At 39.6% G+C, this 67,539-nt stretch overlaps 1 protein-coding gene across 1 annotated transcript; it reads right to left on the reverse strand.

Annotated features, from left to right (window-relative positions):
- Nucleotides 1-51,396: 51,396 nt before the first annotated feature.
- LOC122142016 lies at nt 51,397-53,536 on the reverse strand. The gene is made up of 2 exons (XM_042751332.1): nt 53,389-53,536; nt 51,397-53,124 (listed from the first exon to the last, which is right to left on the reverse strand). Exon 2 carries the CDS (start codon nt 52,378-52,380, stop codon nt 51,397-51,399), a length of 984 nt encoding a protein of 327 aa, XP_042607266.1. The 5' UTR covers nt 52,381-53,124; nt 53,389-53,536.
- Nucleotides 53,537-67,539: the final 14,003 nt, after the last annotated feature.

Consider the following 67,539-nt stretch of genomic DNA (forward strand, 5'->3'; position numbering starts at 1 on the left):
AACGCACCAGTTGTGCTGCTCAAAGGATGGCCCTGATTGAAGTACATTATTTTTAACATTCAATGAGGTCTTGAAAATAAAACCAAATAAGATGTGTAATGAATAATAAAAAAAGAGAAAGTTTTAACATTACCTAACATATTTAAGGGCTAACGGCAAAATCACATTTCTTGAAAGCTGTCCTACATGATCGTGAACACGAAGGTTACCATATGTAACCGAGACGTTTTCAACTGCTCTTTATTTAATATTATTGCTCTCTTGGAGAATAATTTGAAATGTTAAAGAAATTAGTTGTGTTTGAACTTCAGTATTTGTATAGTTTACAGGTGTCACCTTTATATGTCCCTGTATTTTTCTGTGCTAATATTTCATATTCAGTGTTGTGTATGTGTTTGAATATCTATAGGCTTCCAACAACTTGTTTTTCTCGTTTTCTTTCAGCTTGTTATCAGAGTGACATTTGTGTGCTTGCTGGAGGAGCCATCTGGAAGCTGCCCACACACATGTGAGAGCCGCTCTGAGCTCTGCTTCTGACTCACATACACACACATACACACTCAGACACACACACACTCAGACGCACTGCCCACACATTTGCACACGCTGCAAATATTTAAGCCCCAGTGGCTTCCAGAAACAGCTAATATCTGACATTTAACGTGAGTATATGTGTGTGAAGACAGTCATCATTTCTCTGTCACAAAAAGCTTAAAACATACCTCACAGTGATACATGCACTTGCTGACTGAACCTACCCATATGAAAAAAAAAAACCCTGTATGATTCATATACAGCAACAATATATCTTCCTTACTTAATTGGCCAGAAATACCTTCTGTGTTTCATTCAAGTCCAATACATATACAAAATCAGACCAATTATGGCCACTTTTATATGAAAAAGTACACATACAACTTGTAGAGGATTTTTGGGTCATATATGGATACTGCATATAATCTTATATACGTTTTATATGACAACAGTATGCAAAGGTGTATGGTATTAGTATAAAATAAGGGAAACAACTGATATTCATATACAAATCACTTAAAGTTCTTATACTGAATCATATGCTAGTCAAATTAAAGTCAAATAGGATTTATTTACATTTTGTGTCATTTGTTTATATGTGTTTCATACAGATTTAATATTGTTTTAATAAAGAAATTGTGTGCCTGCTTTTCAAAGCTTTATATGTTTCCACCTTATTCCTTATATTACAGCAATACTATTACTACAACTCTACATATAATTATCATACATGATTTCAGTCAATATTACACTATCTCTGAATATACTAATCATATATGATTTTAGTCAATGACAGAAATCAACACAGATTTGCAATGGAACACTTTTATTTTAACTCAAAGTGACACAATCAAATTATACTCTACATGAGTAATTTACAATTCCAATTTGATAGCAAACAGAACTTTGCTCAGGAAAATAACAAAACACACAAAAAAGCAACAACTAAATACTTTGAACAGTGAACACACACTGTCATGGCCATCAATCATCAAAGATCATTAATGTTTCCGGATGTTTTTGTGTTTCTTCTTTCCTCTAATTTCAGTAAGTTTGGCATTGATGGCTGCACCAGTGCTGGAGGGCACCACATGAGGCCACTTTTGCAATGTTGCCCGTGTGAGACAAACGAATAAAAGGCAAAACATTGCTCTTGTTAGGAAGCAAGGTGGCATACAGTTAATGAGTACATATCAAGTTAGACAACTCAACAGCAGCATGGGGGTGGTGGGTGGTCTAGTGTTTAGGGATCTGGGCTTCCAAATGGAACCCCAGAAAGTTGTGAGTTTGATAGGGATTGCCACTAAAGCGCTATATAAATTCCTCATTCATTCACTATTTTGGCCCTGATAAAGACACAGCATAAACTTACTTCCAGTGGATCACTTTGGATATAATAATAATAATTATACAGGTCCTTCTCAAAAAATTAGCATATTGTGAAAAAGTTCATTATTTTCCATAATGTAATGATAAAAATTAAACTTTCATATATTTTAGATTCATTGCACACCAACTGAAATATTTCAGGTCTTTTTATTGTTTTAATACTGATGATTTTGGCATACAGCTCATGAAAACTCAAAATTCCTATCTCAAAAAATTAGCATATCTCATCCGACCAATAAAAGAAAAGTGTTTTTAATACAAAAAAAAGTCAACCTTCAAATAATTATGCTCAGTTATGCACTCAATACTTGGTCGGGAATCCTTTTGCAGAAATGACTGCTTCAATGCGGCGTGGCATGGAGGCAATCAGCCTGTGGCACTGCTGAGGTGTTATGGAGGCCCAGGATGCTTCGATAGCGGCCTTAAGCTCATCCAGAGTGTTGGTCTTGCGTCTCTCAACTTTCTCTTCACAATATCCCACAGATTCTCTATGGGGTTCAGGTCAGGAGAGTTGGCAGGCCAATTGAGCACAGTAATACCATGGTCAGTAAACCATTTACCAGTGGTTTTGGCACTGTGAGCAGGTGCCAGTTCGTGCTGAAAAACGAAATCTTCATCTCCATAAAGCTTTTCAGCAGATGGAAGCATGAAGTGCTCCAAAATCTCCTGATAGCTAGCTGCATTGACCCTTCCCTTGATAAAACACAGTGGACCAACACCAGCAGCTGACATGGCACCCCAGACCCATCACTGACTGTGGGTACTTGACACTGGACTTCAGGCATTTTGGCATTTCCTTCTCCCCAGTCTTCCTCCAGACTCTGGCACCTTGATTTCCGAATGACATGCAAAATTTGCTTTCATCCGAAAAAAGTACTTTGGACCACTGAGCAACAGTCCAGTGCTGCTTCTCTGTGGGGAATGTGGCACCTGTAGCCCATTTCCTGCACACGCCTGTGCACGGTGGCTCTGGATGTTTCTACTCCAGACTCAGTCCACTGCTTCCGCAGGTCCCCCAAGGTCTGGAATCGGTTCTTCTCCACCACAATCTTCCTCAGGGTCCGGTCACCTCTTCTCGTTGTGCAGCGTTTTTTGCCACACTTTTTCCTTCCCACAGACTTCCCACTGAGGTGCCTTGATACAGCACTCTGGGAACAGCCTATTCGTTCAGAAATTTCTTTCGGTGTCTTACCCTCTCGCTTGAGAGTGTCAATGATGGCCTTCTGGAAAGCAGTCAGGTCGGCAGTCTTACCCATGATTGCGGTTTTGAGTATTGAACCAGGCTGGGAGTTTTTAAAAGCCTCAGGAATCTTTTGCAGGTGTTTAGAGTTAATTAGTTGATTCAGATGATTAGGTTAATAGCTCGTTTAAAATATATCATATATTTATGATATGCTAATTTTTTGAGATAGGAATTTTGGGTTTTCATGAGCTGTATGCCAAAATCATCAGTATTAAAACAATAAAAGACCTGAAATATTTCAGTTGGTGTGCAATGAATCTAAAATATATGAAAGTTTAATTTTTATCATTACATTATGGAAAATAATGAACTTTTTCACAATATGCTAATTTTTTGAGAAGGACCTGTATACCCCATAGTGCTGTTATATAATATGGATCCAAGATATTCAATCTACATAATTAAAATTTTCTGAACTGATTTGAAACTTACTGTAGATAGCATCCACTTTCATTTTTATCAAGAGCCTGACATTGTGGCCAAAAATACCTGGATGTTCCTTGAAGATTGCTCACAAGGAGCACATCAATTGGGAACACTGCTGTCAGGAGTGTTCTCACAAAACAGGAGGAGGAGTTCACATTCTGGGCCAGTCTGTCAACTAATACATTAGATCCAGGAGAAATTTCTACCTGTTTTAGGAAGAGTACGAAAACAATTTATTATGCAGTGTTGACAAGGGATGCAATAGTTTTATGCAGATACTGATTACCAAATGGTTCATTGCAAATGCAGTATTCATTGATTAATTAAAATAGTACACTACCTGTTCTGTGGATACTGCTTTCAGTAAACAGAGAGCTGTGTAATACTCTGTGGCAAACCCTGTCCACTTTCCAAGTCAGAGCTGACTGATGTCGTTGATGAACACTGAGACTTCAGGGCCATCTTTACTTCATTAATCAGATTTGGTAGCTCTAACAACAAAAATAAAACAAAACAAGATATGATAAATTATATCTTATACCAATTTAGCTACTCAACTACATCCTATGTGTATATATGGTAATGCATGCTGATGAATTCAATGTCAATGGTGCATTTTACAAAGACATGTAATACCAAATGTTACAGAGGTTGGATAAGTTTCAGGTGTATTGTTATATACTTGATAAAAATGGAGTTACCAATAATTATTGTCATTACCAATTATTTAATTGTTTGCCTCAACTTTACATACCAAGTTAGATAATGTTATTGAAACAAAACAACAGTTCAACAATAATTTAACAATAATAAGTGCAAAGACAATAAAAACCACAAAACAGTGTGATAGCTGATTGCATGATTCACCACAATACTAAAATAACTGCAATACATACCTCTAATAAGCATTCTTCTTCATTTTTCATTGTCATTTCTCAATTTTTGGCTTTCCTCCTCCATTTCCTTCAGCTTCTTCTGAGTCTCTGTCAAGGTTGTGGGTTGATACTCATCAACAATCACTTGGGTAAAATTTTTCTGTGGTTTCTCTCTTATTCCGAGGTCACCGTAGCCACCAGATCCAGTCTGTATCCAGGTCAGATGGTCACTGCAGTCACCCGGATCCAGTACGTATCCAGCACAGATGGTGGATCAGCACCTAGAAAGGACCTCTACAGCCCTGAATGTCAGCAGAGACCAGGACAACTAGATGAGCCCCAGAGACAGATCCCCTGTAAAGACCTTGTCTCAGATGACCACCGGGACAAGACCACGGGAACCAGTTGACTTTGCTGCAGCCTGGAATTGAACTGCTGGTTTCGTCTGGTCAGAGGAGAACTGGCCCCCCGACTGAGCCTGGTTTCTCCCAAGGTTTTTTCTCCATTCTGTCACCGATGGAGTTTTGGTTCCTTGCTGCAGTCACCTCTGGCTTGCTTAGTTGGGGACACATCATTTACCGTGATATCGTTGACTTGATTGCAAATGATTGCACAGATACTATTTAAACTGAACTGAGCTGCATGATGGCATCACTGAATTCAATGATGAACTGCCTTTAACTGTCATTTTACATTACTGACACACTGTTTTCCTAATTAATGTTGTTCAGTTGCTTTGACACAATCTGTTTTGCTTAAAGCGCTATATAAATAAAGGTGACTTGACTTGATTTGACTTGATTTTGGGAATAACTGTCCTTTTCCTTTGGGTCTGTCAAGTCAAGTCAAGTCAAGTCAAGTCTGCTTTATTGTCAATTCTTCCACATGTACAGTACATACATACAGAGAATCGAAATTGCGTTACTCTCAGACCCCCAGTGCATACAGACAAAACCAACATTAAATCCAAAAAATCTAGATCAAATATAAAATATAAGATAAAACTATTGTAATGACCCAGAACTCGACATGGGATCCATATGCAGGCTTTATTGCAGAGACTCGTAGTCGTACAGGCAATGGTCAATACCAGCAATATCAACCACGTAGGAAGAACAGAGAATCAAAATCCAGTAACAAGCAAGGGTCGGTAGGTAGGCAGCAAAGGTACGGAAAGGATATCAAACAGGATCGGCAACAGGAAATCAAACCACGGGTAATAACGCTCAGAAATGACAGACACAGCAAATCAAGACTTCGCGTTGATCTCCTGTGATAGTCCAGCTTTTATACACAAGTCCTGATGAAGAGCACCTGTGGCGGTGATTAGAGTCCAAGGACGGGGCTTGTGGGAAATGTAGTGTAGTCAGTGTAAATGAAACAAATGCGTGTGTGTCAGTATTCAGGTGAGGGTGCCCTCTGCTGGCCAGCAGAGGGAATCACGGGGTTCGTCTCCGTGACAACTATACAATAAGGGAATGTAAAAAAGACATTATAGAAAAAAATAAAATAAAAATAAGGTTAAATAAAAGCAACATGGCAGATAGAGTGCAAACCAGTGAACAAACAGTGCAGATAAAAAGATTTTTAGTGCAAAAAAATAGCTTATTCAGTCTGATTAAAGTGACAAAGGGCTCAAGAGCAGTTATTTTATTTAAACTGACTGATGAGGTGGTAGAATGACATCAGTTCCATGGTGAATGAGGTAGTGAGCAGACCAATGCTGCACAAAGTGACTGGTGCATGTCATCGTATGTTAGAGGGAGGGGGTGTGGAAGGACCTGGAGATGTGGCATCTGGGGGGGTTCATAGTTCAGTGGTGCCTGGGGCAGAAGAGGGACGGGGGGGCAAGTTCGGGAGTGAGTTCAGCTTCCTGACAGCCTGATGGATGAAGCTGTCCTTCAGTCTACTGGTCCTGGCCCTGGAGACTCCGCAGTCTCCTCCCTGATGGCAGCAGACTGAAGAAGCTGTGTGACGGGTGAGTGGGATCACCTGCAATGCAGAGGGCCTTGCGAGTGAGACGGGTTCCATAAATGTCCTGGAGGGAGGGGAGAGAGACACCAATAATCTTCTCAGCTGCTCTCACTATGCGTTGCAGAGTCTTCCAGCAGGACGCGTTGCAGGCGCCATACCACACAGTGATGCAGCTAGTCAGAATGCTCTCGATGGTGCCTCTGTAGAAGGTGTACATGATGCGGGGTGGGGCTCTGGCTCTCCTCAGTTTGCGGAGAAAGTAGAGACGCTGCTGTGATTTCTTGGCCAGTGCAGCAGTGTTGTTGGTCCAGGAGAGGTCCTCTGTGATGTGCACACCCAAGAACTTGGTGCTGCTCACTCTCTCCACAGTCGCACCGTTGATGGTCAGAGGAACATGCTGAGTGTGCGCTCTCCTGAAGTCAACAACAATCTCCTTCATCTTCTCCACGTTCGGAGAGAGATTGTTGTCACTGCACCACCCGACCAGGCGGCTCACCTCGCTCCTGTAGTTTGTCTCATCTCTGTTGCTAATGAGACCCACCATAGTCGTGTCATCCGCAAACTTAATGTAGAGGTTGGAGTTGTGTGATGGTGCAGTTGTGGGTCAGCAGAGTGAAGAGGAAGGGGCTCAGCACACATCCTTGGGGGGCCCCAGTGTTCAGTGTGATAGTGCTGGATGTGTTGCTGCCGACACGTACTGCCTGAGGTCTTCCAGTCAGAAAGTCCAACAGCCAGTTGCACAGCGAAGTGTTGAGCCCCAGCTCGACCAGTTTGTGAATGAGCTGTTGAGGGATGATTGTGTTGAATGCTGAACTTAACTATCTGGACTGAAATCAAACACACAAGACTTTTTTCTCTAGATGTGTGAGTGCTGAGTGGAGGGTAGTTGAGATGGCATCATCGGTCGACCGGTTGGACCGATATGCAAACTGGAATGGGTCCAGGGAGTGGGGGAGGGCAGACTTGATGTGGTGCATGACTAGCCGTTTGAAGCACTTCATGAGGATGGGAGTAAGTGCAACAGGACGGTAGTCATTGAAGCAGGATGGAGATGGCTTCTTCGGGACTGGAATGATGGTGGTAGCTTTGAAGCATGTGGGAACAAACAGCCTGACTAAGTGAGATGTTGAAAATGTCTGTGAAGACATCAGTGAGTTCTGCTGCACAGTCTCTCAGTACACGCCCAGGAATGTTGTCAGGACACGGAGCTTTGCGTGCATTGATCCTGCTGAAGGATCTCCTCACGCTGTCCGGAGTCAGCATCATCACCTGGTCACTGGGAGGAGGTGGAGTCTTCTGTGCAGTGGTGCTGTTTTGTGCCTCAAAGCGAGCGAAGAAGGTGTTCAGCTCGTTCAGCAGAGAGATGTTGCTGTCACAGGTCCGCTGTGGGGGCTTGTAGTCCGTAATGGTCTGTATCCCCTGCCACAGGCTCCGAGTGTCTCTGCTGTTGCTGAAACGATGGGCTATCCTCCTGGAGTACTGTCTCTTAGCCTCTCTGATGCCGCGGGATAGGTTGGCCCTGGCTGTTCTCAGGCCCACCTCATCTCCAGCTCTGAAGGCAGTGTTCCGCGTCTCCAGGAGTCTGTAGACCTCCCCCGTCATCCACGGCTTCTGGTTGGCCCGGACAGTGATGGTTTTGTGACTGTTACATCCTCAATACACTTGGTGATGTAGGCAGTGACAGTCTCCGAGTACTCCTGGAGTGGCAGCCTGCTTAAACATATTCCAGTCAGTTGTATCAAAGCAGTCTTGAAGAGCGTCAGACGACCCTTCTGGCCTTCTGGCTTGAATCTGTTTCTGAACTGGTTTGGCAACTTTAACGAGCGGTCTGTATGCAGGCATTAGCATGACAGTGATGTGGTCTGAGGCACCAACGTGGGGGACGGGGAGGGCTTTGTAAGCTCCTCTCTGTGTGGTGTAAACAAAGTCTAAAATGTTATTACCTCTTGTTGGAAAGTTAATGTGTTGGTGTATTTTTGGAAACACACTCTTTAAGTCAGCATGGTTGAAATCCCCAGCTATGATGAGAAAAGCATCGGGGTGTGCTGTCTGCTGCTCACTGATGTCAGAGAAAAAGAAACAAGTCTAGGATTTCTTGACCTAACATGAATCCAGTGCAAGTGGATAAAAATCTTTTCCATGAATGTCTAGAGTTCTCAGTGTATGGGTAAAGTCTGAAGAGCTCTTATGAGACTAGACCAAACATCAATGGAGCAATCAATTAACATTCAATTGAGGCAGAGTGGTATATCCAGCTATCAGCTTTGAAAAAGCTATTCAATGGAAGTGTGCCAGTCAAGATGAATGCTTACTTTTACAACTACTAGGCTAAAAGTGTTATTAAAAGTGTATGACCCTGGAGCAGATATGGAGATGATACATATTAGATATTTGTCTTCGTACCTCTATAAATGTAAACAGATAGACAAAATGACTACAGTATAGGATGCTAAGTAAGAGAATCTTAAGGGCAGGGAGGCAGATCTCAAAGAAGATTTTGATGCCATCCACATTTTAGATATAGTCAGGTGCAAAAACAAGTAGATTACTTTGTTTTCTTGCCTTGTACACTTCCTTTGCATAGCCTGTTTGTCACTGGCGGTTTTACTGTTCTATATTTTTTTTTCTGTGCCGTTTTGGAACATTTTCCTTTAAATGTTAAATAACTATGAGTGCCGTTTTGGAACATTTTCCTTTAAATGTTAATGAGCTCTGCTAACCTGCGCCTCTCTTCCGAGCTGCTCTCTGAGGGACTGTTTACTTTAGCCGAATTCATCGTGAAACTTGCAAACTAGCACATTATTAGGAAAGGCAATTTGCAAAGATTTATTAAAAAATCTTATACTCAGTTCTTCTGTTGGTGAAGCTGGATCAGGAATGATTCGTGTGAAGATAGATGCATTTAGCTAGATCGGGGGCGCATTCCCTTCAAAAACAAATGTAATCCACTGCATCTTCAGTGGCTCAGATGTCAGGAGTAAATGATGACTGCTTATTACATCCAACAACAGAACACCTCATTCGCTTAGGAGTCATTCTTGTCTACATCTGCTCTGGCAGTGAAATAATGGCGGACTGATGACAGCTCACTCAGGGCGGGTCTAAGGTAAGACGCCAGTCCACTCTGTGCTGAAACATGGAAGGGGCCTGTCTGTGTGACATCACAAAGACAGGCATCTGAGATCGGCTCGATTTGAGAAAGGGGTAAAAAATTTTGTAGATGAAAAAAAAAAAACACTGGGTGGATGTTTATCATTTTAGGGTGGTTGTGTACACACACTGCCAACACACATTTCAGTTCAAACAACACGTAAAAGTGCATCCGATGACCCCTTTAAAAATACCAAGGACCTTTTTTTTTTAAAAAGTATATGGTGTGTGATTATATGCTTGAAATTTATTCAGTGACAGTTGAACACAAACAGTCTTACCGGTGTAATCTCAACATCAGTTTCATCTGAATATGTATATCTTGATGGTGGGACTGAGGACCTTTTCTTAGGCAGTGGCTTGTTACTTTCATTAGACTCCAACCCCAGAAATTCCTTAATTTTACTATTAGTATAAAATCGATTGTCTGAAAAAAGTTCACAGTCCAGAAAACAATATTTTAAATTTACTGCATGTAATTATTCCTGCACATATTATTGTCAATGGTAGTTGCTTCACATTATTTATTGGAGCGTACATTGCAAAAAAAAAAAAAAAAAAAAATCCATTAGATAGTACTTACTGCTCACAAAATTGATAGAGGCCATGTACACTGGCCAGCCATTTTTATGCCTTGTTCCATATGTCATCGTTTTTAACTCTGTATACATCCAAGCATCCTCCCCACTGACCCACTGGACCACTGCAAACTTTCTCATCATGCCTTGGGAATTAAAAGAGGGTTGCTTGTAGTCAATTTAGATGAATACATTTAAGACTGTTTCATTATTCACATGGTGTCTTGCGATGTTGATTGACATAAAGGCAGACATAATGCTAGTTCAACTTAATGTGTCACCTGCATGCAAGTTAGCTGCAGAGCTTGTAAAAGATAAGTACAATAGGTAATATTTCAAAAATAAAAGTAATGTAATGTTATCGGTATAATACCAATACAACATAAACTAAAAATAAATACAAATACTCAAAGCAAGGTCTTTGTCAAAGTTGTTGCAGATAATTCCTGCATAAGGCTCCAGTTACTAGTTGTAGGGCTCTATGAAATCCATTTAATTTTTTTTCCAAATTCCGTTTTTTCCGTTTTAATTCTTTTTTTTTTTTCTGTTTCAATTTTTCTTGACTCCTTTTCAATAGTTAAATTAAATTTTATTAATCAAAAACCATGTCTAATTAATTAAAATCATGAAACTTATAAATTTTCACATCAATTGATTAAAAGTTTAACAAAAATTACATGTTTAGGGCCCAATGAAATGTTTTATTTTTTCCCACCATATCTTTATTGTTACCAAATTCTGTGTTTTAGCATGTCTAATTATTTGAATGCATAAAACAACTTAATTTATTCATTTTTTTTCCTTAAAATAGACTTATGAATTTTTGGTATGTCATGACATGTCATGATTATGAAGGAGGTTTTATGCATGTTTATGACAACTGTCATTAAGTGTCATTCGCTCAGTTGTGTCATTTTTAATGCAAAGATGACATTGTTTGAGATGTCTTTGTTATGACAACTTGACATAAACCCAGTCATCATAACCTGTCAGTGTCTTTGTCATGACAACTTGACATTAGCAAGACAACATAACCTGTCATAAATCTGTCATAAACCTGACACAGCAGATTAATTATCAAACTTAAGCAACTACTTAGCTTTATTGGTTAACATTATATTAAACTGTCATGTGATTGGTTTTGACATTGGCTGTCATGAGGCCATTATAATTGAATATTTTTCTGACCACTTTTATTCAGCGGTACAAATTGAATTTGTCATTAAAATTTCATTAAGTGTTAATACTCTGTCAAATTGTTTTATGATAGTGTCATGAATACTTTTCTTGACCTTAACTACAGTGGTACAAATTGCATATGTCATTTAAATGTCATCGCGAAGCAGTTCAAACATCAACCAATCGGTGTATTTTATAGTTTCTTTTTACATGGACTTGCCTGCAGGTGTTCAGAAAATAGACTACTTTTAAATTATACAGAACACATGCAGAACAAATGCCGAAATGGAAAGTGTATTGCTTTCTCAACTGCCAAGAAGAAGAAAGAAAGAATCCTCATCGTACATGGACCAGGTGGAAAAAAGGTAGTGTATATAGTAAAAAATAAATATATATATATATATATATATATATATATATATGAAAATAAAAGTGTGTGTGTGTGTGTGTGTGTGTGTGTGTGTGTAGATGGTTGAGAGCAGGGTCGGAAATTAACGGGTGCTTGTGGCAATAATGCCATCACAGAAAAATAAACAAATAAAATAAAAAATAAATAAATATAATTAAAAGAAAAAAAAACAAAAAACAAAATCAAGATACATTTAAATTAAACTTCTTTCACAATTAACATTAAATGTGAAAATGAATGAAAATTGCAAATTCACGAAATTATATTTAGATCTGCTCATCAGATAGCTTTTATGTGTTGTTGTTGTTGTTGTTGCTTTTTACAATGTTGAACTTTATATCCACACACACACTTCTGTGATATTAAGATTAATCAGCGGTGGAAACGCAGGAGTTGAGTGCACGCGTTCACTGACGGAATTCTGCGCGCTCGCGACGTGAATTCCCTCATAAACAAAGAAACACAAAACATTTTTATGTGTTCTATTATTGACATTAATAAGCACTATTAAAATAACAAAAACAATAATCAACAATAAGATTTTTATACAATTTTGCAACCCTATTATTTCTTAGTTTTATATTTTTATGTACCATTTATATAAAGTTTTAAACAGTTTGTTGTTATTGGTATTGGTTTTAAGTATTCTGATTTATTAAATTAAATGGTTAAATTTAAGTATTTAACATTAAATACAACATGGATGCAATTAATAAGGTGATTATCAAACTTGCCCTTACAAATGTAAATAGTGGCCCTGGAAACATTGCCTCTTAATGGAAAAGTTGATTTCTGACCCTGGCTGAGCCACTGATCTAGACTAATGGTAAAGTTGTGAGCTGTTAGAGTTGTGAAGCTGTGTATCTTATAATGTTGTGTCTGAAATTGTACAGGAAAATCAAAAAATATCTACATGATTTGGAAGGGGAAACTTTCAGGAGTGACATCATTGGAAGGAGCTTTGCTAAATATGATGAAGATCTGGGTTGCACTGATGAGATTGTACATGAGATACCTCTTTTAGATGACGCCCCAGTCCGACAAAGATATAGGCAAATACCCCCTACACAGTGGCAGGCTGTAAAGGACCACATCAAACAGCTTCTGGATAGCAGAGTGATCAGGGAGAGTAGCAGCCCTTACGCATCACCCATTGTCCTGGTGCAAAAGAAAACTGGAGAGCTATGGATGTGTGTCGATTACCGTCAGCTTAACGCCAAGACAAGAAAGGATGCCTACCCATTACCTCGTATTCAGGAGTCGTTGGATGCCTTGTCAGGTGCCCAGTGGTTCTCAACTCTGGACTTGGCTAGTGGCTATAATCAAGTTGCTGTTGCTGAGAGAGATAAGCCAAAAACTGCATTCTGTACCCCCTTTGGCCTTTTTGAATTTGAAAGGATGCCATTTGGGCTATGTAACACTCCCGGAACTTTTCAGAGGCTCATGGAGCGAATATTTGGTGATCAGAGCTTTCACTCCATTCTTTTATATCTGGATGATGTCATAATCTTTTCTTCTTCTGTGGCCCAGCACTTGCAGAGACTGGAGATGGTCCTCAGCCGACTCCAACAGAAAGGGCTAAAGGCAAAGCTGAGTAAGTGCCACTTTTTCAGGAGGGAAGTGCAGTACTTGGGACATCGCGTGTCCAAAGAAGGTGTGGCCACTGATCCAGAAAAAGTATCTGCTGTGAGTAACTGGATGAGGCCTTGTGATGTGACCGAAGTCTGATCATTTCTTGATTTTGCAGCTATTACCGTCGCTTCATTAAGGGGTTTGCTCAGTTAGCGGCTCCACTTCACCAACTAGTGGCAGACGTAATTAAAACTGCAAAGATGAGTAGGACCAGGCCAGCTGCCGTTCTACCCAATATGTGAACTGAAAAATGTGAGAGAAGTTTCACTGAGTTGAAGAGGATGTTTACAAGTGCTCCCATTTTAGCATTCACTGATTTCACCAAGCCCTTTGTCTTGGAGATGGACTCTAGTCACCAGGGGCTAGGTGCAGTCCTGTCCCAGGAGAAGGAGGGAAAATTGAGACCGGTGTTATATGCTAGTTGCTCATTGCGTGGTTCAGAGCGTAACATGGAGAATTATAGCTCCATGAAGCTGGAGTTCTTAGCATTAAAATGGGCAGTAAAATCAGAGAGTATTTGCTTGGTAGCAAATGTACGATTTACACTGATAATAACCCTTTAGGTCATTTTCAGACCCTGAAGCTGGGGGCCACTGAACAAAGATGGGTTGCCCAGTTGGCAGCTTTCGACTTCACTGTACACTACCGACCAGGTAAAAATAATGCTAATGCTGACTCTCTCTCCCATCAGTACAGTACGCAGGCAGAGACCACAGATCTGGAGACTGACCAGCTGAGAGTTGAACCTTACCAGCCCCTCATCCCCGATAGAGCTGAGGGAGCCATATCTCACCAAATTGGAGTCCTTCCAGGTCGATCCAATGCTGAACTGGCAATGTTGCAGGAGGTGGATCCTGTTTTGAAAGACTTTCTGTCTCTTTGGAGACTAGGAAGGTCTCCCAGCAAGGAACAGTGGGCCAAACTTACCAAGGATGTACAACATCTCCTCCAGCAGTGGGATCGTATCCTGGAGAAGGACTGCCTGCTGTACCGGAAGACAACTGCCCCTCATGGAGAGCCATACACCCAACTACTCCTGCCCACCAGTGTCTTCACCAGGAACTTCTCCGGGGTCTCCATGACCAACATGGACATCAAGGAGTACGGCGAACTACTGACCTGGTGAGGCAACGGTGTTACTGGCCAGGGATGGGAGAAGAAATTGAGAAGTACTTTCAGAACTGCCAACGCTGTGTGCTGTCTAAAGCTGTCCAGCCCAAAGTCAAGACTTACCAGGGGGTTCTGCTGGCAGGTCAGCCATTGGAAGTACTTGCCATAGACTTTACCCTGCTTGAGTCTGCAACAGATGGCAGGGAAAATGTCTTGGTCATGACAGATGTTTTCTCAAAATACACCCAGGCAATCCCAACCAAAGACCAAAGTGCCAGGACAGTGGCGAAGATCCTAGTTGACTGTTGGTTCAGCCACTTTGGAGTGCCTAAACGGATACATTCCGACCAAGGGAGAAACTTAGAGAGTATACTCGTCGCACAATTGTGTCAGCAATATGGGATTGAAAAGTCTAGAACAACAGCATACCATCCCCAAGGGAATGGCCAATGCAAGCGATTTACCAGGACCCTCCATGACCTCCTCCGATCACTCACTATGGAAAAGAAAAGGGCGTGGCCAAAGTACATCTCTCAGTTGGTGTGGGCATACAACACTTCTACCCACCGCTCTACTGGTCATTCCCCTTACTCATTGATGTTTGGTGTGCCACCTCGACTCCCTATTGATTTCCTCTTAGGGGCTAATGACACCGAAGAAACAAACTCTTGGGATGAATTGGTCATACGGCATCATAACGGCTTCAGGTAACTCGTGAACTAGCCCGCAAGAACATGGAGGAGGCAGCAGATTACCGGCAGCGAAACCACAACAAACAGGTGTGTGATAAGGGTTTTACAGAGGGCCAACTGGTCTATTTAAAAGATCACCGCTGCCAAGATCATCGCAAGATCCATGATGTCTGGTCACCAGCACTGTACAAAGTCGTCAGGACACCGACTGGCCCTGGTGGGCCCTACACTGTCACATTGGCTGATGAAACTAGTAATGTCCGGCAAGTCCACAGAACAGAGATTAGAGCATCACAGTTGGATATTATACCATCGGTACCAAAGGTCCCTCAGCCATCCACAAAAACTACTTACCCAGAAGGTAATTCAACTTGCAGTGACGAAGATGTCCTTACATGGATAGAAGAAGCAATACCTACTCCAATAGCTGCTGTTACTCCAGATCCGCCATCAACGGCCCCCAATGAAGTTGCAGAAGTACCTGTGGGGGAGGATGAGGGTTGGGACGAGGACGATGATGATGATGACAGCGATGAGGGGAACCCCCAACTTGAAGACAGGTCGCCAGGTCTTAGACTCACCAGGTGGGTAACAGCTGGAAAACACAAGAATCCTTACAATCTGCCAAGGTCCACAGTATCCAGTGCCAGTGTGGGGGTGGTAAGGGCTGCTACATCCCTTGGGGCTGAGGTTTGATCGTCGGGGGCAACGACACCTTTTGGGGGGAATGAGTGTGGGGATCTACACAGGCAGGCACACAACATAGCTGCATCACATTCACACAACATCCAGGATCACATGATGTCTTGGGAAGTCACATGACCAATTAGGAAGTGATAAGTGTTTGCTGGCTGCAAGTCAGATTCTCTTTGTGTTGGTGCTGGACACTGTTGTGCGCGTTGGGCTTCCTTTTCATGTAGGTATTGTTGGTCATGGTAGAGCATGGTTAATCATTTAAATTTTAATACTTATTTATTTCATTTTATCAGGGTAATTTCTAGAAGCGTGTGTCTACTCTTCATGGAGGACACAGGCTTCTGCATGGAGTTTTAACATTTGTTGTGATCACCTTATTGTGACCTGAGCTGCTGGGCTGCATCAGTAAATGCCTTAATCCATTGAGTGTTTCATGCCTGCATTGGAACATGTTTTAATCTACTTTTTCTGTCCGTAGCAACGGAATGTTCACCTTTTGTCTTCATATGTCAATGAGCTGTGGGACAGTTGAGCATACTGAAAAGTAGGCTTATATTGTCTAGCTATGTTTGAGTCGACTATGCTATGCTGTTTAATGAGGCTGGCAACTAACATGATTGTTTTCTCCTGAAAAAAAGGACCAGGCCAGCCACTGTTTTCCTGTAATTAATACGCATTTCTTCATTGTTTTGTTGGTTTGTTTGTTTGGTTATGTGATTTTGCCTCTGGGCCTACCACCCATGTGCCCCACTTGTAGTAGCATTGTTCATTAACTAGTGGCGCTATCAATGCTTGTGGTTCTCCTCTCTAACTATGTCTTCTGCTTAGGCTATCCCTGTACAAGGCCGGATCCACACTGATGCTTGCCAACTTCTTGCCAAGGGACCACATTGGGAGAGACACTGTTTTGGGGTGTACTTATAGAGTGAGATTTTGTAGTGGTATCTGAATATCTTGAGTGTGTAGTGCTTGCTGTGTTGCATGCTTTGTCTGGTGTTGGGTTGCTGTCTTCTGTTTTTGTCTCACCAGGGTCCTCCTGAGCAGGGGTTTCGCATTGGCTGATCTGACCTTTCTAGACTGAGGAGAATCCACCAGTTGTTTATAGCAGTAATTAAGATCCATCTTAATAACTTTTTTACACCTTTTGTACTGAATTGTAATAAATTTGAAATACATTTACATATCTGCCTCTTGACAACTGTCCCTTTGTGGGGAAAATATAGAATTAGCTACACTACATTCAGGGAAGATTTGTGGGTCCTCCTGCCCATCATCAGGGGGTGGCGTAGTCAGACTATAAAGGTTTACTGCTTGACGGGTACCACAATCTATTAATATAGGCCTGTTTTTGTTTCTTTTACATAACTGAATAATGTTGTGGCCTCTTTTAGGACAATATACTGTTACAACCAGAGACCACAAGAGAGTCACCATCCATAGAAAAACAGGTGAAAAGTTTTGTTTAAATGTCATCCAGCTGTCAGTAATGGATACTGTTTGGATACTGAAGATCACCAAAGGCTATTCTTTTCAATTTTATGGATTGATGTATTGCCTTCTTTTAGGATATGTCACACCTCCCCAAAAGGAAAGAACAGCCACAATCACCAAACACTAATGTGAGATTTCTTCCTTGAATCTGTATTTCTTAAATGACATTCTCTTTCATATTCATTTATTAGTTCATTTTGTCCCCTCATCCAGGTCAGTCTATCACTGAGGACAAGGCAGCCTATATCCAAAGAAATACAGGTAAACATGATCTGTTTCTGCTTTAGTTTCTATATTTGTTTGCTATATTTGCTATTAATAGTTCAAATTACATAAATTAAAAAGTCTTGTTCTTCTTAGAGTTTGACATGACATTCACCAGAGACTGCAGAAGAGGGGACTTCAAGTGCAGGTAAATAAGAAATTTTTACCAGACTATATGTAAATCAGCAATGTTGTATGTAATTTAGGTTTACATTGTGTTTTACGTGCATTGTGCCTAAATGTGCAGAGATAACTGAATTTTAGGTGAGATGTTTAATTCAGTACATAGCATAATGCATTGTTGATGAGTTTAAAAACAAGAATATCAACAATTAAACTGTAACACATTTCTTTTGGTACACACTTTATGATCACTCCTATTTTGATTCTTTCCCATTTGTTACAGAATACCAACCATGCCTCTTCAGGTTCCTCAAATGACCATGTCACAGATAGCAGTTGGCTGAACATCCTCGCATTTTCCATGAAGCACAATGTAACAGGGGCTTTAATTGAGGACCTACTGAAGGTTATGTTTTGGGGATGCTGCAGTGACAGTGAATTAAAATGTCAGATTTGCTCATCAACGCAAACTGTGAGACAAAGTTTAGAGTTGGGCCACTTTTTTATTTGTATACCTTTGAGGGATCAACCTAAAGTTCTTTTGGAGAATGAACCTATTATAAACTTTTACAATGACCAAAACAGAGATGGAATAACAGATATTTCTAATGGGAAGTTGTACAAATATCTGAAATCAGTTAGCGATTCTAGTGCCTGTGTTCCAGTCATCTAAATTCAGCACCTGGCCCTTACTATGCTCTGTTAATGAAGTACCCAGAGAGGAAAGAGATACAAATGTCATACTATGTGCCTTGTGGTTTGGGTCATCTAAACCACTGATGACTAGCTTCCTCAAACCTTTTGTGGAGAAATGCAAAAGTCTTGGACAAACGGGACTTCAGTGGCAGGGTCCAGCAGATCATTCAATCAAAACCGCAAAGGAATATGCATTATGTGCTGTATGTGATGATGTTGCATGACCTTTACTGCAAAATTTCAAATAGTTTAATGGATAGTATTTGTGTGGGCACTTTCTTCATCCAGGTGTTCAAATGAGAAAAGGCAATGGGACTGTGCGAGTGTATCCTGGTTTGGAGGAGATGCCAGAACTTAGAGATCACAACACACCTGTGCAAATAGGTGAGATTGCCAAAAATAATGAACAGAGCATTTGGGGTATAAAAGGGCCCATTTTGACATGATGAATGGCATGGTCCCTGATTACATGCATTGTGTGTTACTCGGGGTTTGTCGGCAAATAGCAAGTTTATGGTTTGATTCCAAAAGCTACAGTCAACCATTGGTTAGGAAATCTTTTATCAATCAAGCCTCCAAGCATTTTTTTTCCAGAATCCCACGGTCTGTTGCTGAGCTAAGGTTTTGGAAAGCTCAAGCATGGCAGAACGGGCTTTTATATTACAGTTTCCCAGTCCTGAAGGGGATACTTTCAAACAAGTATCTTCGCCACTGGGCTTCACTTGTAGAGGGTGTGAGCATTTTGCTAGGTTCAGACACTAGCCAAGAGGATATCGACCATGCTCATGAGGCTGTTGAGCTTTATGTTAAATCAGTTCAGTCTTTGTAGGGCAAAGATCAGATGACCTACAATGTGCATTCACTCCTGCATTTATAATAATAATATTAATAAATTTTATTTATAATGCACCTTTCACATGCTCAAAGCGCTACAACATACATACAAAATAGTCAAGCAATCAAACAAACATTGCAGTAAAAAAGTATCAAAAATACACAATTTATAAATTAAAAGCTTGAGTAAAAAGATGTGTCTTAAGAAGTCTCTTAAAACAATCCACAGGAGCAGCATCTCTGATAGACCCAGGTAATGTATTCCATAACTTAGGCGCATTACAGGAAAAGACCCTTCCCCCCATAGTTTTTAATTTACAACGAGGCTGACACAGAAAGAGAGAGCCAGCAGAGCGGAGAGAGTGAGCAGGAATGGATGGAGTAACCAAATCACAGATGTAATCTGGAGCCAGCCCATATACTGCTTTATAAGTTAAAATCAGAACTTTAAAATCAATACGTGACTGAACTGGAAGCCAGTGCAGTTGCTGGAGCACCGGTGTAATGTGATGGCGTGATGAGGTGTGAGTCAAAACACGTGCGGCAGAGTTCTGTATATATTGCAACCTCTAAATAGAGTTTGCTGGTAAACCCGCAAAGAGAGAGTTACAATAATCAAGCCTTGACGTGATGAAGGCATTGATAAGCTTCTCTGCATCAGGCGTAGAGAGAAACAGTCTAATGCGCGCAATGTTTCTCAGATGGAAAAAATCAACCTTCATTATGTTTGTGCTGCCCCCTTGTGGGAAGAGTTGTTTGTGTTTTGAGTTTCTTGCATTTTGTCCACGTATAGCTTCCGTAGTTCAGTGATTCTCCTTACAGTCCCACAGCAAGTCGATCTCCAGTGTGTTAAAGTCTGTAAATCGTTAATTTGGTTCCCAAAAAGATCTGTCTGTAAGTATTTATTTGATAGTGATTTTAGCTTCCTTTAGATATTGAGTTTAGTCATTTTAACATGTTTTCATTTCATAATTCGTAAGGAATATTTGGCGCTAGTATTGTTAGCTTTCCTATGGCATTTTCCATGTATATTGGTTTCGTGCTAATTGCTCACTAATGCGATAGTTTTTTTGAGAGTTTTAGTTATTCTAAGTTACTTATTTTATATTTGTATTGCACATTCACCCTATTGGGATTGTAATATGCATTTTCATTGTTTCTGTATGTTACAGTTTTACAGTCCTTCCAGTAAATACACCAACTGAGCAAGAAGCTTGCTGGTTCTTTATTGGAGATTGTTAGCTATCTGTAAAGCTAGTTCACACACACTAGTAAAGGCAGAATAATGTTATTAAAATGAGAATTAAAAGTTAGCTGGGTATCGAAAAACAAAAACAAATTATGAACCTGGCCAGAAGGGGACAATTGGGTATTGTCTACTGAGATTCTAAAATCCTTACATTTACTGACATTCAAAGGAATGTCAATTAATAAGACTTCAGTTTTGGAGCAGTTTAGTTTAAGAACGTTGAGTTTCATCCACCCTTTAATTTCCATCAAACAGTCAGACAGGTTTGAAGAGGAAAAATTAAGATAAGGCTGAGAGCTGATATAAATCTGGGTGTCGTCTGCATAGCAGTGATAGCTCAGGCCATATTTCTGAATGATCTGCCCAAGAGGCAACATATAAATACTAAATAAAGTAGGACCCAAGACTGACCCCTGAGGGACACCCTGACACAGAGAAACAGTCTGAGATCTGTTTGAAGCCAGGTAGACAAGTTGTGAACCACCTGAGAGATAAGATTCAAACCAGTTTAACACCATTCCAGACAGATCGGTCCACTTATGCAATCTGTCCAATAATATACTATGACATATGGTAACGAATGCAGCAGTAAGGTCTAACATGACCAAAGTGCCACAAGCCCCAGAGTCAGCTATAACGAGAAAGTCATTCAGAACCATGACCAAAGCAGTCTCTGTACTGTGTCCAGATCAAAACCCGGATTGAAATCTTTCTAATAGGCTATACGTACGGAGATGAGTATGGAGTTGCCCAACAACCACACGCTCAAGCACTTTTGCCAGGAAAGGTAAGTTAGAAATGGGTCGATAATTTGACATGTCAGTGATATCGCTACCAGCTTTTTAAGAAGTGGTGTAACTGCATCCATTTTTAGAGCAGAAGAGACATTCCCTGTAATGAGTGAGGCATTTACAATGGTAGTGATGTGGGGTAAAATGACAGGCAGACAATTTTTTAAAACAGTCGTAGGGAGTGGTTCAAGTATGCAAGTAGTAGAGTTCATAGACAAGACAAGTTTAGAAGTAAAATCAGAGTCAACAGCACTGAAACTTGAAAAAACAAGACCAGAGAGATTAGCAGGATGCAACTCAACAAGCTCAGGAGCAACCTCACAAGCAATAGCGTTATGGATATTCTCAATTTTAGTTGAAAAATAATTGAGAAATGCATTACACTGATCAATGGTGGAACAGTTAAAGTCACTAGGAGGTTGATTAGATTATTGACTGTTCTAAACAGAACACGGGGATAAGAGATGTTGCTAATAATAATAGTAGAATAATATGCCCCTTTTGCAGCTTTGAGAGCATTTTGATACTCAATCTGATGCTGATTAAACATTAATCTGTGAACTGTTAGACCAGATTTTTTATATTTCCGTTCCAACTGCCTGCCTAACGCCTTCAATTTGCGCAACTCAGATGTGTACCAGGGAGATGATCTCTTAAAAGACACAACACGTTTTTTCAAAGGAGCAAACTCATCCAGAATAGATGTAAGAGCAACATTATACTTAGAGGCACTTATACAATAGAGGCTGCCACTGGTAAATCACCCATAGTATGACTACTGAGATCAAGATCAATTTCACTGATTTTCCTGAAACAGATTACACGTTTTTTCACAGTCTGCAAAGAAGGAGGAGTCAGAGTGAAAGTGAGGAACTTGTGATCACTTATACATACATCAGTACACTCAAGTTGTTCAATAAATACTCCTGAAGTGCAGACCAGATCTAATATATGTCTGTGTTTGTGTGTGTCGGGAAATCAACATGCTGGGTGAAGTTTAAACATTCAGCGCCTTTGACTAAGAGTGTTAAAAATTTGGGTCCTGTCTGGGCCCAGTCTGCTTTCATGTTTGAGAACTATAATGGCTACTTGCTCAAGCAAGTAAAAAGCAGTAATGCAGTGCCTGCTCATCTAATGACATCTCACCTGAAATGAAATCATTCTACACAGAAATTACCTCCAGTAAACATCATGTAAGGAACTATGCTAGATATGACAGGGTGACTGCTCTTGGAGTGCCAAAGATTAGGCCAGTGTCTGAAAATGATATGAATGCATTGCATGCATTGCTAGATGTACCCTTGACCTCTACTGGCATGTACTATAACAGAATAGTTGTCAATGGAGAGGTCATTGACAGCCAAACATACACAAAGACAAAGAAAAGGAACAACTCTGTTGTGATACTGAAAGATGGCAGTATTTTCAAGGTTTCATACTTTCTCTGGGTCAGTGATGACCAACATCACCTATATGCAGTTGGCAAACTTGGAAATTGTACAGTGTGGAAGCTGTTTTGATGATGTTCTCTGAAAATATCATTGACTTTTTTGAAGACTGTACATTTTCCTACAGGATTTGAAAGAGCAGTCGACAGCAATGACATTGTGGGACAATGTGTTTACATTAATTGTGAACAGTCTGGTCCTGGGGTCTCATTTATAAAATTCTCCGGAGATTTCATCCTAAAAGTGTACGTAGGCACAAAAGCTAGTTTTTGCGTACGCACAAAATTTTTCAGATTTATAAAACCATGCGTACGCCAGAACCTGTGCAAAAATCCCTTTATAAATCCCAGTCAGGGGAAGATTGTGTGTACGTGCATCTCCACCTCATCTCCTCCCTGAAATCACCATATATGGAGCTTACAAACGCCTTGTTTTACTATGCATAACCTCATCTGCATATAATTTCCATGCATATTCCCATGCACGTGACACCATGTTTAACACTGAGGCATTAAGGAAATATGAGATGGGGACTATAATGCCATTTGTACCATAAAAATTAATTTTTATTGCAAAAAATTATCCAGTATCCTTATGTTTTATAATAAATATATGAAAAATCCATAAAAACTAAATGGTTTAAAGTTGTTCTCAGATATATTTTAGAATAGAGATGATATCATTCTTTTACACTGGCCAAATGGTATTTCAATTGTTTTAAACAATTCAAATCAAATTAAATGTATGCAGTTTTGCTGATGAACATCTTTTAGATATTTTTAGTGGAAACAGATAGGCCCATATTTATTGCAGTGTAAATACAATTGTCTTTTTTGGCTCGTCACTGACAAAGTATTTCAAAAACGAAACGTGCAATTCGTTTTCTCCTAGTTATACCCTTTAAATATAGTGGGATTTTTCATTATGTTGTTGAGATGCATTCACACGTCAACACCTCTATACAGCTGCGGTTGTAAGCTATTATCATTGGTCCTATACCGGACAATGGACCGTTTGACCACTGAATCCAGCAGTGTCCACCATAATATCGAAGTAAGTGGGCAGCATTGATCATTGTTCTCGCTAAGGTATTTCTCATAACATGTGATCTGTAGTTTAGTTTAAAGATGAATTATTTTTCACCTATAGCACAACTCGCTGTCATTAAAACATACAGTAGCATAGGCTACCACAGGAAAATTATTTAGCCTATTGTTAATAAAATTATGTAATTATGTTTTTTGTAAAATTTGTATAATTTCAGTGTTTATCTCCATTAATGCGAGTGGAGTATTTAATGTAAATGTGTATATCGACATGAAAACAGAGTTTAAAATCACTGTTTACTTAATTACTTTTCTCACTCCAGGAAAAAGAGTTTTAAAACATCCTTAAGAAATTTCGTAAATTGCGTTCATATTTACGGCAAGTTTATTTTTATAAATCACGATATGTGCGTGGAAAATTCGTACGCATGTTTCTATGCCAATTTTGTGCGTACGCAAATTTTATAAATGAGACTCCTGTTGTTTGTGAACAAATCAGAACATATTATTGTAAATGAATGAAGTTGAGTAGAACAATGTTTGTAGAACAGTGATCTAAAATGTTAAAAATTGAGGGGTTAAAATTGGCTGGAATATATTTGACAGAAAGTCATTTTTGTAAATGTGACAAACTCTGTTGGTGGTAATATTCATAAGAATGACATTTTGGAAAACTTTATGTTTTTAGGTTAAACATAGAACTGTTGTATATAGGACACTTAGTACTGTAATAAAGTTGTGATAAATTGTCATAAATGAAAATTAAATCTGGTGATGTAGGATTTGAAAGGAAAACTATATTGAAATGTGAAATATTTAACTGTATCTTGCAGAATATCTTGTATCTTGGTATCTCTAATAAATAATTTTGTAATTAAAATGTGTGCTTGTCTGTGTAGTTTAAATGTTGTGTTTGATCTAAGGCTGAAAATCAGTATACAGTATATGACAATGATTGACTATAGACATAAGGCTCCACTTAGGACAAGATAAGACCAAGGGGGTGAGTGAAGTACAGCATTACACTGATTGGTAAACTGCACTATGTTTCATACATGTCTCAAGAGATGTGGTGGACATTCATATTAAATTAGCATTCTTTCCCTATGTTTTTATATCATGAAAATCTATGAGGTTTTAGTCATATGTAGGACATATATAACACATATGATTGAAAATACATTAATATTATGCATTTTGTATATGTGGTTTTTGCAGCATATATGTCCCTTACAATACTCAGTTGGAACATGTGTTTTTAACAAAACCTTTCCATATGGGTACACACACCATTAGACTGACTACTGCAGTCAACATGGATAGGAATAGAAACAGACAGATAGAGAGATATCTAAACCCAGAGACATTAGCATGCATCAGTCTAAAACACAAGCAGATCAAATGACTAAATCACAGTAACAGAACACTTATCATATGTAAGGAAGCTGTCTTTCTCTCTGTCAGAACTAGTGTCGAGCTGTAGGATATTCAGAATTTGGGGTGTTGTTAGTATTAGTCCCCATTAGTGATGGGAATAACGGCATTATAAATAAATGGTGTTACTAACGGGTTTATTTTTTTCAATAACGACTAATCAAACGAATTACTGCTCTCCATTACCATTGCATTTAGATCAACACTGTACATTCATAAGGGTTAAAAATCAAATGACTGGCAGCAATAGCTTGCAATGTTTGTGCATGGATGTATTGTTAAAAACCTGTAGAAGAACAATCCAAATACAATAATATTTAAAGGTTTTTGTAAAATAATATGCATATTTTGCGCTGCACTTGCAAGAGAAACCCTTGTACTTTTATGACTGAAACCATTTGATCTTTTATTTTGGTGGAAAACTATCGTTTCTGTGAAAACATGTTTTACTATTGTGTCTAATTACAAGAGATTTGAACATTTGTGCAGTTCGAAAATGGAACCTGCAACCAGGGTTGCCATAAGTGGGGGAAGGTTATGATGATTCCAAGGGCCCAGCTATAACGGGGGGACATGATTTCAAACGAGGAGACCCCCCCCCACCCCCAAATAATAGTATTTTCAGATATTTAAAAAAACTGTGCCATTATGCTTTATATATATATATATATTGCTGATTCTATTGCCAAGGTGTCCTTAGAGGGTTGATAATTTTACAATAATATATAGATGTTTATAGGTATCTCTAACATTGTCCCATAGCAACATTAAAATAGTGTAGATTAGTGTAGTGTTTTATAATAATTTATTCTATTTAGTGTCCATTTCACACACACACACACACACACACACACATATATATATATATATATATATATATATATATATATATATATATATATATATATATACACACACATATATATATATATATATATATATATATAAATAATAAAAAATTACTTTTTTTAAAGGGTTAGTATTTGGTTACTTTTATAATGATGTAATTCAGTTACTATCTCAGTTACTATTAGTTACAATTAATAAGAAGTAACTATAAATAATTACTTTTTTAAAGTAACATGCCCAACACTGGTATTAATGTAATCACTCAACTTGAAATGTATTAGTAACGTGATGTTATGAAATCAATCATAAAGGTCAGTGAATGTAAAAATGAGGGGACGGCCCCATGTGCTACACATTTCAAAACTGAAATAAAAGTAACTGCACCCACACATGTGGTTTTAGCCTGCTGAAAAGCTCATTGTGAACTGTATATTGGCTCAATATAACATATAAAAATGGAAATGAAAATGGTTCAGAAAGAACATGATAAGATTAAGATAATAAGAAAATGGTTTTTCATTATGTAATTTTGCTACTTTACTAATAGTTTTATTGATTTATACCAAATTGCTAAGTATAATTTCTAATCTTCTAAATTCAGCATAAACGTAAAATTGTTGTTATTGTCAACTTTTAATCATCAGTTTACACAACTTTTTAAGCCTATTTTCATTACTTTCAATTAAAAAAAAAAAAAAAAAAAAAGAAAAAAACTAAAGCTCTGTTTGTTTATGTCAGTGCACTTGTGAAATCCCCAGTAAGGCACAAGATATTTCCTGCCTCACCACAAGCTTTTCTTTTGCTTGTGTGATTCATTCATGTTCTTTCATTTTTGATTCAGTGTTTATGTGTGTGCATGTAAGGCTTCATGTAACATTCATGACAAATAGAGGAGAAGCTGTAATGTTTGTGTTACTGTATGCTGTAACAAACACTCAACTGTAATAGAACTTAATGTAATATAACTTTAAACAGTCTTTTTTGAGTTTTATCACTAATAACACTATACACTGTAGAAAAAAATAAAAATAAGGCTGTAATACAAGAAAATCTTTTTAAAACTTAAAAAGACACTTACCAACTGTTTTGAGTATGTAGAGCCTTTGAGTAATCAACCATGCATTAATTATAAGGTATGTAATAAACATCAGTCCCAGGCCCAGTTCTACAGGGGTGCTAGAAGCTGCTAAACAAAAGTAAGAGCGCCCCTCAGCAAATACATTTATGTTGTGGCAATGTTGGTGACACATTCCATTTTTACTATGGCAACATTGTAGCAAGAAAGAATTGTAAGATGTGTGAAATTCAGCAACCTACAGCACAACGTTATGATCACATTTGTTTATTTCTTATGCCAGATTATAACTTTTTTTTTTTTTGCATGTTATATTTTGTGGTAATAATTTAAATTAGTCATTTAACTACTTAAGATTTTTTTCTTTTCTTTTCTTTTCTTTTCTTTTCTTTTCTTTTCTTTTCTTTTCTTTTCTTTTCTTTTCTTTTCTTTTCTTCAAGACCCAAATATGTTTAGAGTTGGAGAAAAAAGAATCAATTAAATCAGACTTATCTCTGGAAACATATTTGTATGCAGGGTCTGCACAATTTGGCCCAAAATTGTGTTTTAATATCGGTGTTATATAATAAAATGTATTATATTTTAATATAAAGTTTAATATTTAATGTTATTTTATTAATAATATTTATTATTCTTAAATATAAATATTTCATATTTTGTTTTTTATTTAATTAAAATAAGTATAATAATTAATTTAATATTTTACAGATGACTGCAGGGTGACCTAATATACAGGGGAGCTGAAACTATACTTCATTAGAAAGGCCTAAGGCTTTATGATAAAGTAGGCCTATTAAATTATGATAAACATTTTGACAGTATCTTTTAAATGTTAAACTTTATTATTAAATCTTATGATTTCATAGAGAAATAGAGAAAAAAACTGCACACTTCTCTACACTGGAGTTTACCTAAAATTTCTTTATAGATAAGTATATATTTTTACCCAAAATATGATGTTATGAGCATTAGTGAGAGAACACATACTGTAATGTCTGTTTCATTCGTACACAATGCCAGAGGGCACCCTCATGCAGAAACTCCATAAGTGAGACTCACAGGAATAACATAACTTTTTTCTTTTTTTTCTTTTAACTTTTATAAGAAAACATTATACAACAACTGTACATATATCTTTATATGTCAGGGGTAATACAGATATATGAGAAAATACAATAAATAATAAATAATTGAAAAAATAAAATACAGTCAGAAAGGCAATTTATAGTGTAACGTCTCAGGTTACTTATGTAACCATGGTTCCCTGAGTAGGGAACGAGACACTGCGTCCTCTAGGGGTCACTATGGGGAACGCCTCATCATGACCCATGTCTGAAACATACATTCAAAAACACCAACAATACGTTGGCCGGCGACAAATGTAACCATGGAAATAAACATGGAGACAAAGTAACCTGAGACGTTCCCTTTCAAGGGAACTTCGATCTGCATCCTCTAGGGATCGCTATGGGGAACGGAATACCCACGCCACCATGTTGAGGGGAGTGCATGCCGGAAACATGGTGAGCACTAATTACCAACTCTACCATAGCCAGGGGAGTTGCCCCTGGGACATTAGACGGCTGTCTGTGACAAAGGCCTAGGCTACATATCCCAAATAACTTACCTGTTAGGACCAGACTCCTGAGCCCGGGGTAGAGCTCAAGGCTTGGGATCAGGAATAGATTCTTTAAGGGAATATAAATAAGAGCCTAGCATCATACTAAGTCACACAGAGGCTACCGCTTGCTCTGCATGAGCTTGCTGAAGGAACTGTCTCAAAAGACCCCAAGTAGTAACACCCTGTTAAAAATAGGTATCCAGAGGATACATAGGTGGAGTGGTGCCCAAGGTGGAACCAGGGCTTTAACCAACTCAAGAAAGGGCACGAAGCTGCCATGTGAAGCCCTCACCATACAGGATTTTATAAAGAACGCAAAGTACCAGTGTGCGAACTTACCACATTGTGGATTTTAGAAAGTGTACAAAGACTTCACGTGCACACTTACCATGATATGGATTTTAAAGATACAGTAGGTGGACAACCAAAATGGGTAATACTGCCGCATGTACCACCACCACAGGGTTAACTGCAAGTCAGTCGCATGTTAAAGTTATTCACAAAACTACCGCCAGGTGGCGCAAAGGCATGGGTTGCAAACTGACTGTAATTGTAAAATTTGGTTTGCAAACGGAGATGAAACGACGAAGTAAAACAACAATAACATTATAATATAACATTGTAACATTTAAAAACCATTAGAAAATTTACAGTGAGTTAATTTCAAAACGTGGGATAGTCTTAGGCTACAGTCTATGCATCAAAAATTAAAAGAAAGTCCTTTACACAAAGGCTCTTTCTGCATGCATATATATATATATATATATATATAAACAGATTAAATTATATCAAACAGATTAAAACGTAAATGTTTTCATTTCAGTTCGTTCTTGGCAACAAAAAAAAGAAAAAAAAAAGAAAAAAAAAAAAAAAACTGCTAACACTTTGCAGTTTTGCATTATGCCTTTACTGTGGACCAAAAATGGAGTATTTTCTGTTTCAGCTGTTTGATCGCGCTGGTACCTCACGCAGCCATTGGGTGTGAGTAGCGGTCAATTTTGGCATATTTTTTGCTCATTATGATTTTTTTCTGTCGATACTGAAACACACATGAACTACAAAGCCTATTTTACCTAATTAATAATAGTTTAGCTTCAAAATAGGCAACATCACGAATATGGAAACGTCTGGATTTGTCCCGAATGAAAGAGGTAAGCCCAACCTTACCTTACGTTTCGCTTTAAATTATTATTATTAGGGCCCGAGCACCGATGGTGCGAGGACCCTCCTGGAATTGCTCCGTTTATTATTCTTCTTCTTCTTCTCCGAAATGAATTCCATTTTTGAGGGCCTAAACATGCTCTAAAACTCACGAAACTTTGCACACGCATCAGAACTGGCGAAAATTTACATCTGAAAAAAGGTTTCAGAAGTGGGTGTGGCAAAATGGCTCGATAGCGCCACCTGTTAAATTTCAACGGAGTGCGCCTCGAGCTACGTTTCATGTACATGCATGAAAATCAGAACATATGTGTAACACACCATTACCTACAAAAAAGTGTCTTGGGACAAAATCCATAACCCAACAGGAAGTAAGTTATTTTGAATTTCCTGTACGATTTTTGTGCAGTTTTTGCCATTTCCATGCCTCGTACTTTGACGAACTCCTCCTACAGTTTTAATCGGATTATCTTCAAATTTGGTGAGGGTCATAAAAAGACCTTTGTGACGTTAAACTGCGAAGATTTTGAGTTTTCGTCAAGGGGTGTGTCCCTGGCAGCCTGACAAATTTGGATGTTTCGCCTGAAACAGGAATTCGCTGTAACTCAGACAAGCAATGTCCGATCTGCCCCAAAATTCACACGTGTGATAGGTTTTCTGTCCTGAACAAACACTCATGACCAAATTCAGTTATAGTCATAGCGCCACCTGCTGGTAACAGGAAGTGACATGGTTGACACTGTTATGGACTCCTAGGAACATATTAGTGTCAGCAAGTGCTAAATACACTGGCAACATGCTAGAAACATACTAAAATATGCTAGTAACACTTAGCTAAATGATAAAGCATCCTATTAATGCAGTGTAACAGGAAGTTACTGTAATTCATACATACAGTGTCCAATCTGCCCCAAATTGAACAAGTTTGATAAGAGTCCTGTCCTGAACACATCAACATGGCTGTATTCGATTAAAGCCATAGCGCCACCTGCTGGCAAACAGTTAGTGGCATGTTTAACACTGTTATGGACTCCTTGCAAATAATAAAAAGCATCAACAAGTGTTAGATAGGCTGGCAAAATTCTAGAAGCATACTAAAACATGCTAGCAACACTTAGCTCAGTGTTAAAGCATGGTACAAATGCAGTGAAACAGGAAGTTGCTGTAACTCAGGCAAGCAATGTCCGATCTGCCCCAAACTTCACACATTTTATAAGAGTCCTGGCCTGAAGACATGTACATGCTCAAATTTGGTTATAGTTATAGTGCCACCTACTGGCAACAGGAAGTGACATATCTTACACTGGTATGCACTATTAGCAACACAGTAAAATATGCCATTGTGTGCTAAACATGCTAGAAATATTCTCAAACATGCTATCAACACTTACTAAGTGCTAAAGCATGCTATTAATACTATCAAACAGGAAGTTGTTTTAACTCATGCATACAATGCCCAATCTGCCCCAAACTTCACACATTATATAAGAGTCCTGGCCTGAACACATCAACATGCCGGTATTCAGTTATAGTCATAGCGCCACCTGCTGGCAACAGGTAGTGTCATGTGTAACACTGTTATGAGCTGTGTCCCAAACTTAAGTGTGTGGACTCCGAAGTGCGGATGTGAAGTACGATTGAGTCACAGCGTCACGACGTAAGCTGTCCCAAAGTCAGAATGCGCACTTCGAAGACCGCATTTGAAGTGCGAATGCGTCACCGCGGCGCGACGAAGGCTGATGAGTTTCGAAAGCGACTTCAAATGCGCCCTTCATTTCCCAGTTGAAGTGTACATCTTATGGACACTCCGCACCCTACCATATCCCAGAATCACTTGCGTGCATAGGATGAAGGTGTTTATATTCAGAGGCAGGTGAGAGTTCTGTGGAGGACTTCACATTGAAATGTAAGTATTGTGTTTTCATTTACTCAAATACTTAGCGAAAGTGTTTAAAGGCAGGTTTTTTTTTTTTACATAAAGCCCACAAACAATAAGACAACCACTATATAAGGCAATGGTCTTTCCCTTTGTTGTGTTTCTGTAGTGCAGTCATGCAAGAGATGTCTACAAATGTTTTAACTTCAGTACTTCAGTATTTTGTATGCATGTCCTGCTGTGTCATATTTTCTAATGTTAAGATTGCAAACCTGTCTTTTTTTCATAAGTGTTTCCATTTACTTTTGTTTTAATACTATTCTGGAGAACGTGAGCATGTGTTTTTGTTGTTAACAGGCATGGTTTATTTGTGAAGTGTCCTGAGACAGGTTAGGGAGCGAGTGGACAGGGAGGACATCAAACTCAAACAAATACATTCTTCATTAGCCAACAGAAAACAGTGGGAAAAAAATGAGTACATTACACTTTTTCCAATATATTTTTTAAATGTCATATTGTCAATGAAACAACCTTATTTCTGTAGTTTATTTTTGTGATGCAAGTTAAAAATGAAATGCATAAATTGTATACATTATTCATTTTTTGTGTGTAATTTATTCGTAAATAAGCCTGAGTACTTTCTGTACATTTTGTATTTTTGTTTTGCATATTCACATGTGTAAATAAAAGACTTATGTACATTGTTAATTTTTTTTTTAATGTAGCTTTTTTTTCACAAAACATTCTTTTATATGTTTGTTTGTTTGTCCTGTAAATACTCTTTTACACATTAAAACAAATCGTTCTATACATAATAGAAAGTACTTTTTACAACCATTTACAACACAGCTTAGGTTTAACATCAGAAAAACAGCATCAGTTTGAGCCCGGCCCTGCCTCCGTGTGTTCTGGGGTCTTCAGGAGGTCAATCTCTTGGTGAATGGCCAGCACCTCCTCAGAGACTCAGAGGACAGTGCAGTGACAGTGGAACGAGAGACATGTCAAACACTCTGGAGACCATCTGTATGATGTACCGCTGGCAGACAGAAGAGAAACACCAGGGTCTGGATCATGGCACACCATCACTGTTGCCGTTCACTTCCCAGTAGATCCAGCAGCACAGTCAGGGTCTCCCTGCTCAGAACAAAACCATTAAAAACCTGTCCAGCGCTGCCACATTCAGCTTTAGAGACAGTACTCCAGGAGGATAGCCCATCAATTCAGTGACAGCAGAGACACTCGGAGCCTGTGGCAGGGGATACAGACCATTACGGACTACAAGCCCCCACAGCGGACCTGTGACAGCAACATCTCTCTGCTGAACGAGCTGAACACCTTCTTCGCTCACTTTGAGGCACAAAACAGCACCACTGCACAGAAGACTCCACCTCCTCCCAGTGACCAGGTGATGATGCTGACCCCGGACAGCGTGAGGAGATCCTTCAGCAGGATCAATGCACGCAAAGCTCCGGGTCCTGACAACATTCCTGGGCGTGTACTGAGAGACTGTGCAGCAGAACTCCCTGATGTCTTCACAGACATTTTCAACATCTCACTTAGTCAGGCTGTTGTTCCCACATGCTTCAAAGCTACCACCATCATTCCAGTCCCGAAGAAGCCATCTCCAATGACTCCCATCCTCATGAAGTGCTTCGAACGGCTAGTCATGCACCACATGAAGTCTGCCCTCCCTCCCTGGACCCATTCCATTTTGCATTTCGGTCCAACCGGTCGACCGATGATGCCATCTCAACTACCCTCCACTCAGCACTCACACATCAGTTCAGCATTCAACACAATCATCCCTCAACAGCTCATTCACACACTGGTCGAGCTGGGGCTCAACACTTCGCTGTGCAACTGGCTGTTGGACTTTCTGACTGGAAGACCACAGGCAGTACGTGTCAGCAGCAACACATCCAGCACCATCACACTGAACACTGGCGCCCCCCAAGGATGTGTGCTGAGTCCCCTCCTCTTCACTCTGCTGACCCACGACTGCACACCGTCATACAACTCCAACCTCTTCATTAAGATTACGGATGACACGACTGTGGTGGGTCTCATTAGCAACAGAGATGAGACAAGCTACAGGAGCGAGGTGAGCCGCCTGGCCGGGTGGTGCAGTGACAACAATCTCTCTCTGAACGTGGAGAAGACGAAGGAGATTGTTGTTGACTTCAGGAGAGTGCACACTCAGCATGTTCCTCTGACCATCAAAGGTGCGACTATGGAGAGAGTGAGCAGCACCAAGTTCCTGGGTGTGCACATCACAGAGGACCTCTCCTGGACCGACAACACTGCAGCACTGGCCAAAAAATCACAGCAGCGTCTCTACTTCCTCCGCAAACTGAGGAGAGCCAGAGCCCCACCCCCCATCATGTACACCTTCTACAGAGGCACCATCAAGAGCATTCTGACCAGCTGCATCACTGTGTGGTATGGCGCCTGCAACGCGTCCTGCCGGAAGACTCTGCAACGCATAGTGAGAGCAGCTGAGAAGATCATTGGAGTCTCTCTCTCCCCTCCCTCCAGGACATTTATGGAACCCGTCTCACTCACAAAGCCTTCTGCATTGCAGGCGATCCCACTCACCCGTCACACAGCTTCTTCAGTCTGCTGCCATCAGGGAGGAGACTGCGGAGTCTCCAGGCCAGGACCAGCAGACTGAAGGACAGCTTCATCCATCAGGCTGTCAGGAAGCTGAACTCGTAACAGTAAAACGAATTTCTTCAGTGAGCAACTTCCAGTTCTGATTCTACGGCGGGGAGCAAGCCAGCTTACAAGTCGATCTTCTCTCCATGATGTCTAAGTCTGGATTGCTGAAGAGGGCTTCAAATGTATCATGTTCATCTCGACATTTACGTGGTTCATCAGCTGTTACCACAGCCGCCGCAATGGCGAGAGCAGAGGCGGAAGCAGCTAAGGCGGAAATAGCATTTGCTAAGAAAGAAAGTGAACTGAAAATACAACAAGCACAGCTTGAAGCATCATTAGAGACTTTAAGGCTGGAAAAGAGAGCTGCTGCCATACAAGCGAAAGCAGAGGCCTTAGAAACGGCTGCAGAGCTAGGAAGCAGAGGGAAATCAAGTATAATAGAGTTACCTATAGAGGACGCAACTGATCGCACAGAGGCCTACGTATCAGAACATACAGATAGTGTCGTGGATTCACAAATGCCAGTGCTGCATGGGCCATTTTATGACAACAGAGGCATAAGCGTTTCAGAAGTGCAACAAGTGCAATAAACACAGACCACTGATTCGTATTTGCAGCAGGAAGGTCAGTGTAATTTTTATGCCACTCCACCCAAGTCTCAGCCTGTTGATGCAGAGAGTGTGCAGTACCCTGCCATTTCGCAATCCGCGGATGTATGCTCTACACTCCCAGTTCAGCATGAGGCATACTCCCGGTCACCTCCAGACATCTATCACCCACCATCTGCAGCGTTTCAAGGCAGTGAGAAAAGGCGCCGAGACAGGTGAGTGACACTTGACTATTCTCAGACTCAGTCAGCTACCCCCTCACAAGCTGGACCATATCTAGGTAATCTGTACGCAAATAATCAAATGTCTGATGTCGTCAAGTTTATCGCAAGACGTGAATTAGTGTCTACTGGTCTTACACAGTTTAATGATCAGCCAGAGACCTTTAGAGCATGGAGGGCATCCTTCATAAATGCCACTAAGGACCTTAACCTCTCACCAAGCGAGGAGATGGACTTGCTAGTTAAATGGCTAGGGCGAGAGTCAGCAGAGCATGCGAGACGAATTAGAGCAGATGATGAGGAAAGAGCTTTCTCTATCAAAGACCAACTTTTCCTGCAGATTATGGATAGAGAGGTTTACAAAGACGAAGAAAATTTGTGGGTTGCTCCACTTCCATTCAAGCAGCCAAGACGATATCTCCCAAATAATCGTTCACAAGCTGTAGAATACCTTAATTCACTTCTACGAGCTTTCAGCAGGAAGCCAGAGATGAAGGAAGACTTCATAGGCTTTATGGAAAGGCTATTTCAGAATGATCATGCGGAAATTGCCCCTGCAATCAGTCCCAATGAACAGTGTTGGTATTTACCTTCATTTGGCATATACCATCCTAAAAAGCCATCCCAGATCCGAGTAGTCTTCGATTCGAGTGCTCCGTGCAAAGGTATATCACTCAACCAGGTTCTCTTGTCGGGTCCTGATCTCAATAACAATCTCCTCGGAGTCCTCATGCGTTTTCGCAAAGAGCATGTTGCCTTAATGGTAGACATTCAACAAATGTTCCACTGCTTTAAAGTTCGACCTGCAGACAGGAACTACCTCAGGTTCCTGTGGTTTCGTGAAAATAACCCAGATAATGAGGTCACAGAATACCGTATGAAGGTACACGTATTTGGGAACAGTCCCTCTCCGGCAGTGACCATTTACTGTCTTCGTCACGCGGCTCAAGAAGGAGAAAAAGAATTTGGTCAAGACGCTCTACAATTTGTGGAGCAAGACTTTTATATGGATGATGGATTGAAGTCCTTAGCCTCCCCAGAGATGGCAATCAACTTGCTAAAAAGGACACAGGAAATGCTGGCAGTGTCCAATTTGAAGTTACACAAGCTGGCTTCAAACAGCAAGGAAGTCATAAGAGCTTTCCCATCCGAGGATTACGCCAACTCACTGAAAGAACTGGATTTAGGTGTCAGTTCACTTCCTATGCAGCGCAGTCTCGGCCTACTTTGGAATTTGGCACAGACTGCTTCAACTTCCATGTTCAAAATGAAAGAAGGCCTTACACTAGGCGTGGACTGCTAGCAGTGATAAACAGCTTGTACGACCCACTAGGATTTGTGGCTCCAATCACAGTTCAAGGCAAAATACTGCTAAGGCAATTAACTGAGGATACTACTGATTGGGATGCACCCCTACCTGCGAACAAGCGAGAGCAGTGGGAAATATGGAGAGATTCCTTGAGGGATTAACAACATGTTCAAGTCCCAAGAAGCTATGGACCTACATCCTTGTTAGGTGCCAAGTTCATAGAGCTCTCTGTATTCTCTGACGCTTCTGAGAGAGTAATTGCAGCAGTCGCTTACCTTAAGATGACTGATGCATATGGTAATAGTCATACAGGATTCATCCTTGGCAAAGCGAGGTTAGCACCACAACCAGAACTCACCATACCTCGTCTAGAACTCTTTGCAGCGGTGTTAGCTGTGAACATAATGGAAACCATCACTGCAGAAATTGCTGTCAAATTCGATGATATAACCTTCTATACAGATAGCCTTGTGGTTCTTGGTTATATCTACAGTACAATGAGAAACGTAGATTTCATGTCTACGTAAGCAACCGCATACAGAGAATTCGGAGAAGCACTAATCCAGAACAATGGCATTATGTAAGCTCGGAGCATAACCCTGCAGATGTTGCGACACGACCCATAGCTCCAACCAAACCAGACACCATCTGGTTCAGTGGACCTGCATTTTTGCATCACCCAAGAACACAGACTCCCCCTAAAACACCCTACGCACTTGTTGTTCCCAATCAAGATGCAGAAGTTCGCCCATTAGTTACAGTGTTGCATACTGCTGTCTCAAAACGCTTTGAACGCTTTTCTGACTGGAATCGTTTGATCAGAGCTATTGGCAAACTGATTCACATTGTGCGCTCTTACAAGCGAGATCAAAATGACAACCCTCCCACATGCAAGGGATGGCACTGTTGTAAATTTCCTCTGAGTGCTGACATAATACTTCAGAGTAAGGAGATTATTGTACGAGCGATACAGCAGGAGACATACGCAAATGAACTGCAGTGTCTTAGACAAAACAAACCACTTCCAAAAGCTAGTATGCTTCGGAAATTAGACCCTTTCATCGATCAAAGTGGATTGCTGAGAGTTGGAGATCGTCTGATTAAAGCGAATCTAAGCTCTGAAGAGAAGAGACCTCTTATTATACCGGGTAAAAGTCATGTAGCAGCACTGCTAATTCAACATTTTCATGAGCAAACACATCATCAGGGTCGCCACTTTACAGAGGGAGCAATTAGATGTGCCGAATATTGGATAATAGGAGGCAAAAGACGTGTGAGCAGTCTCATCCATTCCTGTGTTGTATGCCGCAGACTCAGGAGGGGCTGTGAGACGCAAAAAATGGCGGATCTGCCTGCTGACAGACTCAGCACAGAGCCTCCCTTCACACATGTGGGACTGGATGTGTTTGGCCCCTGGTCAGTATCTGCTCGGAAGACAAGAGGCGGACATGCAGAAAGCAAAAGATGGGCAGTGCTATCCACATGTCTAAATATCAGAGCCATTCATATAGAAGTGATAGAGTCCCTAAATACCTCCAGCTTCATTAATGCCTTAAGGAGGTATTTGGCTATCCGGGGTCCTGTGAAACAAATTCGCTCCGATAGAGGCACCAATTTCATTGGAGCTTGTAAAGACTTGCAAATTCCTTCTAATGTGGATGAAAAGGTGGTAAAACAATTTATGTCCAATCACGGCTGTATATGGACATTCAATCCTCCGCATTCGTCGCACATGGGCGGTGCGTGGGAAAGGATGATTGGGCTTATCCGCAGGATCTTGGATTCTATGCTTCTTCAGATGACATCCTCCAAACTCACGCACGAAGTACTCACCACCTTTATGGCTAAAGTCACTGCCATTATAAACAACAGACCATTGATTCCTGTGTCAACCAATCCATCAGATCCTTTCATCCTAACACCTGCCACACTACTTACCCAAAAGACCGCTACTTGCTCAGTTCCACATGGGGACTTTGGAAAACATGACCTGTACAAACAACAATGGCGTATGGTGCAAAGCCTAGCATGTACCTTCTGGGACAGATGGCGTAAACAGTACCTTGCAACCCAACAGCATAGACGAAAATGGCAACATCAACAACCCAACATTTCTAAAGGATGCATAGTTCTGCTCAAAGACTCTCAATCCAGACAGAATGACTGGCCCTTGGGCATCATAACAGAAACTTATCCCAGTCAAGATGGGAGAGTTCGAAAGGTTCAAGTAAAAATCATTGGAAAAGAGGGAGCTAAATTGTTCCTGAGACCAATCAACGAGATAGTACTTCTCCTTCAGGAAGAATCTGAATAGAACATTCATTTAAACTGGAGTATATGTTTGGCATTCCCTGAATACCAGACGGGGAGTGTGCTGTTCTACAAGAACATTTGATATTTAGTCTAATTTAAAGGTTATAGTTAGGCGCCCCCTCCTCTGTTCAAAGTTGGGTACTGCATGTCAGGTTGTAGAGTCGTTATATGACAACGTCATAATTATGAGCCAGATCTCCAGCAGCAGTAGAGAATTCCATGCGGTTATGACTGCTATCATTCCCCGATTTAAGTTGATCCGAAGGCACATTCGGTATGAAAACATTTCTATATTGTGATTCTATGCAAGCATGTTTAGTTAATTCTTTATATTTTATATGCCAGATGTTAATCTTATTGCCTTTATCGTACAAATTGTGCAATATATTTCTAATGATGCGATGCTAGTCATTCTCTGTGTAAAGAGTTTATTATGTCTTATGTGATCACTTTATTGATTTACATGCTTATATTTATGTATGCTTTTTTTGTATGTTTACAGTTTTATGTTATTCCAAGACTGATAGTAAAGCTGGAGAAAAGATTCCTTGCTTCTGTTGTTATTGGAAGGCGTTATCTGTCTGCCAAATCAAGCAGGGCGTTTGATAAGAGGGCAGAACACTGCTCACTACCTCATTCACCATGGAACTGACGTCATTCTACCACCTCATCAGTCAGTTTAAATAAAATAACTGCTCTTGAGCCCTTTGTCACTTTAATCAGACTGAATAAGCTTTTTTTTATACACTAAAAATCTTTTTATCTGCACTGTTTGTTCACTGGTTTGCACTCTATCTGCTTTTATTTAACCTTATTTTTATTTTATTTTTTCTATTATGTCTTTTTTTACATTCCCTTATTGTATAGTTTTATCTTATATTTTATATTTGATCTAGATTTTTAGGCTCTACTGTTAGTGTTATCTGTATGCACCGGGGGTCTGAAAGTAACGCAATTTCGATTCTCTGTATGTATGTAGTGTACATGTGGAAGAATTGACAATAAAGCAGACTTGACTTGACTTGACTTGACTTTATCCTGCAGTACAGGGGTCTGGTCTGATTTAGGGAAAGAAGGAAAAGAGCAATTGTTTAGAGCTATGACAACATTATTAGTACAAGAAATATTGACATACTTTAGTAAACAACTTTTAGTAACTATACCATATTGGGGAAAAACTACTACTCATATTTAAAACCTTTGCTGAAGGGATAGTTCACCCAAATATATAAATTACAGACCTGGAGCAACTGAAGGGTGAGTAAATGATTACACAATTTTCATTTTTGGCTGAACTATCCTTTAAGTAAATGTATTATCTTGCATACTCTAATATACTTCAGGTATTGAGAGTAAAAGTAAAGGTATGTGCAGTATTGTCTTGAAAAAAAAAAAAATTGTCAGGATGGTTTTACATTTATAATACTGCTGCACTTCTGTGTATGTTGCAGTTTACTTCTAAATATGTTCAAGGTTATTAAATTTAAAGTTGCTGGACATTAAGATGTACTATGCTCTATTTTTTTTTAAATACAGTTTTATGGTTAACTGCCTAAAAAAATACGGGTTGCAAACCTGTATACATATGGTCAAGACAATAAACTACATAAAACTGCACCTTTGTAAGATATCAGTCAGCATTTGAATTGCTATGTGTGTATTTTGTAGTTTTTCATATGTATCATTAACTTACATTATTCAAGTATGCTCCAAGCCAGTACCTGCATTTAAAGTTGTAATCCGACAAAGATCGCAGCAAACCAGTGTAACTTACCTGGCCTCGGTCTTGGCTAAGCCTGAGGTTCATCACCGTCTCCTCCATTAGGAGTAAATCATAAAAACAAAAACGAGCAATTCTGGCTCCACCTATCCTGGTAGGACTGTCCTCTCGTCAGCGCTCTTCTCTTACCGTTACTATGTGACAGAGCGCTAATCGGAAACACCTGGTGACAGAATTAGGAAACCCTGTGAAGGCGGAGCATCTCACGCACTTCGGAGGACCCTTCGTGCACTTCGGAGGTCTGGTCTTCGAAGTCCGTGGCCTTCGAAGTGTGCACACTCAACTTTGGGACACAGAGATGGACTCCTAGCAACATATTAAAAAGTGTCAGGAAGTGCTAAATATACTGGCCACATGTTAGAAACATACTAAAACATGCTAGTAGCTAAGTGCTGAAGCATACCATAATGCAGTGAAAAAGGAAGTTGCTGTAACTCAGGCTAGCACTGTCCGATCTGCCCCAAACTTCACACATTTGACAAGAGTCCTGTCCTGAACACATCAACATGCCCGTATTCGGTTATAGTCATAGCGCCACCTGCTGGCAACATGAAGTGTCATGTGTAACACTGTTATGGACTGCTTGCAAAATAATAAAAAGCATTAACCAGTGTTAAATAGGCTGGCAAAATTCTAGAAGCATACTAAAACATGCTAGCAACACTTAGCTCAGTGTTAAAGCATGCTATTAATGCAGTGTTGCAGAACACTACTGTAACTCGTGCATACAATGTCCAATCTGCCTCAAACTTCACAAGTTTGATTAGAGTCCTGGCCTGAAGATATCTACATGCTCATATTTGGTTATAGTTAAAGCGCCACCTACTGTCAACAGGAATTGACATGTTTTACACTTATGCACTATTAGCAACACAGTAAAATATTCCATTGTGTGCTAAACATGCTAGAAATATTCTCAAACATGCTAGAAACACTTACTATGTGCTAAAGGATGCTATTAATACTATGAAACAGGAAGTTGTTGTAACTCATGCATACAATGCCTAATCTGCCCCAAACTTCACACGTTTTATAAAAGGCCTGGCTTGAACACATCTAAAGGCCAATATTTAATTATAATTATAGCGCCACCTGCTGGCAAAAGGAAATGACTCATTTTAAACTAACTTAAACATGAAATGTCTGATCTGCCCTAAACTTCACATGTTTGATAAGATTCCTGGTCTCAACAGATCTTAAGGCCAATATTTCAGTTATAATCATACCGCCACCTGCTGGTGACAGGAAATTACATGTTTTAAACTAACTTAAACATGCAATATCCGGTCTGCCCAAAGTTCATGTGTTTGATATGGGTCCTGGCCTGAACTCATCTTTAGGCCAATATTTATTTATAGTCTTAGCGCCACCTGCTGGCAACAGGAAATTACTTCTTTTACACTAAAACATGCAATGTCTGATCTGCCCAAAACTTTGCATGTTTGGTAAAAGTCCTGGCCTGAAGACATTTACATGCCGATATTCAGATATAATAATAGCGCCACCTGTTGGCAGCAGGAAATGTGGCACAAATATTTACCATTTTAAAAGCATATGGTCCAATGTTATAGCTAAGCCTATATTATTATATACTGCAATTATATTTATCCATTCGAATTATATATATTTAATTCTTGTTCTGTTCTGATTAAATTAAAAGTTAAAGTTAAATTTAAAGCATTTGTTGTAAAGTGAGGGGAACTAGAAAATATCCTGTTGGTACATTATAACATTATTAGGCCTACATTATTATTTCTGAATGTAATAAAATGCGACTTATACATAACATTTTTTTTTTCTTCTCACACTTCTTTTTTAGTGTTTTTAAAAAAAAACATGCAGCAAACGAAAATAGGTGATTAATTGGTTAAAATTTTTTACTGTGGGTTAACAAATTCATCGGTTAAATGTTGTTACTGTGGGTTAATCTAGGCTATGTTGTTAACTATTTACAAGTTTCGTGTTTGTGTTTACCATATTGATATAAAGGTTGCTGTCTCATTTTATACAGGAATTGTTCATTTTAAAAATGTTTATGCCAACATGCAATCAAGGTCTTCGCATACTATATAAGATACAAGTTCATTTAGGCTAAGTCAAGTCAAGTCAAGTCAAGTCAAGTCAAGTCAAGTCTGCTTTATTGTCAATTCTTCCACATGTACAGTACATACATACAGAGAATCGAAATTGCGTTACTCTCAGACCCCCGGTGCATACAGATAACACTAACAGTAGAGCCAAAAATCTAGATCAAATATAAAATATAAGATAAAACTATACAATAAGGGAATGTAAAAAAAGACATAATAGAAAAAATAAAATAAAAATAAGGTTAAATAAAAGCAGCGCAAGGCACGTGGCAGATAGAGTGCAAACCAGTGAACAAACAGTGCAGATAAAAAGATTTTTAGTGCATAAAAAAAATAGCTTATTCAGTCTGATTAAAAGTGACAAAGTGACAAAGGGCTCAAGAGCAGTTATTTTATTAAACTGACTGATGAGGTGGTAGAATGATGTCAGTTCCATGGTGAATGAGTGAATGAGGTAGTGAGCAGACCACTGCTGCACAAAGTGTCTGGTGCATGACATCGTATGTTAGAGGGAGGGGGGGTGGAAGGACCTGGGGGGGGTGGGGTTCATAGTTCAGTGGTGCCTGAGGCAGAAGAGGGACGGGGGGGCAAGTTCGGGAACGACTTAACCATCCAGACAGCCTGATGGATGAAGCTGTCCTTCAGTCTGCTGGTCCTGGCCTGGAGACTCCGCAGTCTCCTCCCTGATGGCAGCAGACTGAAGAAGCTGTGACGGGTGAGTGGGATCACCTGCAATGCAGAGGGCTTTTCGAGTGAGACGGGTTCCATAAATGTCCTGGAGGGAGGGGAGAGAGACACCAATGATCTTCTCAGCTGCTCTCACTATGCGTTGCAGAGTCTTCCGGCAGGACGCGTTGCAGGCGCCATACCACACAGTGATGCAGCTGGTCAGAATGCTCTTGATGGTGCCTCTGTAGAAGGTGTACATGATGGGGGCCGGGGCTCTGGCTCTCCTCAGTTTGCGGAGGAAGTAGAGACGCTGCTGTGATTTCTTGGCCAGTGCTGCAGTGTTGTCGGTCCAGGAGAGTCCTCTGTGATGTGCACACCCAGGAACTTGGTGCTGCTCACTCTCTCCACAGTCGCACCGTTGATGGTCAGAGGAACATGCTGAGTGTGCGCTCTCCTGAAGTCAACAACAATCTCCTTCGTCTTCTCCACGTTCAGAGAGAGATTGTTGTCACTGCACCACCACCCCGCCAGGCGCCTCACGTCGCTCCTGTAGTTTGTCTCATCTCTGTTGCTAATGAGACCCACCACAGTCGTGTCATCCGCAAACTTAATGAAGAGGTTGGAGTTGTGTGACGGTGTGCAGTCGTGGGTCAGCAGAGTGAAGAGGTAAAATGCACTGTGACATTTTACTGTTTCAGCTTATAAACTCCTTGAGATTTTAAAGTCAGTTTAATAGTATTGAAATTCAAGTATAAAAAAATCTAGTGTAAAAAAGTTTTAATTGCTTAAATTATTTCTATGAATTAATAATATGTTAGCATGACTTTTTCATCATATAATTTTTTATGAGCTGTATTCGTTTTCCAAAACCAAGCACCCACTTTTTTCTTTTTTAAATCTATTAATCACTCGCATATCTCCTACAACGGGGAATGTGTGTGTTTGAGTGTGTTTGAGTATTCTACGGGAAAAAAATTATAATGAACAAAAATATGCCAAAGTGGACCGCTGCTCGCGCCGGATGACACGGTGAACGGTTGCTGTTTCCAGTGAATATGTGCGCTTGAGGCACAAAGCCACCAAAACCATCATTGATGTTGAGAGACCTTACATTGTTGGTACCTACAACAAACTCATGGGAGGTGTGGATTTGTTGGACTCATTTGCTGCCAATTACAAGTTCCCCATGAAATCCCACCACTGGTACATTTACATCTTCTAGCACACCATCATCCTTGCTGTGATTAACGCCTGGCTCCTCTACAAGCAGGACTGTAAAGCTCTGAAGATGACAAAGAAAGAGATACGGAACAGGAGACAGGCACAACTTGCAACCTCTCTCATCCTGTTGAACACACACAACACAACACCCAAGAGAGGGCGATTATCTTCGGGGAAGACGAACACATGCACACAGAAGGTGACATCAGGGAGCCCTTTGGATCCTCAGAAGAGACCATCCTCAACAGATGTGAGTCCCCCAGCCAAGAGGTCATCGGACCACCCCCCACTGGATGTACGTAAAGACATGATTGCACATTTCCCAGTAAAGACGAAGAGAGGACACTGCAGACACTGCAATAATGGATACACAAACACACTGTGTAGCAAGTGCAATGTTAGCCTGTGCTTCTCAGATGAAAAGAACTGTCTTAGTGACTAGGGCTGTGCGATTAATCGAAATCGAATTGCAATCGCGATTTGAGACGTTGCGGTTTTGCTAATTGCAAAGCCTGCAATGTGGACGCGATATTTCTCTGTTCCAGAGCATAAGAGTTACTGCCAGCCTTGAGTGGCAGCCTTACTAACCAATAGAGTGAGCGCACCTCTGTTCTACCAATCAGCTCTGCTCTAGCCAACTGTGTAAACGCCCACCATTATGTGGCCTACGGGTTGTAAGGAAACACCACACAATACAAAAAATATATTTTAGGGGTTTTATTTTGACAGCTGTCTCTCAGAAGGACAGCGATCGATGGGAGTAAGTACTGATGAAAAAAACAAATCAAATCAAATAAAGTGAATTTTAGGTCTCTGTTGTGCTTATTTGACAAAAAAAAACAATAGGTCAAGCACTGATTTCAAAATGTGAGAAATTTAGACCTGAAACAGTCTCAACCTTCAAAAAGTTCAGGGTACAGATATAGGAAATTTTAGTCTTCCTGAATTGCTTGAGTGAAATTAAATGGAGTAAAAGAAAAGAAAAGAAAATGAAATACGGTAGAGGCTAATATTTGAATAAAATGAAAACAGCACATTAGCCAACCAGTAAACTTCACAGTTTTCATGAAATACATGTTGAGTACCAAAAAACACAATCTTTTAATACATTCTAATAATTTTATCAAAGTATGATATGTTTTAAGTACACTCATAATTGTTGCTGACATGAATTCTAACATTCCCATGTGAACAGATTCAACTACAGCCAGGAAAATACACTGGCTTTAAATAAAGAAAATGAAACTCCATTAACATTCATTGTACATACCCAGTCTTTGCACGTGTCCCAAAACGAGATCAAACCCGATCCACCTCACACATGCAATCCATAAACGTCCTCACCAAAATCAGGATAATGGCACCAAACCCAGAGGACTAGTTTGCTTTTGCTGCTCTGCTCACACTAAAAAACGCGCACATGCGATACATGCGGGAGTGCCGCAAAGCAAGTGTTGCAAACACAGTTTCTTAAAGGACCCACAACCAATTTATGCTTGACGTTAAGTTCTATTAAATTTCTTCACTTGGCTACATTCTCCCCTGCTAAATGTCATTGTCCTCAATGATCAAATACATTTTTTACTTCTTTAATGGCCTCCCTAAAGAACACACTCCCCAAGCTTGTCAACACTTGTGAAAAGACTTCAGGACTGAGTGAGACTGCATTACATGCGGACTTCGGTTCATTGAAAGGGTTTGAGTGCACACCCGCATTGGCTCTTTTTGTTCTCCTAGGGGTTGGTACAGGCTTCTTCAGCACGGTTTCTTCTACTCTGAGAGCAGCACTGGTGTCAGGCATAAATTGCTCGGGTTCAGTATAACGCCGTTCAGTATCCTCTAGAATCAATTCAGGCTGATCTACAAGCACCTCACCTTCTGCTGAAGAGCTTTCAATCTCCTTTCTCTCTTGCAGAATAGGGTAAGTGACTTCTTCTAGCACAACAAAATCAGGATCAGACTGAACTTCAACTTGCTCAAACTCTGCTTTTCTCTCTTGCTGTGTTTTAGGGTGTATATTAGGGTTCTCTGTGGATTCTGGCTCAGGTACAGAAGTGACACAGGGTCTCAAGTCAGCTCGATGAAGTCTCTTGATAGGACCACCCTCAAGAGGCTCAACAGTATATGTAGTACCTTGCACATCTAGAACCCTGTATACCGTAGGACCCCATGAATCCTGTATCTTGTTCCTACCCAAAGGTCGGTGACGCAGGTACACTTGTTGACCAACATTGATAATGGGACAATAGAGCTTGTCATTCAAAGGGGCCAATCTCTCAGCAGCCTTGTGTTCAGCATATTTCCTTGCCTGTTCGTGAGCCTCTCTCAATCTCTCTTGATGAATCACTAACCAGTCTTGCTTTCTGTCTACAGGTTGCTCATGACCTAGCAGGGCATCAACTGGAAGGTGTGGATGGACCCCAAACAGTAAGTAGTATGGTGAGTATCCAGTGGTTGCATGTGGTGTGACATTGTAGGCATAAACCAACTCCACTAGGTGTTCCGGCCACCGTCTTTTCTTTTCGGGGGGAAGTGTGCGCAGCAGATCATGGAGCGTTCTATTAAAGCGCTCACACTGAGCGTTACCCTGAGGCCGGTAGGGTGTAGTGCGGGTTTTCTTCACTCCATACATTTTGCACAGCTCAGCAACAACTTCGCTCTCAAAATTTCTCCCCTGATCAGAATGCAATCTTTCAGGTACACCCCGTATTTCATGAACCATTCCCTTAACAAGATTTTGGCGGTAGTGTCAGCTCTCTGATCCCTGGTTGGAAATGCCTGTGTGAATTTGGTAAAAACATCGGTCACAATTAATACATTATCACGGCCATCGGATGATGGCTCAAGCACTGTAAAATCAACTGCCACTACTTCAAGGGGTCTTGATGCAAGAAAGGACTTCATAGGAGCATGTCGGATGACGCAGGGTACACTTGTTGGACGCAACATTGATAATGGGACAATAGAGCTTGTCATTCAAAGGGGCCAATCTCTCAGCAGCCTTGTGTTCAGCATATTTTCTTGCCTGTTCGTGAGCCTCTCTCAATCTCTCTTGATGAATCACTAACCAGTCTTGCTTTCTGTCTACAGGTTGCTCATGACCTAGCAGGGCATCAACTGGAAGGTGTGGATGGACCCCAAACAGTAAGTAGTATGGCGAGTATCCAGTGGTTGCATGTGGTGTGACATTGTAGGCATAAACCAACTCCACTAGGTGTTCCGGCCCACCGTCTTTTCTTTTCGGGGGGAAGTGTGCGCAGCAGATCATGGAGCGTTCTATTAAAGCGCTCACACTGAGCGTTACCCTGAGGCCGGTAGGGTGTAGTGCGGGTTTTCTTCACTCCATACATTTTGCACAGCTCAGCAACAACTTCGCTCTCAAAATTTCTCCCCTGATCAGAATGCAATCTTTCAGGTACACCGTATTTCATGAACCATTCCCTTAACAAGATTTTGGCGGTAGTGTCAGCTCTCTGATCCCTGGTTGGAAATGCCTGTGTGAATTTGGTAAAAACATCGGTCACAATTAATACATTTTCACGGCCATCGGATGATGGCTCAAGCACTGTAAAATCAACTGCCACTACTTCAAGGGGTCTTGATGCAAGAAAGGACTTCATAGGAGCATGTATCTTTGGCTGTGGCATCTTTGTTAAGATGCACCTCTGACACTTTTTGATCCATTGGTCTACATCATTATACATGCCGACCCAGAAACAACGTTTCCTCAACAGGCCGATTGTGCGCTCTATCCCTTGATGCCCCATATTTTCATGCACACTTTCAAGGACAGATTCTTTTAGACATGCGGGCAAGAGCAGCTGTTGACACTCACCATGATGCTGATTGTTCACAACACGATAAAGCAAACCATCTCGTTCACAGATACTTTTCCACTGCTTTATCAACGATAATGTGGACTTTGATAGATGAGATCTTTCATGATGGGAAGGCTGTCTTCTCCTCTCCCAGAAGGGTCTGAAAGAACTGATGGTAGGATCGTTCTTCTGGAAATCTGCCAGTTCTGCTGTCGTGTAGCCTGGCAGAGTAGGTATGCTTCCCTGATTATCATTCTCTGCCTCTCCACCAGATTCCAAGGCACAAATTTGTCTGACCCTGTAACACCTTTCACTAGCAATTACTAAGTCAGGTTCCAGGACTGTCCCTTTACTGATTATGTTACAGATGGCAACACAGTCATCATACTCGTCCGGAGTGGTAGGCTCTCCTGCTAGAGGCTGTCTAGAGAGGGCATCAGCAGCAGTATTATGTCGGCCTGGGTGGTATTTAACTTCAAAGTCAAACACAGATAATTGAGCAACCCACCTTTGCTCAACTGCACCAAGTTTGGCTGTTTTAAGATGGCACAGAGGGTTGTTATCTGTGATAACCATGAACTTAGAACCTAGCAGATAACCACGAAACTTTTCGGAGATTGCCCATTTGAGAGCCAGCAACTCAAGTTTCATGCTGCTATAGTAACGGTCATTTCTTTCTGCTTTCCGAAGCCTTCTACTTGCAAATGCAATGACCCTCTTACAACCACCCTGCTGCTGATACAGTATTGCCCCTAGGCCTTCATTGCTTGCATCAGTCTCCAAGATGAACGGGAGACTAAAATCTGCATACCCTAATACAGGAGCAGAGGTAAGTTTCTCTTTCAGTAGCTCAAATGCTAATTGGCACTCAGATGACCACAAAGCACAGAAATTCTTCTTCCCTTGGCCGAACTGGGTAATACACAGACTCACTAAATCATGAAGAGGACCAGCAATTCTAGAAAAACCCTCTATGAACTTTCTGTAGTAACTACAGAATCCTAAGAATGAGCGCAGTTCCTTTACTGTGTTGGGGACCTTCCATTCCTTTGCTGCCTCAATTTTCCCTGGATCTGTAGCAATTCCTTGAGCTGAGACTTGATGACCTAAGAAGATTACTTCCTGCTGTAGGAAGTGGCATTTCTCAGGCTTGACTTTGAGACCTGTTTCCTTTAACCTTTTAAAGACTATTTCCAACCTCTGCAAGTGCTCTGGGAAAGTGGGTGCATACACCAGTATGTCATCCAGATACACTAGCATGATTTGGAAAAATTAGATCACCCATTGTAGTCTGCATAAGCCGTTGAAATGTTGATGGTCCATTACAAACCCCAAAAGGCATACGGCAGTACTCAAAAATTCCAAATGGAGTTGTAAAGGCTGTCTTATGTCTGTCACGCTCATGAACGGCAACCTGATGATATCCACTTGCCAGGTCAATCGAAGAGAAGAATGTTGCTCCCTGAAGTGCATCAAAACTCTCATCAATCCTAGGTAAAGGGAATGCATCTCGTTGTGTCTTGGAGTTGAGCTGTCTATAGTCAACGCATAGCCTGAGGCTACCATCCGTTTTTCTCACCAATACAATAGGGGAAGCAAAAGCACTGTTACTTTCTCGGATCACTCCTTTCTTGAGAAGCTTACTGATATGTTCTCTAACTTCCTTGTACTGTGTGGGTGGTATACGCCTGTAAGGCTGTGTCACTGGAATATCATCGGTTACATGAATCTCATGCTGCACCTTATCAGTGAAACCAAGATCTTCATCCTCGAGTGTGAACACATCAGAATACTGCATTAACAAATCACTCAGCTCTGTTTGCTGCTCAAGGGTACCACCGATATGGAGCTTGCTGAGGAAGTCTTTTGAGCTGTTCTCCAATACCTGATCACTTTTGGTGTTAACAGTGATTTCCTCAGTATCAGCTGAAATACGCTGGAACTTAACCTCACATGTCTCATTTAATTTCAAACTCTCAATGTGAGTTACAGTCCCAAGCCTGGTTCGGGCCCGCAACCAGATGTCCTCTGTGGAAAGATTCACCACTTGTACAGGAAACAACTGTTTCCCTGCGGCCACCAGACAGGGAACAACAATTAATCCACCTGGTAATGGTACATTCAGTGGCTCTAGTAGGTAATCAATTGAGCCATCATGTGACATATGTTTTGTGCGTTTAGCCAGCACAGTCGCAACTGAAGAAGCAGGTATGTGTACCATGTCTTTTCCAGCTAAACAAATGGCTGCCCTCTTCTCTTGGATACTTGCATGTTGCAGTTGTTGAAATGCCTCTCTCCAATTAGACTGCAATTTCCCACCAAGGGTGGTGTCAAACTCTGCATGTACCAGTTGTCTGCATCTGCTGATAATATTCATGCCAATTAGTGCTGGTACAAGAGGGGAGTTCAGTGTGTCTCTGACTACAAGGAAGCCACATTCAGAAAGGACAATACCCATGGTTTCAACTTTCAACTCAAGGTAACCGAGATAAGGTATGTCCAAACCATTGGCAGCAGTTATTTTCAGCCATCCTGATGTTGAGAGCATATCTTTATCCTCACCACACAGGTGTTCCCTGAAAAAACTCTCAGAAATAGTGCTGACTTGACTTCCCGTATCCAGCAGACAAGTGGCACTCACGCCATTTATTTTGAGATTAGCGATTGGACATTTTCCAACAGCACGTTCAAGTAGTCTATCACGACTTGTATCTACAGTAGTTGAGCCAACTAACTGCCCTCGCATTGCCTGGCTCACAGCAACCGAGGGTGGGTGTTTCCCTGGGATCCAGAGCTAGTAGCTTGCTCTGTAACAGCCTGTTTGTTTCTTCTTCATGCACCTCTTAGCAATGTCTCCTACACCATTACACCGGAAACAAATTGGGCTGCCCATCATCAGTAAACCTTGGCTGCAACTTGGGGTTGCTTTGGGTCACAGGCTCTGACTTGAAGCACTGTGTGGTGAGTTTCTCCACAGCTTGGGTTAGCTCTCCTCTAGCCTTTCCTTGTTCTGCTACAATTTTCAAAACTTCTTCAAGACTAACTGTTTTTGTTTCAGGTGCAACAGCAGCACACTGGGCTTCAACGGTCTCAGACACAACACTTCGATTGCTGATTACTTTTGGGACACGAGGCTTGGGATCTTCTAAAGACCACGTGAGAGCTTCATCACGCACTTCAATAAGTGTTGACTCTGGCTTGTCTCTAACCAGCTTCCGAAGGTCTCTCCTAAGGCTAGTGTCTCTAATGCCCTCAATGAATTGGTCTCGAATTGCCATGCTCGCATTTGCCACTGCATTTGCTGATTGTTTCTGAATAGAGTTCAGAATCTGGGACAGTGCATGGGAGTAGGCACGAATCTCCTCCCCTTCTAATTGTCTACGGCTATAGAAGGTTTGCAATAGCTGGGATACACTGCGCTTTTCTCTGAAAGCTGCTCTCAGATATTCAAAAATGTCACATGGATGTTTTGCATCATTCCCCATTCGCAATCTGACCTCCTCTAAAGCTGCCCCTTTTAGAAGTGAGAGGACAAAGTCTAACTGGTCCTCCATAGTCTGACTTCTAGCATGCATCACCCTCTCTACCTCTTCAATAAACTCGTCAACATATCTCCCATCTTTGTTCAAATCACCACTGAATGGTTGTATATGACGTTCTCTCGGTACATAAATATAAGACCTGGTTGGCTCTCTGCTTAAATTAGCAATTGCTGCCATAGTTTCCTCATGCTTTCTATTAAGTTCTTGAATTTGTACGTACATGTCATGCCTACCACTACTTGCATCCCGTTCATCACCATACTCATCCACTGGTAAAAGTGGAGCAACATCATCTGATTGTGACATTGTTGGAGTATACAACTTTCTTCAGTTTAACAAAATGGAAACAGCTGCTTTGGTCAAAAATATTCTCTTAATCAGTTCGTTATTATCTGGGAGTCAAAGGATATGTTCTCAGCTCCTCATAGAATACATCCCTCTTCCCTTTTAGACAGTCTCTTGATAGGTGTCTCCTTGGAAAGCACGCTGCAAACCTCGTTGGAAAGGCACTCTTCTTCCTCTCGCTTATCAGTGTTGTCACCTCCAGCCGGTCGACGTCTGTTCGCTGGACAACCGCACCCAGGAAGTTTGCCTTCACTCCGTGCTCCACAAGCACCTATCTTCAGCTCTACCGTATTTCAAAACATTAAAAAAAAAAAAACTGACCTATAGACTCCCAACAGTCAGATACCCCACTCCTGGTACCAAAATGTGACCTACGGGTTGTAAGGAAACACCACACAATACAAAAAATATATTTTAGGGGTTTTATTCTGACAGCTGTCTCTCAGAAGGACAGCGATCGATGGGAGTAAGTACTGATGAAAAAAACAAATCAAATAAAGTGAATTTTAGGTCTCTGTTGTGCTTATTTGACAAAAAAACAATAGGTCAAGCACTGATTTCAAAATGTGAGAAATTTAGACCTGAAACAGTCTCAACCTTCAAAAAGTTCAGGGTACAGATATAGGAAATTTTACTCTTCCTGAATTGCTTGAGTGAAATTAAATGGAGTAAAAGAAAAGAAAAGAAAATGAAATACGGTAGAGGCTAATATTTGAATAAAATGAAAACAGCACATTGGCCAACCAGTAAACTTCACAGTTTTCATGAAATACATGTTGAGTACCAAAAAACACAATCTTTTAATACATTCTAATAATTTTATCAAAGTATGATATGTTTTAAGTACACTCATAATTGCTGCTGACATGAATTCTAACATTCCCATGTGAACAGATTCAACTACAGCCAGGAAAATACACTGGCTTTAAATAAAGAAAATGAAACTCCATTAACATTCATTGTACATACCCAGTCTTTGCACGTGTCTCAAAACGTGATCAAACCCGATCCACCTCACACATGCAATCCATAAACGTCCTCGCCAAAATCAGGATAATGGCACCAAACCCAGAGGACTAGTTTGCTTTTGCTGCTCTGCTCACACTAAAAAACGCGCACATGCGATACATGCGGGAGTGCCGCAAAGCAAGTGTTGCAAACACAGTTTCAGGATCCACAACCAATTTATGCTTGACGTTAAGTTCTATTAAATTTCTTCACTTGGCTACAATAAAAAAAAAAAATAAAAAATAAAAAAACAAAGCTGGAGAGAGAGAGTGTGTGATTATGTCGTCTACAGAGTCAGCTCGATAGTTGGTAAATTAATACTAAAGAAAAACTTATGTAATATGAGATTACTTCGGCTTCGAAATGACAGAAGCCAAACAAAACATTAATTTGCAAGAGATGCATCACAACTGAGCGGCAACCTCCCACGCTCTCTCGTAAGGCCAACAAGGAAGTGACTAAAACTGCAATTCATCGACTGGCCGCTTGAGGCTGGCTGCAAAAGGGAGTCAATCCCATAGACTCCCCATGTTAAAATGCCCAACTTTACAGCAGAAAAAACATGTTTACAGTCTGGTTCAAAAAATTATTTTAGTCTATATAGCAAATTTTGCCCTTCATGACAACTGTGAGGGGGGTGAATTTTTTTTATAACTCATCCGTTTAAATTATATTAAGCCTTAAAGTTCTGCATAATTAAGGGCGTGGCCACTTGAGTGACAGGTGGATTGCCATTTTTGATTATCCGGGAGAGTCCCGCGGTGACGCACTGCCAAGATGGAGTCTATGGGTCACGTCACGGACACTACGTCCATGTTTTTATACAGTCTATGGTCACAATACATATCAAGAGCTCCCTTATCGGTTCTGCTTTCAGTACTGGAGAATAAAAAAATACATTCTTAGATGTTTTTATTAGTACATGAACATTATCTTGCACATTTTATCTCCCCAACAGATTCTAATTTGAAAGAAGTTTATAATGCATGTTTGCTATTCCCAGTTCAGAAGAGCGCACACACAGCCTGTGTCTCTGAATGCGTCTCACAGAGGAGCCGTTTACACTCGCCACACACACACAGCCTGTTTCATAATGTTCGGTTATACTCGCGCACGGCTCCACAACGCACGTCTCCAGGAGCGCATCTGGCAATAAGGACGAGGTTGATGCACGCACGCAACCTGTGGCAACTCTCACCTGGCTCCGCGTTTAAAACAAGTGTTTTTCAGTCAAATTCAGTCAAACTGCTTTGCTAATTTTACTTGGATGAAATGAAACATTCAGCACACTTGTTCTTAAAATCCCAAATGCTTAAAAATGAATAAATCAGCCTAAGTAATCTATATAATACTTTAATAATTGACTGAAGTAATACAGTTCTTTATTTCCACAAAATAAACTAATATTTTCTGTGAAATTGAGTAAATTCTGTAAAAGTAGTAATACCATTATAATATTCCCTGCTGAATAAACAAACAAACAAAAAACAATAGAACCTCTCCCAAAACACAATAGAAAATGTAATGGATTTATATATACTGGGAATTATATTGGCTTTAATGTAAACTATAATGGTCTACTGGTATTTGATGGATTCTATTGGTGGGATGTAATCTGGCAGATGGGAAACACTAGAACAATAGTAATTCCTATTGGAATAATGGCCAAATCATACTACAAAAAGGAATTTTGTAATTGTTTTAATGAAAACCATAAGAATTTCTGTAATGGTTTCTACGTTTTTTTTTTGGGGGGGGGGGGGGGGGTTCAGCAGGGTAACGATACTGTGCTGCACACTATTGACAAATTAAACTGAAGCTTGACCTTGCAAAATTAAAATCGCACATCAAATCGCAATCGCAATTTCTGTCAAAAAAACGAAATTAGATATTTTCCCCAAATCGCACAGCCCTATTAGGGACTATTACTGCAAGTAAACACAGACTTAATTCAAACCACATTGAAAGTAATAGAGGAAAAAGTTTTAGAAATACATTTTTTATTTTTTTTTTTATTTTGTGATTATTGCTTAAATGGGAAAGTCGTGGCCTAATGGTTAGAGAGTTTAACTCCTAACCCTAAGGTTGTGGGTTCGAGTCTCCAGCCGGCAATACCACGACTGAGGTGCCCTTGAGCAAGGCCCCCAACTGCTCCCCGGGTGCCACAGCATAAATGGCTGCCCACTGCTCCGGGTGTGTGTTCACAGAGTGTGTGCGTTCACTGCTGTGTGTGTGCACTTTGGATGGGTTAAATACAGAGCACAAATTCTGAGTATGGGTCACCAAACTTGGCTGTATACCACATTACTTTCACTAAATGCTCTGTATATCTGTTCAGACAAAGTGAGTACAAATACAGAAATTCTGCTCCTAACTAGAGCCAACGTTGCAATATTACAATATTTCCCTAAAAACTTACTAAAATGTAAAGAAAAGAAAAAAGAAAAATCTTTAATTTCTACATCAGAGGCCTCCTAAAACAATATCTGAGAGGTCAATATATTTTTCGATATTTGGGTATTACAGGGTTCGCTAATTCGCTTATTTATTTCAGCAGGCCACACATATTTATTCGTTATCAGCCCTTTTTTTAAAACACATTTTATTCCCATATACAGAGCCCATGGCATGCCAAAAATTATGTCCACGAATTAAGAAATTTATCACTTTTCATCATTCATTTGTATTAATTAAAACGTGTTTAAAAAATAATGCATTTAAAATAAATAAATAAATAATACGGTTTGGAATACAGAGTTTGGCCGTGCAGGAGATTGGGGAATCCATAAAATGTATATAAAAAAAAGTAATAATAATAAATAATAAATAAATAAATGAATTCGCACAATACAACTTAAGAATTTTGTCATTTAATTAGAAAACAACCCCTGATTCACAACATTCATTTCCAAATGCAGAAATCAGGTAAAGCCCTGCACAGGCCTCAAACCTAAACCCTATAGCAGCCCTTGGCCGACGGCTAACCAGTATCCTTGGCCCGAGTCCAACTGGAGCCCATGTCTCTTTTCTCTCTCGCCATTAAAATAGTTCAGTTTTGTTTTTAATTGAAAAGTTAGATTTCTTATTGTTTCATTTAGAAAATTAATTTAGAAAAATGTTTGGAATTTTTTTTTTCTTTTTTTTTAATTCTGAGTTGATCACGTTTGATCAATTTAGTCTTCTCAAATCATCACAACTTGTTTAAAATAAAATCTGTAGATATAGAACACTTAAAGCATATTACAATGTTAGTTTAAACATTTAAAAGTGCACTGTAATGCGTATATCTAAGCGTTTGTGCTGAGAATGGAAGTTGATGTGCGCTTATTAGGCTAATGCATGGAGGCACCAGTGCGATCCCTTCATTCTGTTCTTCATAACAGTGGAAACAACAAAGTACGCCGTTATTTTTGCTCATACAGATAAGACTAATATTTCATTCGAACTGTAAATGGTTTAGCCTTATTTTTGTGTAAACTCACATGAATATCAACAAAACGTTGTGCTTCTGTAAAATAGAGAAAATAAACCAGATTTCTGCCATCTCTGTCTGCATCAACATGTTGAGCTTGACCGAAATACAAAGCTCTAAAAGCAGGTGTAGATTAGCTTCGCCGTGTCCGAAACTGATGGTTTATATTCACAATAAGCTATAATACATATAAGACTGAATCCATGAAGGGCTAATAATGACAGTAAAACATTAATATTATTGTGCTTTGAACAGGCTGAAACCAGGCTGATTACATCAGATATTGCAGAGAGAACAGAGAGAAATAATTAATTATTATTACAGCAAAAAAATCGTTTTTGTTCCATTAATAATTTTTAAGTGAGGTTTAAAAATAAATGGTGCTATTACCATCGGTAATTTTTTTTTAATAATAACAAAATAATATATAAAATGATTAATACAGATGTGTGTGTTCTGCAGTTCGCTGTTTTTTTTTCCTTTTTTTTTATTTCTTTTAGATAGAGCGTGTCCATTTTACACTAAGCAACCAGTGTGACTGAATTCAGTCCAGCTGGAGGGGGTTGGGGTTTGAGGGTAGTTCTGTATAGCTTGTGGGGGTTGAAATAAAGGTGTGAATCTCTTGCTCTTTCTTATGGAGAATATCTGATGAGCATTTCAAACTTGGAGAGCAGGTTTAAGCAAAGTGTCTGTTTTAGGACAAATGGCTTGACAATTTTTTTGCAACAGCATACAGAGTATAACATACAATATAATATGGTTTTGTTTTTTGTCAGGAGACATGAGGTGCCTCTGAGAGAGAGACAAAGAAACTGGCAGAAAGAGTGCATCTGCCAAAGAGATAAAAACTTGTTCTTAATGTGCTGCTTTGTACCATTTTCAGTTTTGCACTGTTTTAATTGTACGCGGCAACGCTGCAGTCATTTTGGCAATACAAATGTAAAAATATATTGGAGTAAAAAGAAACTGTCCCGAGACATTAGGCCTAATCATTTTTAGTTTCATTATTGGGTAATTCCAGCATTACTGACATGACATTCAGTCAAAACCCGAAATATAAATTCTAACAGAATGCATTCATTACCAAGATATTGAACCATCTCTTTATGTTTTTCTAAATCCCAAACAGAGTCCAGACATCAGAAAAGTATCCGTCTATGAACGTGTTTTATAGGCTATTTTAGTTTTGGTAAATACAAATGTTACGGACTTGACAAAAAAGACCCGAGTTTTTAGGAGACAGCATATTTTGTAGACTCTCTGTGATTTACAATGCACAAAGCAGAAGCAACAAGTTTTTGTGTTTCAGAGGAAAAAACATGTTAAGGATGTGTCATCTCTCCGTTACAATTTTATTTCAATTTTAGTTTTTGTGTTTCAGAGGAAAAAACATGTTAAGGATGTGTCATCTCTCCGTTACGGACCGTTCCGAAAGTAGAATTTGTGCAAACGCGTATAAAATGCTTTAAAAACTTTAACAAAGATGTCTAGAGGGAATTTAATAGGTCTGCCCCCCATGTAAAATTTTTCTAGTTACTAGTAGTCATTTATTTAAGTCATTATTCAACTAATCACACGTTTATATTAAATTAACACCATCTAATCCATAATGAGCCTTAATATATTCCGCGCTCAAGCACATGCATTAAGTTTGCCACAAAGCACAGGCAGAAGTAGCCTAATAATTGTGAAAATAAGCTAATGTTTTCTTATTGGCTGCAAGATGAAATTCACGATGCTGCCTCTCTCCATATGGGTGCGCCTTTAGAGAGAAATGCAACCATCACAGATAACATAATCAGGGAGTATTTGTTTTCACCTTGAATTGGTTCATTTAAAAGTAGACATTTTAAGCTTTCTGTAGATATATTTCTCATGTATGTGAGACACCCCTATTTTAAGTTATTTCATTATCATGAAAAAATTCAAGTGATCGCGAGGGCGCCTCCCTGTCATGCATGTGCATTAATAATTTCCGCAAAAACACATGAATATGAATAGTAATAGAGCACATTTATTTTAGGTTACAGTATGGGATCCACATTAAAAACGTCTACAACCGAGACAGATGCAGTAATAACCTGTTAATTAAAGGCCATTTGATGTTTTAAAATAATCTAACGGCTGATGCCGCTCCAATTAGCTGATCATTAGTTGTTCTTGATCAAGATTTAACGGCTGCATGACTCTCATAAACTTGTTTTAATAAATCTCTTTTGCATTAAATAATAAACAAGATTTTAATGAAGATAAAATATGTAGACAATTAAGAATAAATGTTGCATGTCGTGCCCAGCAAATCTTGCACTCTGACACTCCTGCTTTTTTTTTTTGAGTTTAATATAAATATATAAATGTATAAAAGCAAGCAAGGTAAAGCCAGCTCCCTTTAAAATCACTTAAGTTGTCAATTAATGAATCTCTTTTTACATTGTGAGCACTTTGTTGATTATAATTAGAGAACTTGAGTTTAAACCTGAGGACGTTTTAGTAATCCGTCCATTCTTTTCAGTTTCAATGATTTAGCTAAATCGTTGCCAGGTTTAATTTATTCGTTTCTTGTTTTAGTTAGGCCTAAATAATGGAAGTGAAATTATACAGTGCCTCACATTTTACTAAAATAAAGAAAATAATTAATGAAACAAACAACAATTTCTTAATAAGTGTACAAACACATCTTTTTCTCAAGTAGTTATCTGTCAAAATAAAGGACAGGTAACGAATAAGAAAGTACGTGCGTGTCAAAAATGCATGCTGTTTTATTAAAGGAATTTTTAAATATAAATTTAAAAAAATTTACTTGTGACAAATATAGGCCCAATATGTGAGAATATTGACATTTTGCATATAGATCCATGGGTAACACTTTACAATAAGGTTGTATTAGTTAACATTAGTTAATGCATTAGTTAACATGTACTAACCATGAACAACACCTATGTTCAACATTAGTTAATCTTTGTTAACATTAACTCACACATATATTAATGCATCTATTCACGTTAACAACGCAATTAGTTAACATTAGTTAAAGCATTAGTTAGCATGAACTAACCATGAACAACACCTATGTTCAGCATTAGTTAATCTTTGTTAACATTAACTCACACATATATTAATGCATCTATTCACGTTAACAACGCAATTAGTTAAAATTAGTTAATGCATTAGTTAACATGAACTAATGTCTGTAAATAGCCTTACAGGACGCGAAACAACAATACTACAAAACTATAATTTTGAACCAGCCAGACGTGAGAGACCAAATGAGGAATTGCCAAGAACTGATGGCCGTCAAAGCCAATTAAATGCATGGTCCGAGGAGAATGAGTGGAGAGTTGGTGAAGCGTCCTGGTGAGTTGCTATCATTTAGCAATGAGCGCTGGAGCTAGTCTACGAGCAGCAGTGCACAATAACGACACATATATATACATTTTTTTTTTTTTTACTGTCATTGGATAGCACCGAGTGAAAAATAAACGTTTTCTTTATATCTAGTGGTAGTGATCATGACGTTAGTTCAGATAAGTACCGGTAACCTTTGTCATAGTGTCGTAGTAATGGTAAAATTTGTCTTTGTCATCTAGAAATAGAAGGCATCATGCTAGCTATATGGGCGTTTCTAAGCGTTTATCTCTTCCTCCGGTGAAGATGTTGTTGCAAACGTAGCCGCGTGTCTGTCGCTATGTTTGGCTGGTGCTTGTGTGGAAACTGCGTTGGAAAGCTGGTGCTGTAGGGAAGCGAGTGCGTTTGGTCGCTGTTGGTCGATATCTATCTATCTATCTATCTATATCTATGTATTTATCTATTTATCTATAATCTGCGCTATCTGAATACTCTCGTCTACTACTCGTCTCTCTAGTCACTCTCAATGCTCTCAAGGCAGGCTTTGGTAAATTCTCTCCCCAACATGACGTAATGCAATGCATTGTGGGGGAAAGGAGAATCGTTGCAAACCGCTGTAAGATAGTACCTACTTTTTCGTATTTTATTCCATTTTGTGATACCCAACAACATAAAATACAATGGATAACAGTTTAAATGTTCATTACCAACAAGCAAATTGCACAAATTCGTTGAAAAATAAACCATGCAACACGGCCTTTAAGGTTAACTTACTGTACATATTTACATTAGTTTACGTAACAGTTGACACACTAAGGGTGAATATTTCTAACTCACCATCTTACCCATTAGTTAATGTTAGTTAATGCATTAGTTTACATTAACTAACAATGAACTACCCATCTGTTCAGCATTAATTAATCTTTGTTCATGTTAACTTATTCATATACTAATGTATTAGTTAATACATTAGTTAACATGAACTAACAATGAACAACTCCACTCTTCAGGATTACTTAATGTTTTGTTAATGTTAACTTACACATTTACTAATGCATCTCTTCACATTAACAGATTAACTAGTTAATGATGTGGTTAATGCATTAGTTAAAATGAACTAAAAAATTAACAACACACGTTCAGCATTATTTTATCTTTGCTCATGTTAACTTATTCATGTGCTTCTCTTCACATTAACAACTTAATTAGTTAACACTGGTTAATGCATTAGTAACCATTAACTAACAATGAACTATACCTGTAGACAGTTTTATTTATAAGCTTTATTTAATTATACTACATACAGTATAAACACACGTTTATTTAGCAGCTAACACACACAATGGATAAACAATACTAACTCCCCATTTGGACACTGATTTGGGCTATTGGTAAACTTGGAAACTATCTAAACATCAACTGATAATGCTTCTCATGTTTTTAGACTGTTTATTAACATGACTTACCATTAACTAAGCATTTACTAAGGGAATTTGTGAACCTTATTGTAAAGTGTGGACTCGTCAAACATTAACTAGCGTTTAACTAACATTTGTAGACTATTTATTAACATGACTTACCATTAACTAAACATTTACTAAGGGGATTTGTGAACCTTATTGTAAAGTGTGCACTAGTTCAACATTAACTAACGTTTAACTAACATTTGTAGACTGTTTATTAACATGACTAAACATTACCATTACCATTAACTAACTATTAACTAACAAAGCAGTCATTATTGATTTTACTGGACCTTAAACTCACTGCTGTGTGTCACCACCACTATGGGTTAAATGCAGAGCACCAATTCCGAGTATGGGTTACCATACTTGGCAAATGTCACGACTTTCACTTTCACTTTCACTTCACTTTCATTTCATGAGTCTCTTCAGACCTATAGAATTGTTTGACCTCCTATCTGAATTTTTTCCATAAATTGATCATAGAAATAAATAATAATAATAATGATAATAATAAAAAAGAACAGTTATTTCTTAGTCTAAGTGCAACCATAATCAAAGTAGGCTACTCTCGCAATGTTCAAATCAAAGCAAAAAACAGAAACATCAGGGAGCCGCAGCCGCTCTCAAACTGCTGGTATTGAAATTGCGTTTGAATGTGGCACACATCCTTTTTAGTTTCGCTTTCGATTTCACGATCGGGACCGGAGGTGCTGAGCGTGCATTGCATTCTACAAGATTTGTCAGACACTTACAATGTGTGTCCACGAATGTTTTTAATTAATTCCTATGGAAGTAAAGCTTCAGAGAACGCTCCGGCTCAGCTCTGCTGTTGCCATCTCCACCATCATCTCGCCTTACTCCCGTGACTGCTGTCTGAACTCCTGACATGGGGCCCCCTGGTGGTCACGGGAGCCCTATGCAGCCGCTTATATCGCTTATTAGGTAGGACCGGCACTGTTTGTACGTTAATGTGGTTAAGTTTATAAAAAGGCAACAATAATTATTTAACAGTACTTTTTGCAGGTTTTCCAGTCAAAATTTGTATCTAACTGACAATACGAACATGGCAATTTTTCCTGGAGATAACGGATATTTTTCAGCACCCTTGACTTAACCCCAAGGGGTCATTATGAAGTACATGGCGACAGTGATTCCAGTCTGTCGCCATCTTCATCTGCCAGTACCTCTAGTGGCAGTCAGCACTTCTCATTTTTAGATACAGCATTACGTACAGCATCCAATGTTGCATCCCCTGTCCAGGGTAGTGCTGTACCTCCAAGGGCAAGCATGTCCTATTCATTTCAGAGGTATCTATCCATCTATCGTTCTATCTATCTATCATTCTATACTGGTATAAACATACAGTAGTCAAGTCAAGTCAAGTCACCTTTATTTATATAGCGCTTTAAACAAAAAAGATTGTGTCAAAGCAACTGCACAACATTAATTAGGAAAACAGTGTGTCAATAACGCAAAATGACAGTTAAAGGCAGTTCATCATTGATACAGTACACTCACAATAGAGAGAGAGAGATGTTTGTGTTGTTTGCTAACAAGTGAACTTGTACATTGTGAATATGTAGCTGTAAAGTTGAATAATAGCACCTTAACTTTTCAATTGAAAGGTCTATATTCATTGCTGAATGTTTGAATGGAAAATTGAAGCCCAGAAGGACTGTAGTTGTCCAGTTTATGGAGTTTGAAGCAACAGTCCCTGGCATTACTGCTAAAATTCAAAGTGCCCTAAACAGTGAATATCCGCTGATCCTTACGGATGCTCAGGGTAATCAAACAGTGGAGTCTGAAGGAACCAAAGGTATTTCATTTCCATATTTTTTTTAATGCAGAATACTTTATAGTCATTAATAATGTTTTATGGTTTCATATATTTATTTGACACTTGAATGTTTCATATGTTACCTACAGGTTCATTATACTGGAAGCAAAATGCTTGCAAAATACTTGCTGTTTCAGAGGAGGAATTTCTAAGATTTCAACAAGAGAGCAAACGAAAGAGACCTAGGTACATCAGTTTTTTTTTTTTCTTCCCTACTGATGATCAGAAATGGTTAAGTACTCAACACACATCTCAATTTATGATGGAGACTGAAGTTGACAAGAACATTAACCTCAAAGTCAGTTGTCATCTACTCTCATGTTCCAGTATACTGTTATGACTTGTTTAAGATGATCTTAGACAATCAAAGAATATTGACAATTGATAGCCTGTATTCACTTTAATTTTTTTTGATAAATTAATCTAAAGTGAATGATTTCTGTCTGCTGCCGTCCCTAACAATCTACCTTAAATTAAATTGGGGGGGGGGGGGGTCTCAACTTCAGTCAGAAAGATGATGGCAGCAGTGGCTTGCAGGATGTGTTTGAAAGAATTGAAGTTGTGCTGGCTGCTCAAGCCTACAAAGAAGTCACTTTTGTAAATGAAAGAGCTCTCCATCCGACGTTGTAAAGGAGAACCACACTGGTGATGACAAACTCCCAAGCACAACAGCTACAGGCAGCATTCCGCTGTCATGTATGCAAAGGTTTGCACACAATCCCATGATTTCTTGCATAAAAGTGTATTCTTCAGGGTATTATAGCAGTCTTGTTTTATAGCATTCCAAATTGAACTACTATAAGAATCATGGGGGAAAATAGTTCAGTTGCTGGCTTCTATTGCACAAAGCAACTGTTTTTCATTTTTTTTTTTTCAAATTTGTTATATTTTAGGAAGTCAACTTTAATAAGAGTGGGGAAAAACTGGAACGTTTAAACACCAGACAAAAACGAGTAACGACTACAACTTTTATTGAATCTCTTAGTTTCACAGGACCCTTTCAAGGACCCAATGTTTGCAGTACTGTTGCCGGAGCATGTGTGGGATGCAAAAGTATGTGTGGTTGAGCAATGGCATGAAAAACTTCTAGCCATTGTGTTAAATGTTAGACAAGGGTGCACCAATATATAAGGGTGCACTATATGTATGGTTTCATGTTGTGTATCCTTTTCGTTGTTTCAATGAGATCCAGCAGAGCTAGTTTAAAGTATGAGAAGTCACCGTCACCAAGTATTGTTTGTAGCATATTTCTATATCTGAGTGCAATTCTGCAAAGTGGTGTTCCACACATTCTCTTTGTCTCCCTGAAGAAAAGGGATCACTTCCAAATACTGAATGTCTGTCAGTGACGAGCCTAGTTCTGCTTCATAAAAAAAAACCAAGGCTCATGCTGCTTCATGGGGATAGTCAGGCAACAGTTCCTCTGCAATTTTCTTTTGGACATCCACCCTATGCCAAAACATGGGGACATGCTTGTGCCGTGGAGTACCAATTTCAATTCAGACTGACAGTTCTTAATCATTGTTTTTTCAATAAAAATGTGTTCATTCTAAGTCCTGTACAACTCTACTGATTGCCAAGGTGACATAACTGGCATGTGAAGCTGGAGACACAGTATCTGACAAGCATACGCATTGACGTTTACCAGACATCCGTACCTGGACGCGCACCTCCTCAAAAATGTAAACGACGCGGACTGCAAGATCTGTGATTGGTGGGGCTGGGTTAGTATCACGTTTCCTCCCTACGCATTTCCGGGAACTGATCTTGCTTCACTCTGGACCGCCCGGCCATTTTTAAATTCCTAAAAACAGTGAAGAGCCAACATGGAACTGCGACCAAGTGACAACACCATCGCGCGATATACTGGAAGAAGAAGTGAGGAAATACCGCCATCTGTATGACGCACTTTCGGGAGATTACCAAGACTTCCATATGGCAGCGAATTCTTGGAGAGAGATTTCCTCCAACGTCGGATTTAGATGTAGCGGAGTGCATGAAGAGATGGAAAAACTCTTCTAGACAAGTACCGGTTCGTCTCGCGTAAAAACTCACCACAAGGCGGCGGGGAGCCAGAAGGGAAAAAAATCCCAGCGTTTTATTTATTCCTATCTTGGCTGGCACCTCATGTCAAACCTCTGTCTTACTGAGTCAAACCCGTTGGACGATTAAGGTAAATAAGCCACGTCCTTTTATTCAACCTCTATTGTGTTTCGGTTAGCTAACTTAACTATCAATTCTACCACATGGGGGTATTGATTTTTTTGCAAAAAATAATGTGAGTAACAAGGAATAGTGAATAGGTAGGTTGTAATTATATGTCAATGGGTTTGTATTTTATATATAAATATAGATTGTAATTTTTTTGGCTTACAGAAAGCATAAACAAATGTCAACAATTTCCCCAGTTGCAATGTATGAATATGCAGTTATTATTAGCTCTATCTACTCTAGGAATTAACAATGGAATGCATCATCTTTTATATATAACTTCTACTATTGCTATTTCTCTTCATATATCACAGGTGGGACTGATACCAGCGTCAAACTTCCCTGGTTACTCGGATGTGAGACCTCCAGACAACAGCGATGATGACCAATTAACCAAGTGGTAGCCCCCATCACCAGCAATCTCTTCCGTCCCCGCAGCCGCCATCTCTTCCGTCCCCGCAGCATCTCTGTCCATCCCCGCAGTCATCTCTTCCATCCCCTCTCTTCCGTCCCCGCAGTTCATCTCTTCCCCGTCCCCCAGTCCAAGAATGGCACAAAACCCACCCCCCCCCACAACGGAAGAGCAAAAAAACCCGAAATAGATGACTGGGTCCACCAAGGCAGGTTGCTCGGTTGGAGGCTCAGTTGGAGGAAACGGAGGGTGGGGAGCTGCAACAGAGACTGTGTCAAGGCAATGATGAGAGCGAACCCGGTTTTGTGACTAAACTCCTGTTGTCAGGATATGCTGCTGGAGGGTGCCGGAGGATACAACCAGAGGGCAGGCAATGTTTTCGACGACTTTGTCGAAGGGGTCTGTTTGAGTGGCCGCAAAAAAAATAAACAATTGTGCCTACTTGGACAACGTTCAACCTTTTAAGTTCTGCGCAATATGAAAATGAGCTGCCTATCTGCAGTTTGCACTTCTCTTTGCGCACACCCGACCAGTTTTAGTTTTTTTTTTTTGTATATGTTTTGCACTTTTGCATCCTTATATTACTTGTATTTAACTATTTTGTGGAGGTTATGCAAGTTTGCAACATTTTTGATCAGTATGCACTTTAGCTTTTTTACTTATTTGTCTTTCATTCACACCAATTCATTCAGGTTATACGGTAGTTTTGCATCACATTTGTGAAGTTTTCTCTTTTTGCATCTCTTTTTGATATAATTGTAGATCATTGCACATTAATACATTGCACTGTCATGCCCATATTTGTATATAGTTTTGCACTTTTTATTTAAAAAAAAAAAAATACTGCTGTTTCCAAAAAATGTGTGAGAAAGGTTATTGCAAATAAGCAATTAACATATAGTTGCATTAATGTAATGTTTGCTCCTTTTGCATCTATTTTTAATATACAATTCAAGACCATTGCACCTGTTTTTTTACTATCTTTTTACATTAAACAATTTGTGTGTATATAGTTTGAACCAATTATACATTTGGTTCCTGCTGTATGCATATTTTATGGTTCAGTTACCGTAATTAGATCTTACAGTAATTTATTTGATAGTTTTGCTCTTTTTGCATCTATTTAATGTAAACAATTATAGACCATTGCACCTTAAATATATTGCACCATAATTCGACCATTTGTATGTATAGTACAAACTTAAAAAAATCTATCCCTGCTGTTTTGCAGATTGTATTGTGCAGGTTAATGTAAATAAAGGAAAAAATGACATGACTTTAAAACTGGACTTTATTTAAATGGTTTCATGTCATTTATTGGTGCATTATATTTTCCACCAATACAATTTACACACCAAGTTGACCACGA

This window comes from Cyprinus carpio, chromosome B23 (genome assembly GCF_018340385.1).
Source record: "Cyprinus carpio isolate SPL01 chromosome B23, ASM1834038v1, whole genome shotgun sequence".
Lineage (NCBI taxonomy): Eukaryota > Metazoa > Chordata > Actinopteri > Cypriniformes > Cyprinidae > Cyprinus > Cyprinus carpio.

Bases quoted from the DNA above. Each gene is read 5' to 3' on its own strand.
- LOC122142016 (XM_042751332.1), bottom strand. From the start codon at position 52,380: ATGTCACAATCAGATGATGTTGCTCCACTTTTACCAGTGGATGAGTAT.